Genomic DNA, 72089 nt, shown 5'->3' with positions numbered 1-72089 from the left:
GGTGAGGACATGTTTCTGGATCCCTGGGTCGAGAGCCTGCCGCTCTCGGGTCCTGAAACAAAGCCCATTCTGGGATAACGTTCCAAGCCTCCTCAAGGGTCCAAGAAGGGGAAGCTTCAAAGGCTTGTCACCTTGTGAGCTACCCCCAGCCATTTGCTACTCCTAGCAACTTGTCCTAACTGATTCTGACTCACCAATTTGGGTGTGAGAATCGGCAGGAAAAGCAAGTGAGGAAGAGAGGTTTGCTCACCTTTGCCAATCCCATTGTTCAGGTGGGGGAGGCGAGGTGAAGCACAACTCTCAGTCTCCACTATCTTGAAGATGAGAGGACCCAGCCAACCAGAGTGAGGCTTATGCCCCCAACCCACTGGAGGGGGCATGATAGGGTGTTTCCACCCCAAGGAAGGAACCCATTGGTACTGAACTGTAATTACCTTAAATGCCCCTAAATTTAGTATTGCCTGCCTGGCGGATGGGGTTTGGTAAGGTAAGTGTGAGTTGTTTTTCCCAGTATAGCGCAGGGTAAAGGCAGACCTGTAGATGGACAAACAAAAAGGATATTGAAAAATCAAGGAGAAAAGTTAAACTGCATAAATTAAGGAGGAGTGAAACAAGAAGACTTTCAAAGGCGGCAGGCTAAACCATGTCTGTTTCCAGCAGTTACCTCCAACAACAGGAGCAGGTCCCCCCACCCAACCTCCACTTAGCTTAGAATTTGAGCCAGACAGCACTGAGCACACATACACACACAGCAACATAGCATTTTCCAATTTAAGTAACAAAATCAATACTCTGCTGTCAGTCACACCACCACATTCGCCTCCACCACTACATAGACCTGTAGGTCTAGTGTTGTTGTTTACCTCTTAGGCCACTTCATGAAACCCCTGAGTTATTCTATGAATAATCTACGATCCTACTGACTTACTACAAGTATGTTATGGTCATGGTGTCCAGCTCTGTAACAAAAGTGTCCCCAAAGGAGTTCACTCCGAACTCAAAATGCAATGGATCAGCCTGCAGTTGTACAATTTTGTTATTGAACAACAAGAAGTGAAAGATTGACTAGAGTCACTTTTTTGTGTGTAGAATACTAGTAGACATCATGCACAACAAACACCAATGACTCATAATCAGCGTGCAATGCATGCCATCATTTACCTATTCTTCTGGGGCAGTCCCTCTAGGCTCGGAAAGGAGGATAGATATATAGTCAGGGAGGGACTGTCACTCGAGGCGGGCACACAATTAACATTTGTTGTACTATTCGCCATCCAATGTCTGGCTTGAGGAAAATGGATTTAGGGTGAGTCAGGGCCTGGAAGAGTGGACCTACTTCTTCACTGACTGCACACAGTTGCAACTCCAATCCAGAGTAAGACGGTAGTGATGGATCCATCACTGAGCAAGCCCCAAACCTTGCCTCCTCAGACCAGAGCCAACAAGAAGAAGTATCGGACAGCCGCAATGAGAGAAGAAGAGGAGGATACCAACTGACTTGGCCCCAGCCCTACCGGCTTGTCCTGACCTGAGACTCCTCCAGTAGACCCCTGGTGTGTTCTGCAGTCAGCAGTGCTTAAAGACCCAGAGAACCTGCCCTTCCTTTACAACGAAAAAGACTTTGTCTCCTGTGAGCACCGGACCTGCTCAAAACCAACCGACTTTGGCTCCGGCCTACTCGGTGAGTCCCCACCACTCAGCACCCCGAGCCCCAGTGGCCCAATACCCTAAAAGGTTACCCCCAGCGATCCCAGCCTGGGTTCCAGTGACCCATGAACATCCACAAGCTTCTAACTTGAGCCTTTGAGGTCCCTTCCAACTGCGACCGAAGTTGACACTCCAATCGTCTCTAAACAAATAAGTCCAAAAAGACTGACCGTGACCATCGGACCAAATCCATCTACGTACGCTTGCAGTCACAAGACGTCAACTCCCAAAGACCCCATTAACTTATTCAGCTGCTGACCAACTCCCAGAAATCCCTGACTGAATCTGCAGCATAGACCAATACCCACGGTCTCCACTGATAATCCTTGGGAACCCCCAACAACAACATCCTACACCTGGCCGCCTCCTTGCCAGTGGCAGTGTAGTTCTTGTTCAGTCCATATACAGAGTTAAGTTTTATTTATTTGTTTGATTAATTAAAACCTTACAAAACGTGATTAAAATATCATCAAATATAAAAGATTTAAAACACTATATACGCGATTGCTATCATGTCTTACTTAAATACAATATACGGTATATTTAGAGATGTAATAAAAAAATAATTCAAATATTACTCCTCTAGTTTTTTTACCAACAGCACTTACAAATTTTACAAATGCTGAGATCATAAATATATCTTTAGAATTTAGGCATGCCATCAGTGTTTGCCTACATGTCCTTAGTAACCCTGGGCAAAGCACTACACTACGCTCGCGTAGTTTGCGAAGTTTGCGCTACTTCGCACTACGCGAATTGCACGTAGCACAGTGCAAACATGTGTAGCGTAGTGCAGCAGTCATTTTTTGCTTGCTCGCGGTCCTCAACGTCAAGTTGGCGACCGCGAGAAAGCAAAATGACATCCCGGCGAGACTTTTTCCTCATTCGCGATCAGCAACATCAAGTTGCCGATCGCGAGCGTGGAAAATAAACCTCCCGGCGAGATTCTCAACTCAGGTTTCTCATTGCGAGTGCTCGTGACCCCTCACGATGAGAAACTACCAGTCCGCGTTAAGAAAGCTGCAGCTCGAGTAAAAATCTACTCGAGCGGCAAAAAAACTACAGCTCGTACTGTGCCAGATGCAGTTTTCAATGATTGCACAGTGCCGGTTGCTTGTCCGCACTGTGCAATCATTGAAAACGGCATCTTGCACAGAGCGAACAGGGTACTACGCAGTTCGCGAAGTGCTACGCTAAGCTCGCGTAGTGCGAAGTGCACTTTGCGTAGCTACGCGTAGCGCTACTTCGCAAACTACGCCCAGGGTTAGTCCTTAGTCCACGGTCATTAAATAGTCTCTTTAAGATCATTTTTTTTCCGTTTCTAACTCGGGGCAAAGACATAATAAATGTATAATGTTTTCTTGGCTACATTTACATAGCCTACATTCAGTGTTCGCTTCAGTCTTTTTCCATGTGGGTAAATGACATAAACTCGGCAATAAGCCAAAGCGTGCTCTGATAAACATTTTCTTGTTTTTCTGTGACCATGGTGTTTCAAGATATTCTTGGACTTCTTTTTTGAAAATCCATTTATAATTGGCCATGCATGTTTTCTTTTTACAAGTATATCCTTGTCTGTTATCAGTGACAGATGAGTAATAAGTTTGTTAATTGTTTTTTTAAAACTTTCTTGGGTAATAGTGTTCTCCCAAATCGATATTACACCAAATTCTTCCTTTGCTTTATTTAGAAAAGACCAAGCCTGTAGCTTCCTATTATCTTTGACTTCTTGCCAAAATAGCTGGGACATTTGGTTTTCTTGATCGTTTTTTTTTCGATTCCAGACTTTAAGAGCTTGTCCTTTTCTTGCAAGTAGCTGGTTATTTCTCCCAAATTCCAGCCTCACCTGTGCTTGTGAGGCATTATTCAGCAGGCAAAATAAGATTTTATACATTTTTGAAACTGAGTTGTTAATTATATTTGCGTCTTTCCCATTTAGTACCTCACAACCGTATGTCAGGGTGGGTAATAATTTCGCCGAAATGATTTTTAGTAAAGGGCGATAAGACAAGTCACTTATTGATTTCTGAATAATCCTAAATGCCGCAATCAAAGTATTAGCTTTTCTTGTAATTTCTTTTTTTTGCGGAAGAAAATTTCCACTATCATTAAATATAATTCCAAGATAACGGTAAGAATCAACTTGTTCTAATTTTATTCCCTCCAGCATCAAATTGTATTTATTTTTAAGCCTTTTGTTTTTCGGAACTACTATTACTTTGGTCTTTGTTTCATTTCTCACCATATCATTTTCTTTTGCGTACATTGATTTACGGTCTATTAACCTTTGCAACCCAGCTTTGGTGTCACTTAAAAGAATAACATAATCTGCGTACAGCAGATTAGATATTTGTTTATCTGCTAATCTAGGCAGATGCGCATTTACCTCGTTCAATGTGGTTGAGAGATCTGCTAAAAATAAATTAAATAGCAGTGGTGCAAGAACGCACACTTGTTTTAGTCCTCCCGTCGTAGGTATTTCGTTGGTTAGTGTTTGACCATCACCAATTCTTACCCTGATCCAAGTATCAGTGTACAGTAGTTGTATCATTTTCAATAGTAAGTTTGGAATGCCTTGATCTTTAAGTTTTCTCCACAGACAATGTCTGTTCACACAATCGAAAGCCGATTTGAAGTCGACGAAACAAAAATACAAAGGCTGTTTAGCTAAAAGTGCCTTATCCATTAATACAGATAAGATCAGTATATTTGTGGAGGTTCCTAAGCCTTTGACAAACCCTGTTTGATTCGGGGCAATATCCTTTTATCCTTTACCCAGTCTGTCAAACTAGATAGTAAAAGCCCCGCAAACAATTTTGCACCAGTATCTTGGAGGGTAATCAAACGGTAAGTCTCCGGTAATTGCCAATTTCCTTTTTTTAAAATAGGAGATATTAAAGACCCTCTCCATGATTTTGGAACCAGCCCCGTTCGTACGACTTTGTTAAATACCTTTGTCAAATATATAGCCCAGAAATCTGGTTCTTCCTTATAAAGAGAAAACGGGATGCCATTGGGTCCTGGTGCCCCGTTTTTTTGCTTCTTTATTAATTTTGCGACTTGGGTTTCTGTAGTATAAATTTCTGAATCACATTCTACATCGGTTTTAACCATCATTGTCTGCTTGCTTTCTTTAATATTTGGTTTGGCTTCCTCAATATTTGCTTCTGTAACGGGATTTAGGATTTTTATAAGATATGCAAACCATTTATCTTCAGTTAAGGAGGATGTAACCACAGATTTATTCGGCCTAGTTAGTCCATTAATCACTTTCCAGAACTCCCTTGAGTTTGCTTGATTACTGGCATAGAAGATTTTTGTCCACAATTCGTGCTTGACTTTATTTTTTGCGTTCCAAATTAGTTTCCTCAATTTATTGTTGGCATTTTTTAGTTTTATTTGTATATCTTCATTATTTGGGAGCTTACTTAGCTGTTTCCTAAGCCTATTGAGGTTCCGTCTGAATTTTTTGATTGTGTGTGGGAAATTGATGTTAGTATCCCTTTTTTCCCTTTGAACCATTTGTTTTTTTGTAACATGAAAAGAGGTATTCTTATGGTTTAACTATTTTCTGTGTGAAATTTTCCCATTGCTCAATTACAGACCACACGATGCTATCTTTAAAGCACTCTTTAATTAGTTCTAATGCCTTTTCCTTCATACCGTCCATATTATTTGTTTTCCATGTAAGTTTTCTATAGTTAGTAGTACAGATCTGTCCTTGCACGGTTAAGTAGTTTCGATGTTTCGAACATAACAATTTCACGTGGACTATTTGTTGGCTTTAAAACATGTAAACTAAAAATCTGTGCTTAGCATAGTGTGCCGCCCAACTTGTATTTTGCTGTTTCTGTCATTGCATCCAGATATATGATACAACAAGTAACATCATACCTCAAACAAGTCAAGACTATTGGCTTTGTCAATGTTTGGTAGTTGCGTAAGCTAAATAAGCAGCAACTATGGCTTGTACGCAATACTGAAGACGCTTTAAACAAGCGGCCGCGAGACGCGATATGTGGTGAGGGAGAAGCAAGAGTTGATTGCGCGCCCGGCCACATGAAAATCATTACGATCGCTGTGAAAGCGAAAGTGATCACGATGACGCGCTAAAGGCTTTCCTGAGTGCTGCTGGCTGGCCTAGCGCATGGCGGCTGCGCGCGTGCACGCTCCGACCTAAGTCATCTGCGTCTGAGCGCTATTTTATAATATAAAAAACTGTGCCAGGGGCATCCGACCTGAGGCACCTGCGCCTCAGCGCTATATTATAATGTAACCAACAGTGTCAGGAGCTTCCGACATGAGGCATCTGCGCCTGGGTGCTATATAATGTAAACAACAGTGCCAGGAGCGCCGACCTGATGCACCTGCGTCTGAGCGCTAGTTATCATGTAAACAACAGTGCCAGGAGCGTCCGACCCGAGGCACCTGCGTCTGAGCGCTAATTATCATGTAAACAACAGTGCCAGGAGCGTCCGACCCGAGGCACATGCATCTGAGCGCTAATTATCATGTAAACAACAGTCCAGGAGCGTCTGACCTGAGGCACCTTCTTCATCAGCGCTATATTATAATGTAAACAGTGCCAGGCGCTTCCGACCTGAGGCATCTGCATCTGGGCGCTATATTATATTGTAAACAACAGTGCCAAGAGCGTCTGACCTGAGGTACCTGCGTCTCAGCGCTATATTATAATGTAAACAACGGTGCTAGGAGCTTCCGATCTGCGGCACCTGCGTCTCAGCGCTATGTAGACAATGGTGCCAGGATCATCCTACCTGAGGCATCTGCGTCTGAGCGCTATATTATAATGTAAACAACGATGCCATGAGCGTCCGACCTGAGGCACCTGCATCTCGGCGCTATATTATGCTGTAAACAACGGTGCTAGGAGCTTCCGATCTGCGGCACCTGCGTCTCAGCGCTATGTAGACAATGGTGCCAGGATCATCCGACCTGAGGCATCTGCGTCTGAGCGTTATATTATAATGTAAACAACAGTGCCAGGAGCGTCCGGCCTGAGGCACCTGCATCTGAGCGCTATATTAAAAGTTAACAACAGTGTCTGGAGCTTCCAACCGGAGGCATCTGTCTAAGCGCTATATTATAATGTGATATTATAATGTGAACAACAGCGCCCGGAGCGTCCGACCTGAGGCACCTGCGTCTGAGCCTATATTACACTGTAAACAACGGTGCCAGGAGCGTATGGCCTGAGGCACCTGCGACTGAGCACTATAATAAAATGTAAACAAGGGTGCCAGGAGCGTCCGTCCTGAGGCACCTGCGTCTGAGCGCTGTATTATAATGTTAACAACAGTCCCAGGAGCGTCGGACCTAAGGCATCTGCGTCTGAGCGCTATACTATAATATAAACAACAGTGCCAGGAGCGTCCGGCCTTAGGCATCTGCGTCTGAGCGCTATATTATAATGTAAACAACTGTTTCTGTCATTGCATCCAGATATATGATACAACAAGTAACATCACACCTCGAACAAGTCAAGACTATTGGCTTTGTCAATGTTTGGTAGTTGCGTAAGATAAATAAGCAGCAACTATGGCTTGTATGCAATACTGAAAACGCTTTAAACAAGAGGCCGCGAGACGCGATATGTGGTGGGGGAGGGGGAGAAGTGGGAGTTATGTCCGGGCGCGGCCACACGAAAGTCTTCGCGATCACGATCGCAGTGAAAGCGAAAGTGGTCGCGATGACGCACTAAAGGCATTCCTGAGTGCTGCTGGCTGGCCTAGCGCATGGCGGCTGCGCGCGTGCACGCTCATGTGCACGCAAGCGCTAGGCCAGCCAGCAGCACTTAAAAAACCTCACATACAAAATGTCTCTCCGAGCCAGCGCATGCGCTGGGCTCAGCGAGACCTAAAAAGGACTTTCACACTCATCCACCCCATAATCCCCCAAAAATCTCTAAACCATGTTTTACCATTGAAAACTTTTTTTATAGAAATTGATTCAATATTTTGATCCATTTTCTTTTAAACAATTAGATGACACTCACTTAACAAGCATGTGTAATGCAATCGGTCTTGCATTTGAGAGTTTAAGCTATTGGCATTGTAAATGACAATGCCTTTTATTAATCTGTTTTTAAAACCAACACAAATAAAAGGTTTGTCCTTTACGATGCCAGTAGCTCAAACTCTCGCAAATGCGAGACCTATTGCATAGCAAATGCTTGTTAAACTTGCTTTTTGGACATACCAAATGAATTGGCCAGTGAGTGAGAGCCATGTGTTAAAATTTGCACAGCCTAGTGCCAGAGACAGTCTTTTTAGTGCTCTGGTGAGACACATCCTGTACCCCCTGCCACATGTTTTGTGGCAAACATTCAAGTCCATACCTTAATACAGCATGCCTCGCAGAGCAGCGCATGCGCTGCCCAGGCTCCACCTGATAATCTGAAGCAACCAATGAGTAATAGACTGTTCAAGCGTTTCGCATAAAGCAGTTGTTGCCTGACTGAAACGTGCTCCACAGATGACAGAGATTCTTTAGGGAGAAGATGGAGAAAAAGCAGAGTGTGGGGACAGCTGTCGGCTCGGTTCAAAAGAGCAGTTTCAGAGGGAGAGAAAAGCATGAGCGCAACAGAAAAACAACCCAACCACGCCTTTGCCGGGATTAAGCCACATCACTCATGTGCACCTCCAAAACAAATAGAACAAACATGCCTCTGACGCCTGCACAAGAAGAAATCCCTCTGACAAAAAACATTTATCGCAAGCTAAGCCCCGTCGGGACACGCAAACATGTCCTGCTAGTTATGCACAAACAGAAGTCCTCATTGAGAAGAAAATATTTTAAAAATATATACTTCAAAGTCCATTACAAACATAACAACAATCAATGATAAAAGGTCAACACCGCCATATAAATAAAATAACTGAGAAAAGCAGGCGATTACTTGTCATATTCAGGCATAGATTTAAAACAAGCTAAACGAAGGGCATGGAGGGGGGATGGAGGGGGAACAACGAAGGAAGCATCCGGAGATTTCTCTAATTAACACAACGCCCGCTATGCGGCGTCCAAGCAGGGGGTGGACATATTTAAAAGGTATAGCCGACGCCTGCAAAAGTGAAAGCGAGCATAGCGTACTGCAAATTCCAATAAAAAAAAAAAAGGCTGCCATTGTTAATACTGGTGTCCCATCAGTGCTCTTTATATTAATTATGCAAAGAGTTCTCTCGAAGTGCTAATCCAAACAATACCGTAAGGACACACGTAAAAGGTCCAGTCCTGATGGGAGGTTACAAAAGAAGACAGGGAGGTACTAAGGAGGGACTATTAAGCCTACTAACAATTCAAAAGCCAATATTTACGAAGAACAGTCACAGCAGTCAATTGAAAAGATGGGCGGAGAGTGGGCGGAGCTTCAAGTCCATACCTTAATACAGCATGCCTCGCAGAGCAGTGCATGCGCTGCCCAGGGTCGACCTAAAAATGAATCAAACCTTTGCAAAGTGATCCCTGTTATATCTCTGTTTTGTTGACAAAATATCCACATTAGATCGAGTATCCAGGCCAGTGGTCGAAGTGGGGAAAAAAAAGTAGGGGAACTGCGGCCGGAGACTCAGGGGGCGAGAATAACCCAAGGATTGGATTAGTGGGCGGAGTCAGAGGTGTGGCTAGAAATAGCAAAACATACCAATTTTTGAACGTTTGGCATTTCACTGATCAGTTACAGCTTATAACGTTATTTAATTCAAAGAATCAGTAAACATGTTTATTTGAGGTTTAATATATAAGTTGTTTATATTTAATTCATTTACAATGTGGGACATGTTTCCAATCACAGAAAATTCCAAATACGCTTATAAGTGGAATCATAAGCCATTTGTCTCCAAGCCATGCAGTTTCTTTCATCTGCACTTCTCCTCCCTTTTTCTAACCATTTCTGAACATAAAATTCAGGTTTAAATTCTATGAAAGGTGGCCCCACGATATTTATGAGCATTATAGAAGACAGACGATTGATTGATATTCTGTTCCGCAGTGGTGTGAGCACATCATTCATTACACTAAAGCCCCGTTCACATTCAGCAGTTGAGGTACAAAAGGTGTTTATAATGTGCATTAATGGTTTAAGGCTTTCAGGGATGCAATTTTTATTTTGTTTGTACTCTCTGAAACCAAGGATGTACTGCCTGGTATCAAATACATGCAACCTGCTACAAAGGTTTTGTAATTCTCCCTCACCGTATAAGATGTCTACTGGATCTGGCCAATAAACTGGTTGTAGGAGTTTCATTCTATATACTAACTCTTTGTATTCTATTTCATCATTGTTTGTGGTTGTGCATCTAGAAACATTTGATGCATTAGACATAGTCATCCTTTTTCGCAGGTTATTTGCTAAGCTCCTAAAGAACTGTGCCCTATTGATGCTAACACAGCCTTTGTTTTGTTGCAGTCCTACACCAGCAAACTGTATCCGTTCAGCAGCATCTAATGCAGTTGTAGCAAAGGGCCCAGGTGAATCAGCCATTGATTCAAACACTAAAATCTGCATCTGTATTGAACGATCAGCCTCATATATGGTCATATCACGCCGCTGCAGCCTTCTGGATAGGTCACCCAATTCTGTGAGAGCATCATATAAAATGCCCATATTTTCAACAAACACCAGGGAGGTTAATAAACGGTTTAAACCAGCATATTTCAACTGCTCAATGTCACTCCTCGTTGAGTCTTCGGAAGATTCCATGAAATGTTTACTAAGTGCTTTGTAGTTATTCCAAACAGCTCTCACAGATCTTTCACTTGAGGACACCCAACGTACATCTAGCACCTTTCCAATTGCCAGAAGTCTTACTTCTACCTCCAGAGCACATTCCCCAAGCTCTCTCTGATTTTTCGGAGAGGCATGGTAGGTGGTATATAGTTTATCAAAAAAAACTTTGAGCTGATTAATGCCTGCGACTTCTTTATAAACATCACCCACAGCAAGCTCCAGCTTGTGGTTACCACAGTGCCATACACTCAACTGTGGATATTTCAGTTTCAGAAGAGTTGCCACACCGGATTTCCTACCTATCATATTGGAAGCACCATCTGTTACAAGCTGAACCAAATGACTTTTTAAATACTCATCAGTAAAACCGTGTCTCTCTAAGCATGCAAGTAAGGTATCTAAGATTATATCTGCTGCTGTGCTTGGCAACTCAACAAGGTCTAAGAAAAAGGTCAGTGGCTCATTGTGCTCTTACACAGATAAGTGTGGTCAATTTACTAACTGTGGTAGATTCATCTATCATGAGGCTTATTTTTGATTCATTCTGCAAGATACAATCAATCAGCCTTGACCTCATTGTAGCAACAATATGGTCTATTATGTCAGCACAGCTGTTATCTGAATGCAAGACTCTGCCCAAGTCTGCACCATTCATCTTTTGAACATCAATATCTAACGGCATATCAGAAAAAGGGCGCTCATGTTTGCCTATTTTGTATGCAGTTCTGAATACACGGCATGTCTCTTCCTGTACTTTCATTTGCATTTTCAAATTGTACTGTGGAATACTTTCACGGGCCCTCTGTTCTAAAATAGCTAGTGCCTTAAGATGACAGGAGCTATTCTTATGACGAAATATTTTTTTCAGCAGAGAAAATAACTGCTTGTCTTTAGAAGGGCCATATGGGATGACCAAGCAATCTACCCATTCCAGGGAAAGATGCACACCTTGACTTGTTTCTGTTTCAAGATTTACCTTCCTGCACACTTTACATCCAAGCTTGCCTTTGGAAAATAAGAGCCATGGATACTCTGTACGTTTGGTTTCAAGTTGTTCCGAAGACCAGCAGGCTGGGTGATCAATTTGATCCACACTCTCCACCACATTTCCTTGGAGGAGTATGTGACTGTTGTTAGTGCCACAGCCATCTAACAATACTTCGTCTTCAGAATCGACTCTTCTCCTCTGCTCGGGCATCCTGCCACTTTCACTTGTTTGCCTTTCAAAACCCTGATTTGCATTTGCCATTGGTCCTTCCGAACTGGAGCCTGGGGACTTGCGTTTTTCGCGAGATGTGGCTGGAGCATTTTTCTTCTGCAGCCACTGAAGCATCTGCATAAATAATTGTGTAAATACATACATTTTAAAATAAGCACTGTACCATAACGCATGATTTATTTTAAATGCTGGCTGTCGGTACAAATTGGGATTTTCCACAAGACAATTTAAGAAAGAGTCCATGTCATTTTTTAATCCCACGGTAAACACTATATTGAATATTAGCCGTTTGACAATGAAAACTAAGGTGTAAATTAAAATGTGTCAGCCCACACTTAAGGCATTTACTTGAAAAATATTTTTACATGCATTTATGCAATGGAATAAGGGGGGAATTAAATACTACATTGTTTTTATCAATGAGCACGTCCCAATAAATGTAGGGAATAGATTGAATAGTCTCAGAACCTCGCTGAGGCTCTTTACCTCTTTAAAACTTGACGTTGGATTGAAGAAAGTCGAATACTGTGAAGCTTCTGGGTAAGCAGCAATTTATGTGGCAGGCGGAAGAGATTTAGGAAGCACGCCTACTTCCGAGATTCTGTAACAACTGTGCTTTGCGGCCTATGCAGTGACACTGATTTGCCTCCGATCTAGCAGTAAACCTGATCCCTCTATGGCCTTGCAGTGCCGTGGTTTGATGATGACCTGTCTTTCTGGTTTGAGAACAGAAACACCCTCATCCGGTTTCTGGTGAGTGTCTGCAACTGCATGATCTGAGAAATCTTTCAAATAAAGAAAGGAATGTTAAATAAAAGTTAGCATGAATTTGCTAGAAAATTATGATCATTTTGCACTGGTATCTACAGAATGGGAACTGCTCAATTTTACATTGTTCCATAACTAAGTTCAGGGACAAAAAAAACTGTTAGACACCAGTAAACCCTGGTTTAAAGACCACTGTTCTAACTATTGAGCTCTGCTGCCCATTCCTGCACCTTCTCATAAAGTTGGGCCTTCTTGAATGGCCAAGTCAACCCCCTAGATGTCTTACTGCAGTACACATCTTATAGCAGCTGGTAAACAAGACATGGACCATAATAAGTTGATACGTTCTGGCATAATGCATTTTAGTTATCTGAGGCAGTGTGTGCATAACAGTTACATTTTATTACCACTTGTACCTCACTGTAAGTGTTTTCTGTGCTGGGGGCACTGTTGACTACGTCATTCAGTGACACTCGAGCAAAGCAAAGTTGTAGTCCTATGTTTTTTTATGTGCTTCATGCAGCATGCACGAGGCCAGCATTAGATGTTCAAACATGAATGGTAAAATATCCTAGTTTGCAGATGTTTTCCACATAATTATAGCTCTGCCGTATTTTTCCACATGATACATCTCCCGCATAATCTGATGGTTTTAACCAAAAAAAAATTGTAGCTCAAACGGTTCAAAAGTTACTAAACAACGTGGATTGTGTTGCTGTGAAGTGGAAGGCCGTGCGCAAAGGTTGACTGGTCACCTTTCTCACCGCTGCATTTGCATGTTACACTGGAATTAATGAGGCGAAAGCTTTCCAGAGACTGTTAGTATGTGTAAAAATGTCAAAATAATAATGCATCAGAAAATGTACTACATAACACTGCTGTCTTTTTTGCTGCATAATTTAGTCAACACTGCAACATAATGTTGTCCTCCATTGCTGCATAATTGCAGTGGCCCCAAAGCAGGCAGCACATGCTAAAAGTGCTTGTGTATGAAGCAGAGAGACAATGAAGTTTGTGAGCTTAGGGACATCTTTATGGGAATGGTGATGCAGGGCAGCACAGCAAGTTACTTTGCTGCACTGCCCTGCGTCACAGGGAAAGGGCGGGAATGTGCCGTATTTATCCAATATGGTGCATTCCTGTCTTTTCCCCCTGCACTGGTGCCATTTCGACAGCCTAGCTTCAACGCAGGCACACTTGCCTCATGGTGCAAGGGTGCCTCCTTTGCATGCAGGATTGTTTTTGTGGAGGAAGGGGCACCTTCCTGTACAAAAACAATCTAGAGAGGCTTTTTCATCTTTCTATGTGGGCTGCAGAATAAAGCACAGTTTGAAAGAGGAAAAAACAAGGAGAAATAAAGATATTTCTCCTAGTTATGCCTCCTCTGGGGCAGCGCAAGATTTTGCCGCATTCCCAGGATTACAAGTCCTTGTAAATCTATGAATGCGTCAAAAACCGTGGGAGTTGTGTGGGAGACTTATTATTGCAGGAAAACTACTGCGGTTTACAAGGAACTCTGCAGTGATTTATGAGTTTTTAAGAGTGAGTCATCATGCTGCACAGTTCTGCTGGTTTTGTTACTGGGGGCCGATTTCGCAGCATTGCTGCAAAACCAGTCCCCAGTTACAAAACCAGTCTCCCATGCAACACCCACTGCAACACCTCCCTTGCACACAGTAAGGCAATGCAGCAGTTTGTGCTGCGTTGCAGTACTCCATATCTATGAAGCCGTTCAAAGACATGCAAAGTGGTTTTACGTGGCTTTTAAAATATGACTTCGAGCTTTGCATTGTGCATGTACCACATTGCAAGGTGCAAGCATGAAGCAAGGCCCTTGAAAACATGCTCCTTAGTCTGGTGTGCATGCAAATCCTGCATTGCAAATCCCTGGTGAGTTGCATTAGTACTACTGGAACAAGGCCTATGAAGGCACCAATGCGTGAGGTGGACTGGCCTCAATGGTCCTGTGACCTCCGTGACAAAGCCACTGCTGCTCTAGGGTGTGCTGCTTTGTAGACCTGCCCGCAAGACTGGTGGTGAACTTCAGTATGGATTGTGGTGGACAGGGCTTCAAGTTTACCCAACACTGGCCACCGGTAGGGTTCACCTGCTGGTGCTAAGAGACCAGGGCTTCTAAGGTCTAGTGGGGCCTTCTAAGGTCTATCATGGGTGCTCCCTCAGGAGTGGTCTAATGGACAAGGCATGAAGGCTGAACCAGGGTCCCCAGTTCCAGATTCAGTAGCTCTGGCCATAATGCCACATCCTATCTCCACCGAACAACCTTCTGCCCCACTGAGTGAAACTCGCACTGTCTTCAGCTACAACCCAATTCTGCCCCATTATAAGCACCTGGATGTGACTCATTTCAAATTATGCAGTGCCTGAAAAAAAGTAACAACATTCTGGAAAAAGCAAACACTCATAGGGAATGCAGGATTATGTAAAGCATGCAAAATATAAGCAGGAACGACATGTTACCTTAACGCTTTTACTCTCGTTCAGAAATCAATGAGTATTTTTTGTCTCAAACATTGAGGACATGAATATAGGGTTCCTCCTGTACACATGTGTTAAGCAGGGCTCAGAGACAAAGGAACTCTTCAAGAGAATCTGATCTGACTCACGAAAACCCACAAGGGCTCCTTCTTATCCACAAATTGTGCACTCTTGATTGTCAGCGCCAGGATGGCTGTTAGGTGAGAGTGCGCTTTACAAGTGAGATAAATAAATAAAAAATTCTTATTCATGTCAGCCAGCTAGCTGCTCAAACATAGTATAGCACATATGTATTCAAGTGTCCTGCAAAGAAGAATGAGTGCTAGTAAGTAAATGTGGGTGTGAATGATTGAGTGCCTGAATGTAACTGAGCATGAGTGAAAGAGTGTATGTCGATGAAAGTGAGAGAAAGTGAGTGAGAAGGAGTCACGTAGAGTAAGTGAAACTGTAAGTTAGAATGAGGTAATCAGAGTAGGAAAAAGTGGTGAGACTGAGTGAGAGTGAGAATGTGATACCGAATGTTGAAGAGTGAGTGCAAGTGAGCAATTTTGAGTAAAAGGGAAAGCGAATGAGAATGAATAATGGGGGTAGTGAGGCTGAGTGAGATAACATGTGAGCAAGCAGGACAAAACACAGGCATTGGCAAAGTGGAGGTAAATATTTACTTATGGGAGGAACATATTGTGCATCTTGAAAAAAAATGTGGTCAACTCCTGGGGATGTTGTCTTGGCACAGTAATGGCTTTTGAGAGAATTTGTGTAAAAATGGGGTGTTGAAAATAAAATGCAGTATTTGACCCTATAGTTTTTTTTTCAAAATTATCTTGGGAGTAGCAACACCCAGACCCCTAAAAACAAAAAGGCACCCTTACTCGCTTTGTGCGCTCTAGTTCAGCTCTAGCATTACGCTATACTACTCTCAAGCATCACCAGCCATGGTGAGAAAGGGTATTGTGCACAACCGACACAGTTAAATAGTTTATACATTTTACTGTTCCATTGGCATAAGACTCAGGAAAAGAAAACCTGTCGCAGTTCTTTATTAATCCTTCACTTTAAAGTAGATCCGAGAAACTACTAATCTCTCCTTACCGGACTACTGATAATATATGTTTTGAGCTCTCGCTACCGGCTTTCTAACTTTAGCTGCTTTTGGGACAGTGAGCCCAGGACCCATGTCTGCGCATACCCGGCACACTTAGGGTGCAACATTTGCGAAGGGCTGTTCACTTCGCAGCAACACAAATCACATTTTTTGTAACTTTTGATCCGTTTGAGCTACAAACAATTTGTAAGTTAAAATTGTCAGATTATGTAGCAGATGTGTTATGTGTCAAATATGCCAGGATCATAATTATTCAGAAAACATTTGCAAACTAGGATATTTTGCTATTCATGTTTGAACTGGTCCTGTAGAAAATAGGAGAAGTGCTGATGACAGAAACTCCATGGCTCGGAGACAAATGGCTTGTGCTTCCACTTTTAAGCGCATTGGGGACATTCTGTGATTGGAAACATATCAGACTTTGGAAATGTATTTTTTCATGTGAATAATTCATATTAAACCTTAAATAATCACATGTTGCCTTCCCATTTGAGACGTGATGAATAGAAAGGGTGTGTGCTGATCTCTTCTGTGCTTTAAGTGCAGACCGCCCTCATTACAGAGCAGAAAGTTTGTGTTGGGCGCTATAACCGAAAATATAATGATGAAAACAGGTAGGACAACGGACATCAAATAAGTAGCGACTAACATGATACTAGATCAACACTGGTTGAATAAGTCCCTTTCTTGACCATAGTAGCTCAAATGATTATTTAAAAAATGCTGGCACGTAGCGTAGTTTCTAGCAATTTTAGCCTCATAGGTATTGTTTCACAATAGTGTATATAATGGTAGATCACGGCTTCACCAGAGGGACGACTAGGTTTATCACATTTATTTAAAAAGCAGACTTTGTGAAGATACCATGCTAAATATATGTTAGGAAACCTGACACAGCCAATTAACCACGTTTCTAGACAGATTTCCTGGGTCTTCTCTCATCCTTACGTGGGTTTTCGCCTTTACACACAGTTTGCAGTGCTGCTCTCTGAATAGTCGTAAGCCATCATACTTGTTTAGGGTGTAGTCTTCAGGAGTTACAGCTTCTTAGCACAGGGACACATGCTTGCCTGTAATATGAAACTATTAATGCCACCTGTTAACCTAAAATCCCCCAACTCTAAAATTAGTTTATTCTTGTCATGGCATGAAAAGAAATTCTAGTCCATCTTTGAAACATCCCATTAAAATGTGTTTTCGATATTTTGCAGCCTAGAGCAGAAGGTAACGTAATTAGTGCTGGCATCGGGTTTCTAGATGCTTCAATGGGAGACTAGCCTTCAAATCGGTAGTCTCCCGCCTGAATCGGGAGGGTTGTCATGTCTGTTACACATAAAAAAAAATATCCTATAAAACAGCAGATAAGACATTCGACATTTCCCGTTTAAAAAATGCACCAGGTATTTAATTTTCCCAACTTCCTTGATCTTTGTGGCAGTCCAGGCTCCTCTTGCAGGCCTGGTACAGAGAAAAGAGCAGAGCTGTAAAGGAGGGGCCGGTGACCTCTGGGCAGGCACGGAAAACAATTTCCAGGAGAGGCTAGTGGGGCTGGGACAGCGTTTCAGTTCTGGCTGGCTGGAGAGCAGATTCACAGTCACAAAGTCCTCAGTGAAGTCCTTTTCTTCTTTCCCAGGTGGCGTCCGTCAGTCTGCGTGAGTGGAGAAGGGGGGGAGACACCAAAGTATCCTGATGTGACCATTGTATTGGTCACAGTGGGGGCAGGCAGGCAGCTGTCCTCACTGAGGGCCTCATGTAGGTAAATAAATTTTACCGGTTCTTAAATACCGAGCCGTACCGAATCGGTAAATTAGAATCGGTAAGTTATATGTAGGTAAAAATTCGGTAACAGTTACCGATTCGGTAACAGTCGGTAAATACGAATCGGAATTCACCGATTCGGTAAATACCGAGGTGATAATTACCGATTCGGAAAATACCGAGGTGGTATCTACCGAATCGGAAAATACCGAGGTGGTATCTACCGAATCGGAAAATACCTAATCGGTATGTACGGATTCGGTAAATAACATCACATGACTTGACGAAACAGCTAATCCTGTGCAACGACAGCCCACCCAACCAGGAACTGCCCACACCCAGGCAGGTGTACACAATTAGCCGAAGTGGCCACACCCAGGCAGGTGTACATAATTAGCCGACCCTGGAGAGGCTTGGAGTGCAGAGGAGAGGCAGGGAGCAGTGGCATGTGCGAGCGGGAAACGAACAGCATGTCCAGCCAGAGAACACAGAAAGACGGAGGGGAAAGGAGGAGGAAGCTCAAATTCAGCCCCAAGGAACTCCAGGTGCTGGTGGAGGAGGTGGTGAAGCAGCACCAGAAGCTGTTTGGGAGGCAATCCCTGCAAGTGCCTGAGGCCGAAAAGCGCAACATATGGCTGGCCATCCAGGCGCAGGTCAATGCTGTGGGAGTGACCCACAGGGACATTGAGGTCCTCAAAAAGCGCTGGTATGACCTGAGGATTGTGACCAAGAGGAAGATGGGCGACATCCAGAAGGAGGCCAGCCAGACCGGAGGTGGAACCAACAGGGCACCTGCCCTCACCGAACTGGAGGAGCTGGTGGCGGCCACAATCGAGCAAGAGAGCGTCGTGGGTCTTGGGGACGCCGACAGCTCTGCCAGAGCCGCAACACACCAAGGTAAGACGAAAGCACAGCAATGTAGCCTCCCCTACCCCTACCCCACATCCCCCATTGTGAAACGAGAATCACACTGCAGTCCACACGTGTCAGTGCAGACAGGCAATGCATTCCGGGAGATGTTGTCAGGGCAACACTAACCATGACGTAAATGTCACAGGGCAACAAGGCATGTCACGCACTCGAGGCACAAGGAGACAGAGGACAGATTGGAATGTGAAATGATTCATTGTGACGCTTGCAATGCAGCCCTTCGGGGACACTGAGCCAATGTTGTTTTTCTGTCCACAGATGTGACATCATGCAGTACAGGGCATGCTGCAGGGGAGACGGCACACCGGCCACAAAAATCACCTCCAGCCAGCACGAGTACAGACCAGGGAGCAGGCCCACTTGCAGCCGCACCACCAACACAGCCAGCCTCGCCGCACACAAAGCCAGCATCACCTCACCGAGAGCCAGCATCACCACAACCACAGCCAGCATCGCCACTCATGTTCGAATCACCGGCCACATCTCCGCTTGCAGGTGTGAGAATGAGGAGGCGTCCAGCAGCCAGGCTACGAGCCTTCGACACCTCGTCAGACGACAGCATGGGCCCAGAAGACCGCACCGGGCCCCAGGAAGGGAGCCATCCCACTGTGCCCCACACCTCACAGGCAGCACAGACGGGAGCAAGAGGGCGCCGCAGGTCGCGTGTCCAGAGTCCACCAGCACCCACTGACGGCCATGGTGTCTTCTTGGGGCTCGAGGGCCAAATGTTGAAGCAACAGTGCCTGCAATCAAAGGCAGTTATGTCAGTCCAGAGGCACATGCGGGTGATGAAGACAAGCTTAGTCAACATGGACACAAACATTGGCGGCATGGCTGCGGGCATTCGGGACATGTCCCAGTCAATCCAGCAGTTGAGAGGCAAATTAGATGCTGACATCGAAGCACGGCGCCGGGAACGCCAGAGAAGGGACACTACCAGCAGGGCACTCAACCGTCTGGCAACTGCGACTTCCCTACTTTGCCGGCGCTCTGTGACGATGCAGGAGGGCCTAACACAGTGCTGCAGCGACCTGTCTCGGGGGATGGTGCAGGTGACAAGTGCACTAGGGGTGCTATTGACTAGTCAGGCGTCGACAACTGCTGCAGGGGATGCTGCGGAGAGCATCGACACCAGCAGCAGCATCACACCCCCCGTCCCCGAAGCACGCAGGAGCAGCAGGCGGCTTGGGGTTGGCTCTAGTGAGGATGCACAGGCCGTGCAATCCACCACTGCAGCGCGTATGCGCAAACATTGATGTGGCCCTGCTTAGCCACTTCCCATTGGGTGACGTAACCCTGGACATACTCCTTGAATAGATGGTATATTGCCAGATTGGCCTGTTCATGTGTTCATGGCGTGGTGCCACATTAAACTACGTCATGACTTCTCACAACTCGCTGTGTCCCCTCACTTACTCAGAAATAGTTGCATGTGATCACTGCCCGTCTCTCTCTCCCATCGATTGCAGTTGGCACTCTAGCTGCGCTGCCCTCTGGCTGGCCTGACTCATCCTCGTTGTCCTCAAAATATGTTAGTTCCACATCTGTACCTTTTTTCGTGGCAAGGTTGTGCAGCATTGCACAAGTGGCAATAATCTTGCAGCAGGTGATGGGTTTGTACTGGCGTGCGCCTCCGCTCTTGTGGAGGCAGCAGAACCTGCTCTTCAGTAGTCCAAACGTGCGCTCCACCACATTGCGTGTTGTTTTGTGGGCCACGTTGTATCGTCTCTCACTCTGGGTTGCTGGGTGTAGGTAGGGAGTGAGGATGAATGAACGGCATGCATATGCACTGTCGCCTGGATGAGTAAAAGGGAACCATCAGTTACATGCCTCTATACACTCTGATTTGCAGGTTTCAAGGGGCGTCACTGTTACTTACCCAGCAGGTATCCCTCTCCGAATTCGCCGGCACTCAGTCGTGTGTAGATCCCACTATTCTGGAAGATGTAAGAGTCGTGGGTGCTCCCAGGAAACTTTGCAACAATATCTGTGATGATGTTCCCTGCATCACAGATCACCTGCACATTGATGGAGTGGGTGGAATTCCTGTTCCTGTAGATGTGCTCTGTATCAGCTGGTGGACAGATTGGGATGTGTGTACCATCAATACAGCCGATGACATGGGGGAACTGTGCCATGTGATAAAAGTCTGTTTTTGTTTTCTGCAGTGCAGCCTGTGTGTTTGGGAAGCTTATGTAGTGGTGCATTCTCTGCATCATGGCATCCAGGAACTTCCTGAAGAAACGGGACAGGCAACTCTGGGATACACCACCCACCGCAGCTATCACCACCTGATAACTGCCGGATGCCAGTAGATGTAGGCTGCAGAGCACCTGCACATGTGGTGGTATGGCGTGCGCCCTTCTTGTTGGCTGGTCCAGGAGTGGGTGCAGGTCCCTTATCAGGTCCATGATGGTTTCGGGGTGTAGCCTGTACCTCTCATGTATCTCTGCATCAGTCAGCTGTAATAGTGTGATGCGCTGTCTGTAGATTTGTTCCTCCCGTCGCCACACCCTCAGTCCTGCTGCCTGTAGACGTAGGCGCCTTGCAATGACGTACATGGCGGCCATGTTGTCCACGCTGTTGCATTTTGGGATTGCTTATGTGCATTGTTGATGGTTACCACCTGCTTTCAATCCGTGTTAATTACCGACTCTTATTTACCGATTTTCCTGGATTTCTTAATTACCGACTGCTCCTACATGTCATTTTAAATTTTTACCACTTCATATTTACCACTTCATATTTACCGATTCGTTAATTATGTATTCGGTAAATATGAATCGGTATTTTAGAATTCGGTAACTATGAATCGGTATTTACCGCCTCATATTTACCGAAAAGTGGTTTTTGGACTCCTACATCTCACTTGTCTGAATACCGGTCGGTAACGGCATTTTTACCGAAAATCGGCCGTTACCGACCGGTATTTCGCTACCTACATGAGGCCCTGAATGAGGTGTGAATCACGGGCTCAGAGCAGCCGTTTTCGCGCTATGCTAGACTGATGGCCCCTTTCAGTGTCACTTTGTAGCTGGATAATAAAGGTGTCATTTTAAATTAGGGCAGTCCCGGGACGCTTTTTTTAAATCAAGAAGTAGGGAACGGACTAGCATAATTTTTAAAAGTAGGGGCACGCCGTGCCCTTCCGTTCCCCCCCACTTCTAACACTGATCCAGGCACAACTTATGGTTAATACTTTTTTGTTGGGGCATTCCTCCAGCTTTGCTGAAAAGGATCCTATTACTATACACCAGCATTTGGGAACGCATAAAAATTGGTCCTGGGTCTACCCCTCTCGACAAAAATACTGAGTCTCGCTTAAAGTAGGGTTTGCGTCTTGGCGCTACTCCTGTTTAACTTATATACTCCTGATCTAATCTGACAAATCCAACCAAACCCTACTTACACAGTAGCTCGGCACTGTGTGAATCGCTAGCCTCTTTTTTTCTGAATAAGGTGGAAGTTATCTTCTCCTCCTTTTCCAAGGCTCAAGGGGAGTGGGGTGACGCGGCAGCCAGCCTCAAGTCTGGGGTGACGTCGGCGTCAGATAGGCTAGAGTGCTGCGGGTACGCACCGTACATACACGGGTGGGGGTACGACTCGAACGTACTCGGGTGTACATACACGGGGGGTTCGACACGTACTCGGGTGTACATACACGGGGGGTTCGACGCGTACATGCGGGGGCTGGGGGGGGTTCGACGCGTACATGCGGGGGCTGGGGGGGGTACGGCGCGTACATGCGGGGGCTGGGGGGGTTCGACGTGTACATGCGGGGGCTGGGGGGGGTACGGCGCGTACATGCGGGGGCTGGGGGGGGTACGGCGCGTACCGGGCACCTGTTTGGACGTCTCCATGGTTGTTATAGGAGTTCGGTGCGGACGGTCTTTTAACCATACGGTTGTACATTCGGACGCCCGGGACGGATCGTGATTCCCCGGTCGGACTTCGCTTTTCACGTTTGTACGGTAAATCGTCCGAGGACGTGTCGGACACTTTTTCCGACCCGAGGGCGTGTGGGGAATTATTCCCAATGCGATTCGTATGGTCTTTTTCCCATGCGAATCGTGATTGCCAGTTCGTACGGCACTTGTACGATTCGTACGGTAAAAAGACCGGATACGAGTCGCACGGGGAATTTTTTTACCGGATCGTAATTGCCACCTATGTCTTTCAGCAACTAAGACTATTATTCACATTGTTTGTAGGAGTTCTTGCCTACTAGTCGAGCAGTGCATTCATTCCTGTAGGTAGGCAATCATTGCGTGCCTAGCCCCAACCCTTTGCTTTTAAATGCTGCTTTTAAGAGGCTTTTGATGCTGGTGGAGAACAGGTCAGTGAAGGCCGGCTCCAGCACAATTATACATTATAACTTTAAAGCGTTTAATGTGATTCTGATTGGTTTTGTCTCTGTTAATCTGTCTGGTTGTATGACGATACTACGCATTCCGTTGCAACGCATGCCTTTACCAGGAATGCTTTACAACACGAATGCTTTCTCCACGCATATCCTTTACCACGAAAATGCCTTTAACACGCACATTTTTACTGCGATTTTCGTTGTTAAACTATGCATGTTAATGGCATTTTCATTTTGAAGGATATCTTCCATAACTACAAATTAACCTTTAAATGCAACCCTTAAAATTTACCCCTGTGCGACACCACCCCCTCATTCCCCCTTACCTCTCTACGTTATCTTCACTCCAAGCACTTCCTATTTACGTTTCACGTCGTAAAGAGGAAGTGGAAGTGTCTTTCCGTTTCCTCTTATGACGCTGATTGCCTCCTCATCTTTTTTCTTCAATTTCTGAAAATAACGGAATTCAGGTGCGTTTATTTATTTTGTGGGGGGAGTCCTCCAAGCCCCATTTTTTTAACCCATGTTTTTTTTTTTTTTTGGGGGGGGGATGACCCCCAAGCCCCCCCCCTTTTTTATTTACCTTTAACACACATACCTTTACTACGTATCTTGTAGTAAAGCTATGCGTGGTAAAGGCTATTCGTTGTAATGCATGCGTGGTTATTGTTATGCCTGGAAACGGCCGCGTTGTAGTGGCCGTTTCCCATCTGTCTTTTAAGTGATTATTTGTTTCACTCTATCAATTAGTGTGAACATCTTTTTGCCATATGTGATAACATTTTCTATTAAGCTATTGTTGTGGGCTGCTGCTACTTTGAGTGATTATTTTTAGATTTGTAATTGTGCCGGTATTTTGTTTGTAATTTATTTTAATAACGTTATCCAATAACGTAATTTATTCATTCAGAAGCGCGCCTGGTAATGCACCTAGATCATTATTTACAACCCATCACCCCAACCCCTACACATGCACACATGTACTGTATTGCTATTTACGATTGTCCACACAGTATTGGCATTGTGCAGCTGTCCTCATGAGAGGCACACCTTGCTTTTACCATTTTACTACAATAAATAGGTGCCCATAACTATGCCAGTGTACCTCAGTGTTCATCTGTACCACATTCATCTCTTCGGGCCTGGCCCCAAAACACAATGCACACAAATCCTGCCCTGCAGCACATCCTCTCATTCCATGACGGAGCAGAGCAGGTTCTACCAATGTACTTCAGTCAAGCACGGTGGGATTGTGGTAAATAAAATATACCGGACTGAATTTCATACGGGATCTTAAATAAAGTAAAATAGCTCAAAATAACAAGAGGCAGAATCCGTGGTATAAGAGGTTTTCTAATGGGCTTTATTCCATTCAAAATGGCCGACTCGAGTCGCGGCCTTCAGGTTCCGTCACCACGAGGGTTCAGGAAGTGAAGTACAATAATTCATTGACAGACATGTATTTTTATAATAAGTGCATTACAATGAAACGAATGTAAAAGGCGTAACATTTGATAAGAAAAATGACGTGACAGTGACATAATCGAAACTAGGCGTAACAAGGAATAAAAGAAACATGATTGGTTTGCATTATCAGACATAGGTGGATCTATAAGATAATACTTGGCATAGATGCGCGCGCAGCAGCATGACGTGTAATTGACGTGCAACTAGGGGGTGAAGGGGACTTGACATTTAGCTCTACATGTGGAGACGAGAAGTCTGGGGGGTCAAGTCAACCTAATCCCAAATCATATCTACCATCCTATGTTTGGAGAACTATGTTATCCACAAGGAAGGACTCTCGGACAGAATCTATTCTATACTAACTGTGTGTGCGTGTACAAGCGTCTAAGTGTCTATATGAGATGCGAGGGGCAGAAAACATTCCATGGCAGCAGGACTATGAATCACTTGCAGGAGGACGGAAAGGCTGAGTCCTTGCTTGTGAGCTAAAGGAAATGTTTACCTAAATCACTTGACAGGAATGCATCGGCTGAAGAGCAAAATAGATAATTCGAAGGTGAAATACAGCTCCTTGGCAGGCATGCGAAAACTGGCCGAGGCAGGCACCGTTAGCTGCACAGGGAGTAGGACAAAGTTCATGGATACAGATGCGAGCTCAAGCTGAAGCTGTCAAAGACAGAGAGCAGGGAAAGGCTTTGAGGACAGAATCGGGCCTACTTGCCTGAACTGTAAAAATGGAGTAACTTAGCCATATAAAGTCGGTGGCCTTTCATACCTAGGGATCGAATATCCAGCCCATTGATGGCGGATCTGACAGAGAACATGTCGACGGAAGACACACATATGTTTGCGTCTTAGAAACTGGAACTGGAGGGAACATACATGTACTTGTAACATGCATATAGAACCGTTGGGGTCCAAGATAGGGGACATAACTGATCAGGAAAATCCACATTTCCACATTCCCTCCTTGTCCCCTTCTTGCCCTTCAAGAGACATCAATCTTCATCATTCCATCGATTTGCTCATGGAGCATCATTTCTTCTTCCTTCTTCTTCCGGTATTTTGAACGAGAACTGTGATATGGAATGCACGATGTGGCACACAGACCACAAATCGCTGGTCCACATTGTAGACATAGACAGCAACTGAATAGTATGAGAAGGCCAATACCTAGGAAGGATAGAACTCTCCATCCCCAGGCTGATATCACACTCCAAAACCACCCGGACCACGTCCAAGTGCCTGGATTCTCGTGTATCTGGCTTACAATCTTATGAAGGCGTGTTATAGCTTTATATACAGATGGCGAATTTTCTGGTATGAATATGCAGCAGCTGGATCCGATGACCCTGCAAGCTCCGCCCCTATCGGCCAGGATGACGTCAAGGACAAGACGATTCTGGAGAACAACAATTCTCATCACTGATTGTTCCTCTGTCAGATTGCCTAGGGCGGCTATAGTCTCGTTTACTACAGCTTCAAGAGTCTTGGTGAGTCTGCGTATCAGCTTACTATTTGATATAGTACCTATATAGGGAAAGATACCTTTATTGAAATCTACATATTTGTCCCATGCTGTCTCAGTATAATCGACAACTGTGAGATCTCTTCGCTCTCTATTGTGTACTAAATGAACATTTCGATAATAATCAGGGGGAGCTAGGAAAACAGGTGGCAAAAGGAATGCTATGTAACAGGTACCATCCCAATCTAGAGGCAGACGCATATATGCCGTCTGGCCACATATGAAGTAAGAATGGCGAGAAGCTCTAAATGAAGATTTACCTTGATCACTATATTCTACTATAGTAACGCATTGGCTATGGCCCATATGTATGGAACCAACTTTTCTCACACATAATTCACCCTTAACTGGAAATACTGACATAGTGGGCAGAATTAGTTCAACTTCGGATTTGACATTCAAAATCATAAGATTAGGCGTAAAATTACCTAATTTATACACTTCATTTTCTAAATCAGTTCCTGTTCTACTGGGGTGACCCTCCTTATTGGGGTGACAGACTTTGAATAAAACTATATTCAGATTTCCCCATATCCAGTGTTGTTGATAAACTGCTGTGTCTGGGTCTATGGAATTTAATAAACTAAACCATGCTCCACAGGAGCCATTGTGTGTGAACGGATGTGGAAAGAAAGGCAGAACTCCTTTGTTATTCTGATAGGGAGGAAGTCGGCCACACACCCAACAATTGGTGGCATTACTAGTCTGATGGGAATGATGTAACATACTAATGAATGTGTTATTACGCAGCGCAAGTCTATAGGACAACTCATGTGGGGGTAGGTCACTAAAAGAATGTTCATCAGTTATATTGAAAGCACGTTTAGAAACAGGATAATACATATGCAACAATATACTTGCAGTAACTATTAAAAAACTCAAGAAAAACAAAATTAATAAAGTCACAATACAGTGGCTACGCAGTGATTTACAATAAGCATGTCGTTTCATTATGATTCTGGACTCTACATGATTCAGACCTAAGGGATACATGTCGGGACAGATTCAACCGCTTCACCTTGGAGAGGACTTAAACAATCAAATCGTCCGACAGTTTAGATCTGGACCTGAGTTTCTGTTTATAGAGTTCGGTGCTACTGGCCTCAGCCAAAGGTAGCTTTGAGTCAATGGGGGAAGACACACGGGAAGTACTGTTTGTGTCAGGAGGAAGTCCATTAAATTTTTTTATATGGGTGGAATGCACCCATCCTTTTCTTCCTTCGATCTTCACAGCTGTTCTGGTCGTCAGCAGGACCAACTTAGGAAGCCTCCACCTTGGCTCCAGTTGGGTTTTCCGATCAAAATTCCTGACGAGAACATAATCGCCGGGAATTACGTCATGAGGTTTCACCTCGGTGTTGTCAGGAAAAGCTGCGACTACCTGTGAACGACAAGATTGTAGTGCAGACATCAAGGAAGCCAGGTAATCTGTCAGCATATTACAGTCAACATCAGTTATTTTACGGGGTATAGGCGTCCCCCACATATTCGGTGGCCTACCAAAGATCACCTCATAAGGCGATAGCCCTGTTCGAGAGTGTGCTACCATCCTCATGTAGAATAGCGCAACTGGTAAGGCTACTATCCAGTCCACACCTTTTTCCTGACATATTTTAGACAATCTGATTTTTAAAAGTTGATTATGTCGTTCCACGAGACCTGCTGCCTCGGGGTGTCGGACACAGTGGAATTTCCACTGATATCCCAACAAAAGTGAGACATATTTCATTAATTCGGATGAGAAAGGCTGACCGTTATCTGAATATACAACACGTGGTAAACCGTACCGTGGGAAGAATTCTCGAACTAGCTGCTTGGCAGTAGTCGAGGCAGTGTAATCTGATACGGGATACGCCTCTGTCCAACGGGAGAGAGCGCAGACAACTACGAGAACATATTTGAATCCTCGACAACGTTCCATCTGAATATAATCCATCTGGAGGACTTCAAAAGGATGGTCAGGAGGCTGAAATCCACCCTGCTCTACGGAAACACTCTTTCCTGGATTAAACTGACAACATATCATACAGGTACGAACTTTTTGTTTAGCTGCTGCTCGTAAATGTTTATTGAACCAAATGTGCTGAATGCTGTCTAGCATAGCCTTCTCTCCTAAATGTGCTGGACTGTGAACTGTAGCTATAATGGCTTGAACCATGGAATCAGGGAGAAACCATACAGATTTCTCCTTCGTCATCCATCCTTGATCTGTCTGGATCCCTCCTAGTTCAGTCCACTTCTTTATTTCTTCTGCTGTGGCATGTGTCTGTATGTCAATTACGTCAAGTGCGGGGTCCTTAACTGTCATACACTGTGTTGGTGTCTGAACTATTGGCTTTGTCATGTCTAATGTGCGATTCTGAGCAGTCTGTTTAGCTGTTTTGTCAGCTAAATCATTGCCTTGAGAAATGGTATCAGTAACCTTCGTGTGTGCTTTACATTTCATAATCGATATAGCAGTGGGTAGATGTATTGCGTCTAACAAAGCATGAATGAGGGGTCCGTGCTGAATGTGGGCACCATGGGACGTTAAATAACCTCTCTCTCGCCACAGCACGCCGAAGTCGTGTACAACTCCGAATGCATAACGTGAGTCAGTGTATACATTAACTTTCTTATTTGTGGCTTGAATACAGGCTTGTGTTAGAGCAATAAGTTCTGCTGCTTGGGCTGACAAAGTATCTATACAATGTGTCTCAATAACTTCAGTGTCTGTTGTGACTGCATACGCGGCCACTAAATCTCCTGTACTTGTTCTCATGCACGATCCGTCTACATACAACGTCAGATCTGGATCTAACAATGGAACGTCTGTCAAGTCTTGTCTAGGTTTCGTCTTTATTTCAATGATTTCAACACAATCATGAGCTAGTGGGTCTGTTCCAATTACAGGTAATAGTGTAGCAGGATTCAATGTATTACACCGTCGGATCTCTATGTGTGGTTGAAACAATGTCAGTTCATAACCGGTAAGTCTTGCTATGGTCAAGTGTTGTGTTTGTGTTCGGTTCACAAGAACCTCTACTGCATGTGGTACTTGTACTGTCAATGGGTGTCCTAATACTATGGCATCGCTTTGTCTGATTGCTAAAGCTGTCGCTGCCACTGATTTCAGGCATGCAGGCAAAGCCTGAGCTACGGGATCTAATGTACTGGAAAAATAAGCACATGGCTTGCGTGATCCTGCTTGATCCTGAGTGAGTACTGACAAGGCAGTACCTTCGCGTTCTGTAACAAAAAGTGTAAAATGTTTGCTATAACATGGCGTTGCTAAAACAGGTGCTTGACATAAAGCTTTCTTTAAGCTTTCAAAAGCTTGTGTATGTTCCTGAGTCCAAGGGAGAACAGTCGATGTGGCTGCCTCCTGTGTGGTTAACTGAATGAGTGGTTTTGCTAGAAAAGCGTACTGAGGGATCCACTGCCTACAATATGAAGTGAGGCCTATGAAAGCCCGCACCTCCTTCTGTGTCTGGGGTATTGACATGTTAGCAATTAACTGGATGCGATCTGGTGTAAGCTGCCTTCCCTCCTTGGACAGCGAGTGACCAAGATAAATAACTCGCTGAACACAGAATTGCAGCTTAGAAGGGGACACCTTGTGCCCCTTGTCGGCTAGGAAATGTAAAACTGTCAGAGAAGCCTTTTCACATTCTGGCTCGTTTCTTGCGGTGATCAGCAGATCATCGACATATTGAAGCAGTGCAGTATTGACTGGCATGTGGATACTGTCAAGTTCTCGTTTCAGTGCTTGGCTGTAGATGCTGGGGCTTTCTGTAAATCCTTGGGGAGCGCGTGAGAATTTAAAGCTGCGCCCATTTAAACTGAATCCGAACAAGTATTGGCTTTCCGGATCTATTGGGACGCTGAAAAAAGCATTCTTGAGATCAATTACAGTAAAAAATGTTGCTTCGGAATCAATTGCTGTCAACAATGATGATATATCAGGGACCACAGGGAATTGTGGTACAATACACTTGTTTAGTTCACGCAAATCAATAACCAATCGGTATACTGGTGGGGCAGTAGGGTCAGTTCGTTTAAGAATCGGAATTATCGGTGAATTACATATATTGGAGTCTGTTTCTATAACTACTCCCTGGGCAATCAGCTCATCAATGATTTTCAGCAAAGCCACTACAGCATCATGCGGTAACTTGTATTGTCGCATTCGTGGTAGTACCACTCCTGCTTTCAATGTAACTCGATAGGGTGTAATGTTCATGCAGCCAACATCCGTAGGGCCTTGTGCCCATAGATGTACTGGTAAAGTCTGTAGTCGGGGATCCATGTCTCTAGACACATAGTGACCTTTAAAATCCCGCAAAAACAACCTTACTCCTTCCGGAGAACAACATATTATGGCTCCTAGTGCTTTCAGAGTTTTAATTCCTAACAGATTTTCTGGGCATGATTTAGTAAGCAATAAATCTGTAGTTCGTGTCAAAGGTCCTATCGTAAGTGGTAGAGGCTGTGATACTTCATTAACAATAGGTTTTCCCGAAAAACCAAGGGAAACATTTTGAGAGCCTGAGAGGGGTGCCCCTGGAACTTCACTACGTTTTATAGTTGTTCGACTTGCCCCTGTATCGAGTAAGAATTTTCTATCTTGACCTAATAATTCACTATGTACATAAGGTCCTTCTTGATCTACAGGAATCTCGATAAGCGGTAAGTCGACTTCCCTCTCTAGGCTGGTTCATGCGTAGCGCTGATATTCAGGGTATTCATACTGTGCAGTCTGATACATTTGTCGTGTTGTGGTTTGTGTGGCAGTAGCAGGCAACGGTGGTGCAGCTGGCACAAACTGTATGGGTTGCTGTGAGGCTGGCATGGACTGTTGCTGAACTGGCATGGACTGTCCATGCTGCATAGCTCCTTGTTCATTCTGATCTTGTCTAACTAATCGTGGTCTCTCTTTTGCAATACCTGTAGCTATATTACGTTTCAGGACTGGACAATCATGTACATAATGGCCTAGTTGTTTACAGTAATTGCAGGTTCCTTTTACAGGAACTGCAGAATCACCAGAATGTGTCACACCCTTTTTGTGACCATCTGCTGGTACTGTCTGAGAAACTAGCATTTTCATTTTTGTATCCTTCATGCGTCTATGCTCGTGTTCTTGTTCATCCCTGATTCTATTGTGATGATACTGTAACATTTGTAGCATTTGCGACGGAGTGTTACTTTGCCAGGTACTCTCGAATTTCAATATTCTATTCTTCACTGGAGGCAATGCATTTTCCACCAATTTTGTCACAAATAAATGTGGATATGAGTCACTACTTGCTTTTATACCACTATTTATACCAAAACATTTTTCAAATCGAGCATAATAGTCGCTTGTGTCTTCATCTTGCTTTTGTTTGCAGGCTGTGATTGCACCCCAATCTTCCTTTTTTGTAGTTAATAAACGTGGCAGTACCTGTACTAGTAAACCTGGTAACAGTTTAACTTTATCCCCGAGCCCCGAACCTGCAGTTCGGCCCCTTTCTTCCTCTGCTAATGCTGTCCAGTCTATCTTTTGGTCTCCTACTTCCCACTCTTTTTCTTTCAGTTTTTCATAAATGCCAGCAGGCAAAAGCACCTTTAATATCGTCATAATATCAGGAAAGGTGTACTCTCCCATCAGTAACATGTCTTTAATTTCTCGGTGGAAACCCGCTGGGTCTTTGTCATGACTAGGTACTACTTTCTTCATTTCTAATAATTCCATTTTTGATATGGGTGTGTAAACAAATACACGGTGAAACTCATTGTCTTCGCCTTTTATTGGGTGCACTTCTCGTAAAGGATTTTGTCTATCCATATAGTACGGCGTTCTTTCTCTGTGGGGCAGGGAGAGAGAATCTGGATTTACAAAAAGGACATACTGTTTACGTGACACTAATATCTCTTTAATTAGCTTGTTACTAGAACCTCTCCATCTGTTTGTGAGTAGTTCCGTTAATATATCAGGTAAAGGACCAGGGTCAGCATGTTGGCACTTATATAATATGAGGAGTTGCTGAATCATATAGATTCCAGCTAAGCGTTGTTCATCTGTACTGAGATTGAGAAACGTGTGTGCTACGGTCTCATCACCGTATTTTTCAGGACTGTCAATCCAGTGAACGGCTGATCTGGCTAATTCTTGCTCATCCATGGAATCGAGGAGGTGGTAACCCCTTCGTTCTCGTAGTATCTTATCTGCGGCTTGAAACGAATGTTCAGGAGACTTCAGATTTATTACAGGCGTCGGATACGTTCTGCTGTTTTTTGGGCATACAGAATGTATTGGATCAGGAAAACATCTAGTATTTTCACAGGATCTTCCTCTGCCTACATAGGCTATGGTCTCTGACTGTCTTGCGGAATTCCCTGATTCGGACACTTCATCTTGCTCAAACTCGTCTGTTCCCAATCTTTCTTCATGAATACGCTCTATTTCTTTACGGATTTTTCGGCACATGGCTATTATACAATTTTGCTTATCGTGTCTCCCTTCTGATATATTCTGACTCCATCTTGTAAGAATAAGCATTGCATTCGGGTCTACCCCCGGACGATCTTGATTTCTGATCATACAGTTTATGAGGAAACGTAACAGTTCCCCCTGTATCTCTACTTTCTGGAATTCCATAGCTCTGTTAATACATCCTGGATCTCGTCCTGTTTGAACAAAATGATATATGTTGTCTAGATGCGTAGTCATCCCTGGTAACCTCGCTAAATACTCTGCGGCTCGCCTGATACGTAATGATGCCAGGACCATTTCGTCCTCTTTACCAACCACCGGGTCATATCTACAATTTACAAGGAGTTCTTTAAGCGTACGTTCACTTACGAATTTAGGTGTACGTGAATGCGCTGACTCTTGAAAAACAAGTTTATTGATTCTAGGTGGTGTAAAAGTACTGCTAGCACCTCCCGTGGCCCTATCTGGGGCGTCGGGTGTGAATGGGTTCGTTGAACGTGACACAGCAACTATGGGTGTCGATACCTCTGTAGAGTCGACTGCGGAGACAGATGCGGAAACAGATGTGCTTGCCGACGCTTGTGTCGGAACTTGCTGTTGCACGGGGACAGATACCTGATCCTGACGTTGAACCCCTCCGCCAGACGGTCTATGTGGTGCGGCGTTAGCATACTCGGGAGCTGCGTCATCTAGATATGAGGAAAGAAAAACATCTTCTGCGGTTCTGGGAAGCCCCTTTGGATGTACCTTAATTGGAAATAATGGGGGTGGCAAGTCTTTTGGTATCTCTGGAGCAGCCTTAGGTAATCCTTCGGCTAATAGGGGATACATACCATTCATAAGAGCATTTCTTTGTCTATTTACTTGTTCTGATCTCACTCGGATACCTTCCTCAATTAATAGATTTTCTTGAACTTTATTTGAACTTTCTTTACTCCTCTCTTCTTGTCTACGTGCTTTTTCTGTTCGTCTATGAGATTCTTTACGCCATAACTCAACAGCGTCTTTCTGTGACTGTCTGACCTTTCTTTTCCATAACTCTTCCTCCACTTTCATGATGCACTCTGCATCCCAGGTTCCCGCTATGGGCCACCTTTGACTTTCCGGTAATCCCTTGGTATAATCTACCCATAGATCAAGAAACAATATGGCATCTAAGCCATGTTTATGGTACATGAAATGCCCTGGAGTGTCCCTAGGAGGAATAGGAACTGCTTCTTCAAGCACCCCTTTTCTGGTAGTAATCTGTCTTAACTTCGAGAAGAGCGGCATATTTACAACTGATCTGATACTTACTCTTGAATTTTCTTAATACGAAAAACACAATAAATGAACAGTGAACAATGAACAGTCATTCGTACCACAATATGCAAGACATTTCTGAATACTTTAAACATTAAACATTAAACATTTTAACAATGATCGACAATGATGACAGTCTGCCTAACTAATCACCACGCTGAATTCTTGACAATAACTGAATACTTCGGAATACTTGATATACTGCTAAACAGTACATATACACTGCTAAACAGTGCAGACCGGATTTGTGTACCCAAATCCGTCTTGACCGGCACAACCTATGTGCGCGTCAACACGCCTCCCCGGCGATGGTACTCACCGAGTAGCTCCTTGAAACGGAAGGCCTCAGAGAATGGACTGGACTCGACGACTGCGGACATCGGACCCTCTCGACATCGGGATTTCGGAAAACCTGGTGGGCCTCTGTATACCTCGGATCTTGCTCTCTCAGCTAGGCTCTGGTCGGGATACTTCGCACTTCTCACCGCCTCGTCTGGGTTGATCGCAGCCTCAGTCGCCCCCGCTTGACCGGAGGGAGCTTACAGGAAATCCTGCTGGTACGCGTTTATGGTCCGTCCAGCTGTGGCAGGAGACCGGGCCTGCAACGCACCGCCGGCGCGTGAGATGAGAAAGTGTCCCTGTTCGGGCGCCATTCTGTGGTAAATAAAATATACCGGACTGAATTTCATACGGGATCTTAAATAAAGTAAAATAGCTCAAAATAACAAGAGGCAGAATCCGTGGTATAAGAGGTTTTCTAATGGGCTTTATTCCATTCAAAATGGCCGACTCGAGTCGCGGCCTTCAGGTTCCGTCACCACGAGGGTTCAGGAAGTGAAGTACAATAATTCATTGACAGACATGTATTTTTATAATAAGTGCATTACAATGAAACGAATGTAAAAGGCGTAACATTTGATAAGAAAAATGACGTGACAGTGACATAATCGAAACTAGGCGTAACAAGGAATAAAAGAAACATGATTGGTTTGCATTATCAGACATAGGTGGATCTATAAGATAATACTTGGCATAGATGCGCGCGCAGCAGCATGACGTGTAATTGACGTGCAACTAGGGGGTGAAGGGGACTTGACATTTAGCTCTACATGTGGAGACGAGAAGTCTGGGGGGTCAAGTCAACCTAATCCCAAATCATATCTACCATCCTATGTTTGGAGAACTATGTTATCCACAAGGAAGGACTCTCGGACAGAATCTATTCTATACTAACTGTGTGTGCGTGTACAAGCGTCTAAGTGTCTATATGAGATGCGAGGGGCAGAAAACATTCCATGGCAGCAGGACTATGAATCACTTGCAGGAGGACGGAAAGGCTGAGTCCTTGCTTGTGAGCTAAAGGAAATGTTTACCTAAATCACTTGACAGGAATGCATCGGCTGAAGAGCAAAATAGATAATTCGAAGGTGAAATACAGCTCCTTGGCAGGCATGCGAAAACTGGCCGAGGCAGGCACCGTTAGCTGCACAGGGAGTAGGACAAAGTTCATGGATACAGATGCGAGCTCAAGCTGAAGCTGTCAAAGACAGAGAGCAGGGAAAGGCTTTGAGGACAGAATCGGGCCTACTTGCCTGAACTGTAAAAATGGAGTAACTTAGCCATATAAAGTCGGTGGCCTTTCATACCTAGGGATCGAATATCCAGCCCATTGATGGCGGATCTGACAGAGAACATGTCGACGGAAGACACACATATGTTTGCGTCTTAGAAACTGGAACTGGAGGGAACATACATGTACTTGTAACATGCATATAGAACCGTTGGGGTCCAAGATAGGGGACATAACTGATCAGGAAAATCCACATTTCCACAGGATTGGGACAGGAAATAGGCCCAGTCAGCAAAAGAAAAGTGGATTAGAACGCTAAAATAGTGGCCCATGTTTACAAACTGGGGCAGTTTTGATCTTGGACAAGCTGTGCACATGTTTTGCAAAGTAGGGAAGACTGCTTGGAATTCAGTTTGCAGGAGGCAATATGTGTTTTATTCTTAGGGAAATCAACAGTCACAAAGAGGCCCAGCAGACCATAAAACAGGCTCATAAATCAGCACCAAAAAACAACAACACCGACCTGTCAGACAAGCCCATTCGCCACTGCCCAATGGTCCTACAGGTCAGCCGACCCTGGTGCCTGTGACTCCAAGCCACCGGTGTCCAAATCTCCCAGTGCCCGCGGCACAAAGGCTGGGGCAAGTACTGAGAAGTCCCGCAATCGCACCCCTGCCAATGCCCCTCACTCCTACACTGAAGCTCCTTGTAGGATTCTGATACGACATGAACAATACTTTACCAATTCGTGGAAGTGCAAACGAGGATGTAGTGAAAGTATGGCTCGAGGGTACACTGCAGGTGCAACTGTGAAGGGAGGGGGGACACAAAAACAACATTCTTCTTCAGGTGCACAATTCGTTCTCTGGTGATAGAGGGTCTTTTCACCGGAGAAAGAACTGTGTACCTGAAGAGGAACATTGTTTCAGTGTCCCCCCCCCCTTCACATTTGCACTTGCAGTGTACCCCCTTATTAGAATACTCTAAGGATCTGCAAGATAGACCTTTGTAGTTGAACCCCCACTGCAGCGCCCTTTCCGGCGCAAGCGTTTACTTACTCATTTTACTATTGTTCTGTGGTAAGTGGTTTCTTCCTACCAAGCTCCACAATAATGTTATCGCCTCAACAATATTGCCCCAATGGGAACTGGGCTTTCTTATTTTAGTTACGAGTGCTCCTGTAGGACAAGACGGAATGATGGTGCAAGATGGTAAGATGGTGCTGTGTCGGACAGCAGGTATGAGGGTATATGAAGAAGATATGAGGGCGCCAACCACTCCGGCCCACACTTTCCTGTTAACAGACTGATGATTTAGAACGTGTCTTTATAGGAGGGGAGTACGGAAAATATTTCTGCTTCAGCAAGCTTACAAATGTACTTCCTTTTAGTTACTGCCCCCCCCCACTTCAGCTGCACATACAACTCCCGTCCTTACCGGCAGCAACCCCTGCTCTACTCTACAGCTGATTGTTCCCTTCCGCACAACCCAGTTGCTCAGCACAGATTGCAACTTCCTGGTAACAACTTCCGCTGGTGTATCACACAATGCGCTTTCCTGTCGTTTTTACAGGTAAACCATTTTGCACATCTTGCCCCGTGTTACAGCCAAAGCTACTGTAGTGAACACATCTGGTATGTGCTGGTGTGAACCACCGGCAAGTATTTTTCTGCATCAGATATTGACAGGGATAAAGAGAGAGAAACAAGCATTTTCAATGCAATAGGACTCGCAGTTACGTGAGACCTACTGCGTTGCAAATGGGAGGGAGGGCAGGGGTGGCATGGACAACAGGAGTGCGGGTGGGGGAGGAGGGGAGAAGGCACGGACAACAGGGATGCAGGTGGAGGGAGGGGGGAGAAGGTACGAGAAGGCACGGACCACAGGAGTGCGGACGGGGGCAGGAGGCGAGAAGGCATGGACAATGGGAGTGTGGGTGGGGGAGGGGTGAGAAGGCACAGGCAACAGGATGGAGGGGGGAGTAGAGAAGGCAGTAGTGCTCACAGTCTAAATAACAAGTACCATGCAACACTCGAAGTAAAGGGGCCAGTAGCCATGGGAGGGTACAAATAATGAATGATTTTGAAGATGTATGAGTCAGGAGGAGATTCCTCCTTAAGGAAAAAGACCCTCACACATCCGGCAAACTAGCTGTCATATATCGTCAGCATAAGGCCCAGATGTCATGTTTCATCAAAGGTCTGCTCCGAATCGGGGCGGCGCTGCAATCCCCGATCGGCGACCTTGGTGGCGCCTTTTACTAAGAACAATCTTTAATAAAATCACCTTATTTACTGCACCAAGATGGTGTCATGCAGTATTCGTGGTGTGATGATGTTTAGTATAACAAAGAAGTGTAGAAAGAACTTATTAGTGGCTAAAGGAAATTGTTCCCTTTGTCATGATGACCCTCTGATCACTATCAAACAAGCAGACAAGGGGGGCGCGACGGTAATCATGTCAACTACGGATTATCGCACTGAATGTGCACGCCAACTCAGTGACAGGAAATACTATACACCAATCACAGAGAACCCCACAACTCGACTTAGCACTTTGATTAACACTATGGTTTTTCATGCAGAGACCCAGGGCTGGATCACAACCAAGGAGGCGACTTTTTTGGTTACTACTGAACCAAAAACTCCCTACTTCTACTGCCTTCCGAAAATACACAAGGGTACCAATCCGATTCCTGGGAGACCGATAGTCTCCGGAATTGGATCCCTTCTCGAACCCCTCTCCCAGTTTGTCGATCACTTTCTGAAACCAGTGGTCCAGAAGACTCCCTCTTTCCTGAGAGACACCACCGATGTCCTCAGACTTCTAGAGGGTACTCAGCACTAGGCCTGGGCAAAAATTTCGTTCCGTTCGCGGAAATTGCGATAATTTGACATTTTTGCGTTCCGCGGAGAGCGCGAAAATGTCAAAAATTCCGGTTTCCGCAGCTTGGCGATAATTTGTTTCTTGCTCGCGCTGTAAAATGATACATTCTCGCGCGCGCGCGATCGCCTTACCTGAATCCCTGCGTTCGCCGACAAGTTTTCTTGATCCGGTCGCGTTCTCCATGAGATGTTGTATTGTTTTTAGCCATTTGCGCTGTCTCGCGACAGTTCGCGCCCGCAGTGACGTCATGCGTCGCGCGATCACGTCTTTCTTCTCGCGATCATGCACCGCGAGAACAACTCAAAACAAGATGGCCGCGCCCGCAAGCAACCACATGGGTAAGTTGGCGACCCGCAACCATGCAGAAAATCTCGCGAACATGCCGGAAAAAAACTTCCGCATCTTCGCGATATTTCTGCTTGTTTGCGATAATTTTAAACATTCTCGCGATAATTTGCGAAGGTTAATTCCGCAAATTCCGCCCACCCCTACTCAGCACCAGGGGCAAGTGGACTATCTCATCACCCTGGATGTTGAGGCCCTCTATACCAATATTCCACAAGGGGCTACCCTTGATGTGATAGAGGATGTGTTAAACGGGCTAGATTGGGTATCAGCTACACCCCGCCCGTTTATCCTAGAATGCGCATCTCTAGCTTTAACAGAGAATTTTTTCGAGTACGAAGGCCAATTATTCCATCAGATACAGGGCACTTCGATGGGGAGCACCTTCGCCGTGAGTGTGGCCTGTATCTATATGGCAGCTTTTGAGGACAGAGCCATTCACAATGAGTCCAATCCCTACAGATCCAACATCCTACTGTGGAAGAGATTCATTGATGATATCCTGAGCCTCTGGAAAGGCTGCCTGGCCGACTGCGATGAGTTTTGTAAATGGGTCAACACCTTGAACCCCTACCTAAGGTTCACCAGTACTATTTCCGACCAACAAATTCCTTTTCTAGAACTTTTGATCCGACTAAACGATCACACGATGAGTACCACACTTCACCGCAAGTCCACCGACAGGAACAGTTTGTTACATTTAGAGAGTTACCACCCTGTGGCCCTGAAGCAGAATTTTCCTTTTGGACAATTCCTCCGGATTAGGAGGAATTGTACTTCTGTTTCTGACTTTATAAAAGAATCCAGGGTCCTTACTACGAATCTCCTACAGAGGGGATACCAGAGCCAGGATGTAAGAAAATCATTCAAACGTGCCTGCAATAATAACAGGGAAGGGCTACTTGAACCAAGGGAACGCACAACTGATGACTGCCTCACATGTGTCTCCTCTTTCACGCCTAATTCGGTCCAACTTAAGAGGATCATCAAGAAACATTGGAGTATCCTCCATACCTGGGGACTTTTATTCACGACCCCACGATTTGCTTTTAAGCGTACCACCATTTTAAAGGAGAGGCTTATACACACGAGACCCAAACCATCTAAGAATATCACGCAACCCACTCTATGGAATCTTCCTCCTGTAATGGGCCATTACCCTTGCGGCTCGTGTGTAGTCTGGCCCTTGACCAAAGTCACGAAAAACATTGAATTTTCCAATGGGTTCACCTGGCAATGCAGAACACATACTAATTGCAACACCTCAAACTGCATTTATTTAATCTCGTGTCCATGCAATCTCTCCTACATAGGGATGACTACGAGACCAGTAAAAACCAGAATTATTGAACACCGGAGCAACTTTCGGTGCAATAGAGTGAATACGAAAATGACAACACATTTTTTTGAAAAGCAACATTCCTCTGACTCTTTACATTGGATAGTTCTCCAATCCTTCAAAAACATTAGCAAGGCTAAATTGTTTACTTTAGAACAAAGGTGGGTAATGAGATTATCCTCCCACTTTGAAGGGTTGAATGAAGACATCCCGTGGGGCAGCCTGTTGAATATCTAAAATCAGAGGATTGACTAATCATTGGGTTACACAGAATAACTATTTACCACCGATGAATGAGCGGGGGTAGGGCTCCTCCTACCTCCTTTGGTTAATTATACAGCAGGATATTTTTCCTCACCTTAATCCCCTTTTTTTACCTGCATTGCCCGCGTAATAACTTTATCCGTATTCTGAATCCAGTAGGAAACGAACGTCACCCGAGTTTGACTATAACAACGTGATTCTTGAATGTCGAGGCGATTTGTCACGTCACTCTGTTGCTAGGTGATTGTTGCTATGAGATGGGTCAGAGTACACTACGACCCACTGATCCCATTGGTCTATACTCGAATTCACTTCCGTGTTTCTGATCGGGGACAGGATGTGACATCACACGACCTTTGACTCACCAGCGTGACTACGGAAACACTAGAGCCGACCCAAACGGAAGGTTACTCCGCGCACCACTCCTCCATGCCTCTAACAGATTGGCTCGCACCGCTGATTGGCTCCCGGCCACTATGTATTCTACCCGCCAATGATTGTTGATATCCACCGAGCTGGCGCGGACGAAGGGTAGGATTCTAGGCATCCCACATTGCGGACTGTCACAAGTAGTATTATCTTTGGCTAACTCTTACTCCATCTGCACACCAATAATCTCGAGCAGTTGAACAGATGACAACCTTGACTACTCAGCCGTGAATATGTTTACTTTAGATCGATACCTGATTAGCTCTGTGAGACGTGTACGAGACCTAGACTCTTGCTTTCTCGATACATCAGTAGTTCTGTGCAGTTAAGAGAATCACAACATTGACAACCTCATCTTCGATAAACCTTACATAAGAATGACACTTTATGAGTTCTTGATACACATACTAGTCCTACGCATTCGTTATCCTTCCTTTGTGTTAACAGGACACTGCACTATTCAGTGTTAGTATCCAGCGCCTTCTCGTTGGAACCTGAAGCCTTACACCTCAGGGTGAGTTTTACATACTGATGAGGTTTTTTATCTAATTTGTTATCAATTTCTAGAGTCACGGTGTATTAATACTAAGACATATATCATTTCTGCAACAGCGCTCACCAGACAAAGGGAACAATTTCCTTTAGCCACTAATAAGTTCTTTCTACACTTCTTTGTTATACTAAACATCATCACACCACGAATACTGCATGACACCATCTTGGTGCAGTAAATAAGGTGATTTTACTAAAGATTGTTCTTAGTAAGATGTTTTTTGACTTGTATGTTTGTCCCCTTGTTTTCTTTTCTTTATACAGGCGTTTTTACCTTATTTCATTCACCACTTATTAGGGTGCTGTACTAGTGGTAAGTGCTTTATCAGTTGCTACCACTACCAATAAGTGTGTGAATTTTCTGGTCCTGAAGAATTGCGGTTAGTTATACCTTTGCAAGAAACATGTTGACCACCATTCACTGTAGCGTAATACAGACACCTTTACTGTTAGATTACGCACGTTATTGCATTTAATTAAGAGTGGGACCTCCCTCATTAAAATTCATTACTTAGGATCTCCACTACTTATTTTTAATATACTCTGTCCTGCACACACTTCACTTTAGGGACCTCACCTGCACTTCACCTACCGGCAATTAAAAGGAATAAAGATCTCCACTAAAAGGCGCCACCAAGGTCGCCGATCGGGGATTGCAGCGCCGCCCCGATTCGGAGCAGACCTTTGATGAAACATGACATCTGGGCCTTATGCTGACGATATATGACAGCTAGTTTACGGATGTGTGAGGGTCTTTTTCCTTAAGGAGGAATCTCCTCCTGACTCATACATCTTCAAAATCATTCATAGCCTTCTTAGGAACAGCATACCTTTGTATCTTTAGATTTATGCCCGGGCTACGTATGCTGGACCTGTCTTAAATAGCCTTTGTTCCTTCCAGTTATGTAGGGTACAAATAATGACATGGCTGTAATAAGGAGGGACTAACAAGCTTATAAATGAATCCGAAGGCAGCATTTACGAAGGACAAAGACAAAAGCCAATGGAAAATATATGCAGGTGAGTGGGTGGGTGGGGCTTCCCTCACGTAGTGAACTACCACAGATCATCCCCAAAGCTCTGGCTCTGGGCTCGACCTAAAAACAGGCACTCTGCTCTGAGCCAGCGCAGCCCATCATGATGCCGCCATGGGTAAGCAATTAGGAGACCATTTAGAACCATGATTTGGGCACAGACTCAAGCTCCTGCCCAGGGGCTTAGAATGTGCCCATATGAATGCTGATGGAAATGATATTCTAACTTGTGCAATATTTTGGAAGTACCCTCCATAGAAAATGTCAGTGAGGTTCACATCGCCCCCTAATCCTTCCTCCCTATTGTACTATTGTGATTGTGCTGCTGTATGTCCTCCTGTTTGTTAGCACTCAGGTGTTGGAAAAGGAGTTCTTTCGGATTACTGTATTGTATTCATTCATATTGCATCTGCCACTACTGGATGTCAGACCCAGAAAAGAGACTAGGGGGCTGCCACGTGGTGTTTAAATAGACCACCATTCTTCTAGAATGAATTGGTGGCAATAATTATTTTTTTAAATAATGAAAGCTGAGGCCAAACCTTTGCTCAGAGACTGCTTCCGGCACTGCAGAAGGTTGTGATGCCGAATGTATAGTCTTGATTTCCCCTATTTTTTTTTATTTATCTCCAGACATTCTGTGTCCCTCTCTCTCACTCCTGCACGTTCTTTTTTCTCCATGTGTAGCTTTTTTCTGTTTTTACCTTTCTCCTTCTTTGCCCCTTTAGTGTTTTTCTTTTTCTGTCTCTTGTTCTGGGTCAGTCTGATGAGGAAAAGTATATATCTGGAAAAACCATGCCCATCATAATACGCAGCCTTAGTTTGACTTCAGCATAATATAAGCCACGGAAATCAAACCGGGCACTATGTCTCCAACAAGCGATAAATTCAAATATTTTATATATCATAATATCCTCTGCCTTAGATGATCATAGTTTCACACTTCGATAACCAACCAAAGGATGAATCTTGAATAAAATTGAGGACAGACCTAACGAAGCGAGTTGTTGTTCTTTAACTGTCAATGAGTACAGTGGAAATGCTCCCCACAACCCCTGTGAGTAGAAACCAGCCCTTACGTAAAGGGTAAGCTTACAAGAAGGGGGATCCAGACCCCCCCCCGCACCCTTAGGGCAATGCCCCACTGTTTGCCATGTACCACCCATTAAATGATTGGACCAGCCCTTACTTAAAGGGTGAGCTTACAAGAAGGGTGATCCGCCCCCCCCCCCACCCTGAGGGCAATGCCCCACTGTTTGCCATGTGCCACCCATTAAATGATTGGACCAGCCCTTACTTAAAGGGTGAGCTGACAAGAAGGGTGACCCGGACCACCAACCCCCACCCTGAGGGCAATGCCCCACTGTTTGCCATGTACCACCCATTAAATGATTGGACCAGCCCTTACTTAAAGGGTGAGCTTACAAGAAGGGGGATTCAGACCCCCCCGCACCCTGAGGGCAGTGCCTCACTGTTTGCCATGTACCACCCATTAAATGATTGGACCAGCCCTTACTTAAAGGGTGAGCTTACAAGAAGGGGGATTCAGACCCCCCCGCACCCTGAGGGCAGTGCCTCACTGTTTGCCATGTACCACCCATTAAATGATTGGACCAGCCCTTACTTAAAGGGTAAGCTTACAAGAAGGGGGATCCAGACCCCCCCCCGCACCCTGAGGGCAATGCCCCACTGTTTGCCATGTACCACCCATTAAATGATTGGACCAGCCCTTACTTAAAGGGTGAGCTTACAAGAAGGGGGATCCAGAACCCCCCCGCACCCTGAGGGCAATGCCCCACTGTTTGCCATGTGCCACCCATTAAATGATTGGACCAGCCCTTACTTAAAGGGTGAGCTTACAAGAAGGGTGACCCGGACCCCCCCCCACCCTGAGGGCAGTGCCACACTGTTTGCCATGTACCACCCATTAAATGATTGGACCAGCCCTTACGTAAAGGGTTAAGCTTACAAGAAGGGGGATCCAGACCCCCCCCGCACCCTGAGGGCAGTGCCTCACTGTTTGCCATGTGCCACCCATTAAATGATTGGACCAGCCCTTACTTAAAGGGTGAGCTTACAAGAAGGGGGATTCAGACCCCCCCCCCCGCACCCTGAGGGCAGTGCCTCACTGTTTGCCATGTACCACCCATTAAATGATTGGACCAGCCCTTACGTAAAGGGTGGGCTTGCAAGAAGGGGGATCCAGACCCCCCCCCCCGCACCCTGAGGGCAGTGCCTCACTGTTTGCCATGTACCACCCGTTAAATGATTGGACTCCCTTCTGTGAAGCATTCTTTTTTTTAAGTTTATAAAGCTTTATTAGATAGCATATTCAAAGTAAAACATCAGTACAAAAAATATAAGTAAAGAAGACACAGGCAATACAGCAAAACAGTATAAAGAGGAAAATCATTATAATCTAAAAAGATGCCAGTGAAAGGGTAGGGCATATACTTAGGGAAAAAGCATTGTAAGGTTTTGATTCATGGGTGGGGAGGGCAGAAAAGAGGAGAAGGGGAGGAAGGGAAGGGAAAATGCAACCAATGTACAAGATAAGCATCAAATAAGTACCGTAAGCTAGCAACTGAACAAATGCATAAGATAGGACTATATGTAGAACATGAACAATGATAAATAAAAACAGCAAATTAAGGGACATGTTGAGAAAGAAAATTAGTTAGTGGCGACCATAACAAATCCTTTTTGATCAAAAGGGGAACAGTGGTAGCGAAAGCACGATCCAGCCGATGGTGGTGACACAATAAATTCCACCATGCATTGTATGAAATCTTCGAGGTATCTTTCCAGTTGGACGTAATTATCTGTAAAGAAATAGCTATATACAAGTCTATAAACTTACGTACGTTAATAGAAACATCCCAAATAGGAGCCATACCACCCAAAAAGATATGGACGATCTCAAATGTGTGGTTGGTAGCTAAGATATTGTTCAGTTTAGCCCAAACACGGGACCAGAGGGACTTAACCAACGGGCAGTGGAAAAACATATGAAAAAGGTCACTATTGTCAGAGGGGCAAGACCAACATTTCTTAGAGTCAGTTAACTTGAACCTATAAAGATCAGAGGGAGTGAAAAAAAGTTTATTATAAAAAAAATACAAGGTCTGTGTGGTGCCAGCAGAACGTGAGGCAGTATGTAGCTTTGACCATAAGGAATTCCAAACTTGAAGGGAGAACTCTTGGGCAAAATCCGTTTCCCAGGACAGTTCAAGTTTGGACTTTGTTCTCTCTACAGGGGAACAGGAGAGTAACTTGTAAATGGCAGCAGCTTTAAGGGGAATAGAGAAGTCCGGTAGCGGGAAAGTGGTTGGGTCAGTGTTGGAGAGTGAGGCGCCTTGAGAGATAAAGAGATCTAAAGAGTTTTTGAGCAAGGGAAATTGGGAGGAGTGTGTATTTGAAAGTTGGAAAGAGGTACGTATATCAGAGAAATCGCGCAAGGAATCATTGCTAATTAAGGAGTCAAAGGTGATAATACCTTTATCTATCCATTCTTTCCAAAAAAGAGCTCTGTGATTAATCTTAATGGATTTATTATACCAAATTGGGATTGAGGAATGAAACTTCAACGGTGAGAGGGAAGAGCGAAAGACGGAAAGAGCAAGTGCCTTAGAGTGTTTAAAGATAGGGGTAAGGAGGCGTTGTGGAGGATGAGACAATCGGGAAGCCGTAGCAAATGTGAAAGGAGAAAGCTGCGCAAGCTCTATAGCGCTCCAGGCTGTCAAAGGGGGATCAAACAGATCAGAAAGAAAAGGCCAGATCTGTTTTAGTGTGAAAGCCGAGTGAAATCGGACAATGTTGGGAAAGTTAACACCACCTAGATCTTTAGGTTGTTGAAGACGGGAAAGAGAAATCCTCGCCTTACGTTTATTCCATAAAAATGTAGTGAAAATGCGGTTTATGGTTTTGAAGAAATGGAGAGGAAGGGAAATTGGAAGCATAGAGAGATAAAAATTAACAATCGGAAGAAGCATCATTTTAATAGTGGCGAGCCTTCCCCACCAGGATAGAAAAAGGGGGGACCAACGCTCTATAAGGGAAGAGAGCTTTTTAACTATATCTTGTTGATTGAGCCTAACAGTCTCTCTAATAGAGCTAGCATATAGGATACCGAGACATTTAATATTCCCTGAATTCCATTCAAAGCCTGAGCCCTGAAACATATGAGGAAGGCAAAATTTATTAAGTGGCAGAACCTCAGATTTATCAATATTAAGTTTGTACCCGGAAACCCGAGAATACTCTTGTAGTAGAGAAAAGAGCGTGGGCAAAGAGGTGGAAGGGTTAGAGATGTAAAGCAGAATATCATCAGCATATGCTGTGAATTTGATATTAATGTTACGAAAAACGAAGCCAGTATAGGATGATGAACGACAAATTTTTTCCAAAAAGGGTTCTAACGCAAGAATGAAAAGAAGAGGGGAGAGAGGGCAACCTTGTCTTGTGCCTCTATGCAAAGAAAAATAAGAGGATTGAGAACCATTAACCCAAATAGAAGTGGAGGGAGCAGAGTATAACAGTTTAACAAGATGGATGAAGGGGGGACTAAATCCATGCCACCGCAAAGCACCAAACATGAAGTCCCAACAAACCCTGTCGAATGCCTTTTCGGCATCTAAGGTAATAGCAGCGATAGGGGATTCCATCTTTGAGGCCAAGTGAATAATATTAAGAAAGGTTCTCGAGTTGTCAGTAATGGATCTGCCTTTAACAAAGCCAGATTGATAAATGTTGGTGAGATCTGGGATAACCTTATTAATACGAGATGCCAAGACTTTAGCGTAAATTTTACAATCTGTGTTGATTAAAGAAATGGGTCGATAATTTTTGCAGAGGGAGGGATCTTTATCTTTTTTAGGGATTAAGCATAGCATAGCCTGAGTAAAAGAACCTTGGGACTTCCCTAGAATAACAAATGAGTTAATCAAAGAAAATAAATGTTGTAACAAAATATCTTTAAAGTGGAGATAGAACCGAACCGTGAAGCCATCAGGGCCCGGGGTTTTGTCTTTGGGAAGAAGAGTAATAGCACTGAGTAATTCTTTTTCAGAGAGAGGGGCGTCAAGTAATGCGAGGTCCAGAGGACTGTCCGAGGACTTAGGGAGAGATTGAAAGAAGGACTCAATTTGAGCAGGTGAGGTGTATAAAGCGTGGAGTAATACTGGACAAAACAACCGAGAATTTTATCGTCAGAATGTTGAGGATTTCCGTGTGAATCAGTAATAGTTGTTATTTTAGATTTTTGTTTCTTAATTTTTAGATAATTAGCAAGAGACTTACCAGCCTTATTTCGTCCCCCATACATCTTAGAATGAAAATTGAGAAGAATATTACTCGCAGAGTCCCAAGAGTGTTTATTGTATTGTAACTTTGCCTTAATAAGGGAAGAGAGCACTTCTGAAGAATTAGTGGTATAGTAGAGGTGCTCTAAATCCTTGATTTGTTTAAGAATTTGGGCCGACTTTGACAGAGCAGTTCTCCTTTTCCGTGAGACGAAAGCAATAATGAAGCCTCTGGCAGCCGCCTTGAAGGAGTCTCAAATAGAGTGAAAGTGAGGGGTGGAATGGAGATTATTTGTAAAAAATTCCTGCGCAAAAGATTTAAACTGCTCAACAAACTGTGAGTCAAGGAGGAGCGAATTATTAAAGCGCCAACGCCTGGAGGTGGGGGTAGGTGAGGGAAAGTCTAGATCAGTAATAACCGGAGCATGGTCAGATATAAGAATTGAGCCTATTTCTGAGTTGGTCATAAATTGGAAAGAGTGTTGTGTGAGAAAGATATAATCTATACGGGAATGTGAAGAGTGCACTGGGGAGAAAAAGGAGAATTCTAAAGTATCGGGATGAGAAAGTCTCCATGAGTCAATAAGACCTCTAGAGGAAATGGCGTTAACAAAGGACTTTTGCATTCTATTGGGTACATATCTGGTATGTGATTTACGATCTAAAAATGGATCCATGAGTTGGTTGCAGTCACCACCCACCACCAGATTATCACTTGCATGAGAAGAAAGGAGCTTAGAGAAGTCCCCCCAAAAAGATAAATCAACACCATTCGGGCCATAAACACTGCAGAAAGAAAATTGTGAGTTGTTAACAGTTACATCTAGAAATAGCCACCTACCACAAGTATCATGGAGTTCGTTGTGCAGTTGAACAGATAATGACTTATGAAACAAAATAAGAACACCATTTTTGCCATTTACTGCTGGAGAGCAGAATGCCTCTCCCACCCATTGTCTACGCAACGAGGACAAGTCTTGAGAGTTAAGGTGAGTTTCCTGTAACAGTGCAACATGACATTTCAATCTTGCTAAGTGAGATAAAACACGTTGTTTTTTAACAGGATTGCGAACACCCTTAACATTCCAGGAGATAATACGAAGACCATTCATTCCCGAGAATGAGGTAAAGATAAGCAGAAAGGGATATGAAGTTTAAGACAGCGTAGAAAAGGAGAAATAGGCTGACAATAGAAGACACCCAAGTAAAAAGCAGAGTAAGTAACAGAAGGCAGAGAGAATAAAGTAGGCCACCACCAAAAATACAGTGGTAAAGGTGGAAAAGAGTATAAAAAAAGAGGGGTACCATAATCAGGAAAAAGAGGAAAGGGAATATGACTTGTGACAAATAGTAAAGAGGTTGCCAAAAACATAGAAATGACAGGGAAGAAAAGGAAAGAAGAAAGGGAAGACACATAGCAAAAAGGGGGGAAAAGCGAAGAGGAGAACAGGGAAAATAGAGGAGAGGATGCAGGGGTACAGAGACCCCCGAAAGGTATCCAAAAGAGGGTGACAAAAAGCCAACAAGCTTTAGCCACAGAAGGCAAGTAAACGAAAAACATTACTGTGAGAGGGGGGCGACGTGAAACAAAACAGCCGCATTAAAAGGAGCATGTAGGATAACAAACTACCACAGAGATCAAAAGAACTAGAAGACAAAAAGACTATAAACTGGAAAACTAGAACAATATAGCAATCAATTATAACAAGTGAAGGAACTTACCAAACATCTAGGGAAGGAAACAGCAACAGAATAGGGTAAACACCAAGAAACAGCAGGATAGGACATAGGGCGACCTTAACAAGAACGTCACACAAGGGGATCCTGCAAAACAAGGGAAAAAACAAGGGATGAGCTAAGAAAAAAAAAAAGAATGATATAAGAGTTATACAGTAATGAACAGAATAATCTCGAAGAACAAAATCGTCCTAGGCTTTAAGAGAGAGAGAAAAAAAAAAAAAAAAAGTCCACTAGGGTTTGCTCAATTCCATAAGCTCTCCTTTATGAGTATGGATGAACTTCCGCAGGTCAGCAGGGTCATCAAAGCTAAAAGTTCTCTCCTTATAGGTCACTTTGAAGAAACAAGGGTGGATTAAACCATAGCGTGCATTCATAGATCGCAAGGCCGGTCTAAGGTCCAAAAATTCCTTTCGACGGGAGGCCGTAGGCTTGGAAACATCCTGAGAGAAAAATATCTTGTGCCCTGACCAAATCATTTGCTTATGCTGCTTGGATGCCTGAAGAATTGACATAAGATCTGAGTAGAGGAGGAAATATGCTATGATTCCACGAGGTTTAGACGCAGAAGATGCATTCCGAGGCCCCAGACGATGAGCGCGCTGTATATTAAAGTCTGAGGATTTCGGGAGGCCAAAAATTTGAAGGACTTGAGATTTAAGGAATTGAATCATGTCAGACCCCTCCGAACCCTCCGGAATACCATAAATGCGCAGGTTGTTGCGCCTATTGCGATTTTCCAAATCCTCCGCCACCTTCTTAAGCTGATCGACTTCCTTGGTGAGAGTGTCAACTTTAGTAACAACATCCTGCGCATTGCTAATCCTCTGCTCCACCTCCGACAGTCTCGTATCCAGACTAGACCACTTGTCGTCCAATCTCTGAAGCGTGGCAGCAGTGTCTGTCATAAAAGGACGAATGAGGCGCAACTCCTCCATAATATCCTCAAGGGTGAGAGGCGACGGGGACTTAACTGGGGAAGGCGGATCTTTTTTGGTGCGTTTGACAGAAGGAGTACTTGAGTCCTTCCTTCCCCCAGCGGAGCCCCCATGAGGTTTGGTTGGATGTGCGCCCTCCATGCTGACGGTGTCGCAAGCAGGTATGACAGAAAAACACAGTGGCAGAATGCAGGCAGGACAGCGATGATAAAACGTAGCAAGAGGAGGAGGAAGCGTAGCAAAAAATTGAAAATGACCGGAAACAAAACAGCAACAGGTACAGAGTCTCCGGAGACACAGCTGGCTCCCTCTGACGTGGTTACCAAGAGATGCAGTGCGCAGGGGCCACAAAAGCAGCAGAAGAGACCAACCACTAGCGATTGCTGGCACAAAAGGATGGCATAAGGTATATCAAAGCAGCCACTTCCGTGATATCATAGGAAAACAGCATAGGACCAACCAGATAAACACAGTGGCATCAAAAATAGGAAAAAAAACGTTGAAGAAAAAACAAAATGGCGGCCGCCATCTGAGGAGAGCAGAAATTGCACAATTAAAGCGATAAAAAACAGCAATTTGAACAGGAAAACCTGCCAAAATAGTCTCCACTGTTTCCGACGCTCGAATCCATCCTTGGAGCGAAGCTCCGTTGCCTTAATGAGGCACCTTCACGCTCGAATCGGCATATTCCGAGCGGAGCTCCTCACCCGGCGGCCATCTTGAATCGCCGCGCCGCGCGCTCCCCCTCTGTGAAGCATTCTTGATTATAAGTATGTAAAATAATTGCTTATTGTGTGTTTTTCACATTCAGAAATATCCTGGAGCAAAGAAAAACACTACGCGAGTAATGTGCTCCTTGTTCTGTTTTGTACTGATATGTGTATGTTTGTGCCATCTGCCCTCACACCAAACTTTTGGACTTAAGGGAGAAGACAGAAAGCTAGACATCTGCTTGTCCTGATGAAGGCCATTGGCCCTTTTCAGCACACAAAGTCAGCCAAAAGATGCAGATAATAAGGTTGATGGAGGGCAAAACATCTGATTAACCCTCAATCTATATTTTTAATCCTGTTAGGGTCGCTCTGAATAAATCCACAATGCGGGTCTATTCCTAGACTCTTTTAACTTATCAAGCTTTTGCAATTCAAATTTTTTTTTTAACTATTGCATGCTCCCGCCCTATGATAGAGCCCATCTAAACCCTGCCATGCCCTTTGGATGTGGAAAAAGCTCAGTGATGAAGCATGCCACAAATTGTGGGTGACAGATGTTCTTTTTTTTCCTGACAAAGGGATGTCTCTCTGCCTTTTAGTCGGTTCATATCCTGTAGCAGTTTCTGATACCCACTGTTGATTTTGTGTGAGATGTTCAACCGGTGGCCAATGGCAGTCTACAAGTAGATGGAATACATTGTTGGATTTTTACACATATGCCTCTGAAACAATTCACAAAATGTGCAATAAACAACTTTTGTTGAACATCTACACTTTGATGTGCATCTTCGGTTCCTTGATTCTCCAGGTGTGACACCATAATTGGCAAGCCCAGCTTTGAGACTGTGTGTCCCAGGGCACCCAGAACTGGCTCATATCAGTGCAGGTAAAAGAGGGACGGATGCAGCTTCAGTCTGGTACAGGAGCCAAGACATGCGAGGGCACTGACGTCACTGATGCTTGCTGTGTGAAGACTGCAAGAGGCATCGAGGAGAAAATAACAACATTTGAAGATTGTGCGAGGACAGAGAGAGGAGGGAATGCCAATAGATGGGGGGTCATTTTAGAGACTGAACTCGATACACAGAATTGTACCTATAATACGTTTTGAAACTTGAAGTTTTTGTGTCTGTCGCTTCAGAACCAGGTGAAGGAAGTGGCCACCTCAGGTCAGGGGCGTAACACAGGCCCCCGCATCCCCGCAGTGGGGGGGGGGGACAAGCTCCAGGAGGCCCCCTCAGCACCGCACTTCGACCGGGAATCTCCTGATAGAGTCCGGAGCGGGCCCCTCCACCTACCTTGCAGTAATGATCGTTACGCCACTGGTCAGCGTCTTTGAGAATTTAATGAACCAAGAATTTAGAAGAAAGGATTTTAGGCATTAAGTTTAAGTGGAAACTTCCAAGGAACAGTCTTGTAGAAGTGGATTAACACAGATCACCTAACATAAAACACACCAGGTAAGAGAATTACTGAAGTTGAATTAATAAACAGATGGACATGAGAAACATGTGTCTTACTTGAAGGAATCTCTCAAACAGGTCTGTGAAGAGTACAATTCACTTACTTTGAATATGATTCGAAATGTGCAGTTCATTCTCAGACTGGCAAACACAGTGGGCCAGATCACATGATACTTCTGGCTGTTGCTACTAAGATGGTAAGTGCGCTAAACACCTTGGGCCAGATTTACAAGCCCCTTGCGCCACTTTTGCGTAACTTTTCCCATGTTAAAAGTGATGCAAAAGTGGCGCAAGGGGCTTGTAAATCTGCCCCCTTGTACCTACGGAAACAGGATTCTGAAGGTGGTGATCTGTGTAAAGAAGATTTGGGCTCATTTGCTGTGTGGCATGTTTCTGCGATTGTGATGCCTTCATTTGTTTTTTCCTGCTGCTATATTTTTGTGCTGCATTTTCCATACCTCTTACGTTTTGTTGTGCTGCAGTTTTTTTTTTGCGTTCTGTTTTGGCTGTTTTGGTTGTGAGCCACGTTCTCTTCTTATTGTGGTATTATGTTATTGTGTTTGGACCTTAGTCTGCATATCTTCTACCCCGAGCAAAGTCCTTTGACGAGGACTATTTGCCACTTTGTAAGGAAGTAAAATAGCGCTTGCCCAGCTCTTCAAGCACCGACGACACCAGGGGCCAAAGCGTAAAGGCCGCGCGCCACAGCGTGTATACATTTTGAACACCAGGGGGCATATCAGCAAGGCGAGGCAATAGAATTATCGCCGCTTTTGCGGCCGTTTTCGGCCGAAAAGCGGCGATAATTTTATCGCCTAATTAGCAAGCTCACGCTAACGCGTGAAAACTTGCGTTAGTGTAGGAATTCCTAATGCCCAGCTTTGCATCTCTAATGAGATGCAAAGTGGGCGTTCCTGACCTGACATGACAGGAGAAATGTCGCTAAGCGACATTTCTCCTATCATCAATCCCCACGCTATAAAGCATAGCAGCAAGAAAAATAGCGATAACCCCTGTTATCGCTACTTTCCTTTCGCCTGCTTCAGGACTGACTTAGCCATGATATCCTATGGAAGGTGGATATCATGGCTAAGTTTGTGGGGCCTTATCATCAAGCTAACGCCACATTGCGTGAGATTATCGCTGGATCTCCAGCGATAATCTCACGTTAGGCAGTTACCGTGAGGGTTTTTATCGCTTTTGAGATAAGCGTTGCTAATAGTACGCTATCTCAGCGATAAAAATCCACGCTAGCCGGCGATAATTATCCTAGCGCTAAGTGCGCTTAGCGATAATTATCGCCGGTTGTTGCTGATATGCCCCTAAATTCTGAATTTCTCTCAGTTAATGAATGAGCTTCAAACATAAAAACCAACAGTGAGAAGGCATTGTCTAACTCTGTGTCTGATTTGTGCTGCTTAAAGGTCATACACTAACGGAGAAGTTCCCTGTTATAAATGTACATTTTAAAGTCCTGTTTCACAAAGACGCCTGTTTTATGCACCTGCAGTTTGTAAAATAAATTCATTTAACCCAGCTGTTCTATGAGCTAAAATGTAACTTTTAAGATAGTACAGCTCAGAAAAGTGAGAAAGCTTTGCCTGCTTCTGTGCTGTGGTGTCTTAAATAATGAACCAAGTAGGAGAAATATCTGATTAAAAGATTTTTCTTTGCACACCGCAGGTGCATAACATAGGAGCTCCGCGCCGAACCAGCAGAGCCCATCCTGATGTGCCCATCTCAGCCCAAAACTGTGGAGGGGTGCAAGGGGTGCCGCTGCACTCCCATATATCATTGATGTGGTTCAAATGGAGCATCACAAATAAAAAAGTCAAGCATAAAAAGACAAATTTGTGCGACAAAATATTGCTCATTCGTTGCAGATAATGGAATATTTTGGGTATTTTGTCTTTTTAACTAGTGATAGTCCTACCGGAGTATCCTTGAAAGAAGAAGTTTCACTATTCCAGAGGTCTTTCTAGCACTTCTGTGAGACATGTGCTTGGTTTACCAATTAGAACACAAAGGGGCACATGCAGCAAGCAGGTTCGGGCCATTTGTGAACGCAAAAAATGATTTTTAGATACAGCAAACCCTAATTTGTGATCGGTAACCTGTTGCGGAATCGCAAAGTGGGTTTGCGAATTGGTATTTGGAAGGGTCCAGCCCAAACTGCCAAGCCAGGTCCTCCCTGGACTGGAAACAAGCACCCTAGGACCGGTTTCGGGGGTTCACCCCTCTTCAGCCAGGATAGCTTGATTCTAGTGGCATGGAGAGCACGGGACTCACGTCTGAGCATACCAGTCCCACTCGGGATGACAAATGCAAAAACAACAGTTGATGGACAGAATGCAGAACAATGTCATACATTCACCCCAGTACAGAGATCTGGGCCTAAATCCATCGTTTTTTTGCTCACCATGCCATTCCAGTTTGAACCCAGCCATATGCAAATCAGTCTTGACCCTGTACCTCATGGGAACCGTCCAGCCCGAACTGCCAAGCCAGGTCCTCCCTGGACTGGAAACAAGCATCCTAGGACCGGTTTGGGGTTTTCACCCCTCTTCAGGCAGGATAGCTTAATTCCAGTGGCATGGAGAGCACGGGACTCACGTCTGAGCAGGAGAGAGCAGAACAAAGACTCCCTTGCACCATCACACTCGGGTGCCTGCATTAACGCTGGGCAGCCACAAGACTGTTGTGGATGCAAAACACACTGATCCCCGCATGTAACATACAGAGTTGGATGCATGATATATTGGTGTGCCATCAACATGTACTGGTTACGAGCAAAGCACACTGGTTTTCCTGTCAATCAGACTGCTCTGCATGAGTAGCATAGATTAACATTCTGGTTCATATATTTGATATTTTGGCTCAATCTTGTAACAAACTGATGTGTCACGTAAAGTATTTCTTTGAATTGTACAGCCCGATATTTTGAAAGTATTACATGTGATTTTTCTTCCCTGAAGTAATGGTTCCCATGTTTAATGAGCTGGTTTGCTTTCATATCATACTCATACTGATTTGCATGTATAATTTACATGCAGACATGGAAGTCAAATTGAACTACAAGCTCAATGTACTTGTTTGCATTAAAGAAGATGCTATTGTCTAAGCCTCTCTGGGTGATTCGTGTGCACAATTCACAGGTAAATATGTTGTTTATGTCTATTGAGTACGAGTTGTTTTGAGTGTCAATCAAACTGGTTTATGAAGATAGCGCCCCCTGGTTGGAATGAGGTCTCAAATCAAGTCTAGCATCATACCTTGGTTTGCTGCACCACACTGCAGTCTGACTCAGCAAACTGGAGTGGGGGGAGGGGTGGAGACAACACAAGGGTTCACAAGGACTCTTGAAGCTAGAGTTTCACCTTACTCAGGTCCTAGGAGAAGTGCCCTTTCTGCATACATGCCAACATTTGGAGACAGGAAACAGTGTGATTTTGAAACATTCATGAGGAATTTATTTTTCTTGCTTATGTGTATTGATTTTGGGTCAATTTCAGACAGCAGAAAGAAAAAATGAAAACATTTTTGGACCTAAATAATTGTGAGTCTCCTGAATCTGGTATGTTGGCATGTATGTTCTTGTGCAGTGGTAAGGGCTAAATGAGTAGGGTTTTTTACTCATGATATTTGTTGACATCTGACAAATTATATTTTTAGAAGTAGTGTTTTACATTTGAAACTTTGATTTGTGCATTTGACATGTGTCCTAGCACATTTCAAAGCAGCTGCACATTTACTATTATTTCACGGAACGTGGAACAGAAAAGGCTTTTTCTGTGTTGCGTAAAAGTAATAGAGCAGAAATGCTCTATGGAACATTACTGCCCTCTCCTTGCACTAGGGCCAACAGAGAGAGGCACCCTTGTATCATGGTGCAATGGTGTCTGCCTTCCTTGCGCTAGGACCAACAGAGAGAGGCACCCTTGCATCATGGTACAATGGTGTCTGCCCTCCTTGCACTAGGGCCAACAGAGAGAGGCACCCTTGCATCATGGTGCAATGGTGTCTGCCCTCCTTGCACTAGGGCCAACAGAGAGAGGCACCCTTGCATCATGGTGCAATGGTGTCTGCCCTCCTTGCACTAGGGCCAACAGAGAGAGGCACCCTTGTATCATGGTGCAATGGTGTCTGCCCTCCTTGCACTAGGGCCAACAGAGAGAGGCACCCTTGCATCATGGTGTAATGGTGTCTGCCCTCCTTGCACTAGGGCCAACAGAGAGAGGCACCCTTGCATCATGGTGCAATGGTGTCTGCCCTCCTTGCACTAGGGCCAACAGAGAGAGGCCCCCTTGCATCATGGTGCAATGGTGTCTGCCCTCCTTGCACTAGGGCCAACAGAGAGAGGCACCCTTGCATCATGGTGCAATGGTGTCTGCCCTCCTTGCACTAGGGCCAACAGAGAGAGGCACCCTTGCATCATGGTGCAATGGTGTCTGCCCTCCTTGCACTAGGGCCAACAGAGAGAGGCACCCTTGCATCATGGTGCAATGGTGTCTGCCCTCCTTGCACTAGGGCCAACAGAGAGAGGCACCCTTGCATCATGGTGTAATGGTGTCTGCCCTCCTTGCACTAGGGCCAACAGAGAGAGGCACCCTTGCATCATGGTGTAATGGTGTCTGCCCTCCTTGCACTAGGGCCAGCAGAGAGAGGCACCCTTGCATCATGGTGCAATGGCGTCTGCCCTCCTTGCACTAGGGCCAACAGAGAGAGGCACCCTTGCATCATGGTGCAATGGTGTCTGCCCTCCTTGCACTAGGGCCAACAGAGAGAGGCACCCTTGCATCATGGTGCAATGGTGTCTGCCCTCCTTGCGCTAGGGCCAACAGAGAGAGGCACCCTTGTATCATGGTGCAATGGTGTCTGCCTTCCTTGCGCTAGGACCAACAGAGAGAGGCACCCTTGCATCATGGTACAATGGTGTCTGCCCTCCTTGCACTAGGGCCAACAGAGAGAGGCACCCTTGCATCATGGTGCAATGGTGTCTGCCCTCCTTGCACTAGGGCCAACAGAGAGAGGCACCCTTGCATCATGGTGCAATGGTGTCTGCCCTCCTTGCACTAGGGCCAACAGAGAGAGGCACCCTTGCATCATGGTGCAATGGTGTCTGCCCTCCTTGCACTAGGGCCAACAGAGAGAGGCACCCTTGCATCATGGTGTAATGGTGTCTGCCCTCCTTGCACTAGGGCCAACAGAGAGAGGCACCCTTGCATCATGGTGCAATGGTGTCTGCCCTCCTTGCACTAGGGCCAACAGAGAGAGGCCCCCTTGCATCATGGTGCAATGGTGTCTGCCCTCCTTGCACTAGGGCCAACAGAGAGAGGCACCCTTGCATCATGGTGTAATGGTGTCTGCTCTCCTTGCACTAGGGCCAACAGAGAGAGGCACCCTTGCATCATGGTGTAATGGTGTCTGCCCTCCTTGCACTAGGGCCAACAGAGAGAGGCACCCTTGCATCATGGTGTAATGGTGTCTGCCCTCCTTGCACTAGGGCCAACAGAGAGAGGCACCCTCGCATCATGGTGCAATGGTGTCTGCCCTCCTTGCACTAGGGCCAACAGAGAGAGGCACCCTTGCATCATGGTGCAATGGTGTCTGCCCTCCTTGCACTAGGGCCAACAGAGAGAGGCACCCTTGCATCATGGTGCAATGGTGTCTGCCCTCCTTGCACTAGGGCCAACAGAGAGAGGCACCCTTGCATCATGGTGCAATGGTGTCTGCCCTCCTTGCACTAGGGCCAACAGAGAGAGGCACCCTTGCATCATGGTGCAATGGTGTCTGCCCTCCTTGCACTAGGGCCAACAGAGAGAGGCACCCTTGCATCATGGTGCAATGGTGTCTGCGTTGCCGGCAGGATTGTTTTTGTTCAGGTTTAGACACCTTCCTGCACAAAAGCAATCCTAAGCGGCATATTCCTCCTTTCATGAGTGTTGCAGTATGCAGCACACATAAAAAGAGGAAATATTGTGGAGAAATTAACAAATTACTTCTCGTTACTCCTCTGTCCAGTAGGGGCATCATTTTGACACAAACTCAGGTTTACAAGTCTTTGTAAAACTGGGTTTGCATCAAAATACATGGGTGGATGCACCGCAACACCCATGTTCCAACCATGTAGCACCAACCTGAGGCATAAGAAGGCTGCACTATGCACTGCGTTGCAATTTTTTGTATTTACTGAACAACACAAAGGCAAGCAAAGTGGCTTTGCGAGGCTTGCTACATGCAAAAAATGATTTTGGATCAGGGTTGCACCAAAAAAGTAATGCAACCCCAATGCAAAATCATAGTAAATCTTGGCATAAATCTCATCTGGTTATTGTTAAATATTGTTATGAAGATTTTGCTGTATGTTCCCATTGATTTCAGCAATATTGAATCCAGGACATCATATTCAAGACACACTTTTCAAGTCTTATAAATGCTCCTTCACACTTTTTCCAAATCTCCTAATTTGGTAGAAGGTCCCTTGATAGCTTTGAGGGGGAATTAACCATAACTTTGCATGCCTTACATCACATGCGTTACAACGCATGCCTTTACAACGCAGTCATGACAATGACCACTTTGTTCCAACGCAAACCATTACATCGCAAGTTGTTTCAACGACTTGCTGTAGGGGGCACAATGGTGTTGGATTTACAATCCAACACCTTCCCTGCTGTTGCGCAAACAGGAGTAGGAATAGTAAATTATTCTATTCCTATGTCCAGCGCGTCCTCTACGGTGTGATAGTTTGCGTTGTAACAAAGCGGTCATTGTCACAACGGCATTGTAAAGGCATGCAATGTAACAGTATGTATTCCTTTGAGATCAGTCATTCTTACCATAAAAAAGCATGAGGCCCAATGTCTCTTCCAATGTAAAAAAAAGCAGGAGTTTTACATTGGAAGAGACATTGGGCATCATATTTTTGCTGAATAAAGATCACAAAACATTTGCAGCTGTCTGAAAAGGGTAGGACAACACTCCTGGGTTGAAACAAATACTTTTAATATTGTTTAAAAGGAAATGCAGTTATATACATTTCTCTCGGTTCCTTTAAAACCCGTGCTGAAAACTAGAAACGTAAATTATTCTGTTCACCTTTTTGACTCCTAAATGTTATTTCCAGAGGTCTGGAAATGGGTAGGAAAATGCTGGCAATGCCGCTGCGGCATCCCTGAGCATACTCCGACTTTCATTTCCGCCGCACTTTTCATAGCAGTGAGCCCGCAATGAAAGGGTGGTGAACATGGAACTAAGGGGGCCCTCCGCCGCTTCTGAATCTGGGGTTGCATGCAGAGGGGCACATGTTGTGCCCCCCTGGAACTGCACCCCTGTTCCTGCACGGAATGGCACACATGACATGGTCATCAGGGCTCATATTTTTGCTGAATGAAGGTCAGGAAAAGGGTAGTGCAACACGTCTGGGTTTAAGCGAATAGTTTTTTATATTGTTTCAAAGGAAATGCAGCTATATTCATTCCTCTTGTTTCCTTTAAAACCTGTGTTGAAAACTAGAAACTTAAATTATTTTGTTCACCTTTTTAACTTCTAAATGTAATTTAGCAGAATTTAAACTTGAGTTCCCTTTCATACGTGAACTCTTGATTATTTCAACATTTGTTTGTTCTATCCTATTGTTCAGACATAAATACCACAAATGAATGAATGAATGAATTCTTTATTTGTGTGGTTAATAAAAACCAATACAAAAACAACCAATATATAAATATAATAAAGAATTAAAATGGATAAATATATATACACAACATATCCATAAAACCTCTTTTGCTGCTATTAAATTAAAACAAGGGAAATAATAACAGTATTTTAGGTGGAACAAGTCACAATGTACAAGACATATTCATAAAACCTCCTTTGCTGTTAATAATTTAAAACAATGGAAATAGTAACAGTCTTTTATGTGCAACAAGCCAGTCTTTCAGTGGTGGCCAAACTGGGTAGGCCCCTCACCCGGATGATTGCCACGGACAACCAATATAGACTTATCCATAAGAGCTGTGCGGGTGTGATAAATAAACTTAGCAAAATTGGCCATGTGCTTCACAGTGTCCAATAGATATAACTGTTGGACTGCCTCGTTTGCTGTGCACGTGCTCAGCTGAAGGAGAATGGGCTTTAGGTGGATTCGGCGAACTAGCCGCAAGGCGGGACAGCAAAGTAGGATGTGAATCAGCGACTCTCGTTTATAGATGCAGAGGCGACACTCCATGATGACCGGTCTTACTTTCACCATCAGGTACAGTTCTTTTAGTGGGAGGGGATGCAATCTGACTGCAAGAATCCTATGTAGGTCTTATCTCCCCATTGGCTGTGTAAGATGTAGATTAAGGCCAGGTGATGTGTGGGGGGGACTTTGGGTCTCATGAAAGCCTCTGGCTGCCAGAGCTTCAATGTCTAACACACAAGAGCATAACCGGACTTGCTTTATTATTGCTATTTTGATGGGAGTGCACTTTGGCTGAGGCGAGGCCAGTAGACCAGGGATTGCCAGGTTGTTGAAAGATGTAGGTTATAACAAAATTCATCGAGTGCTCTGGTGCCGCGGTTGTTAAATAAAAGTATTTTGCTAGTGCTGCTAATCCTTCCATGTTTGTCGGTTGAGATTGAATTCCAGACGAATTAAAGTATTCCTGGTGCAGGCTGGTGGACAAAAATACTTTTTGTAAGCTCACAAAGTATCTTTTCCAAGTCCTGTGCGAATTCACTTGGAAACACCTGTAGAGCATAGTTGAGGGAAGGTAGTAGTTTTGCCCTCAAGACTCTTTGAATAGCCGTTGTTGTTGGGCTTTCTAAGACGGTATAGAGTGTGCAGATAGGATAGGTAACCATTTTCCCTTTCTGCTTGAGCTCGTGACGGTAGACCCGTGAGCGGCCGGTTTCACAGATCCAGACCCCAAAATAGTTATATGATTGTGCACAATTCAGGATTAATGGGCCCAGACTCCAATTTTCCCCTCTTTTTTCAGAAAGTGGCCAAAGATCACTATCTTGGATTTAGATGGGTTGGCGACCAGCTTGTTTTTGGCGTTGTACTCTGAGAGCGCTGTCAATGCTTTTTGGATACCAATCTTGGTATGATCCAATAGGACCAGGTCATCAGCTTATTGCATCAGCTGGATCTTATTTTGCCCGCTCCTGGGGGTCGATAGAGTGGCTCTGTGCAGAGCATTGCCCATATCCGCTGTATATAAATTAAAGAGCAACGAGGCGAGGACGCAACCCTGCTTTAGTCCGTGAGCCGTGGTGATTTTTTCTGTAGCGGAGTCACATGAGAGTTTAACTCACCCAGGTTCGCGAATACAGGGATCTTATGGCTTGAAGCAGCGATGGGCTGATGTTCCAACGTTTCATTTTCTGCCATAGGATGTTGCGGTCTACCCCATCGAATGCTGCTGTATAATCAATGAAATATAATCAATGAAACAAGCAAAAAGCGTCGGGGTGCCGTGAGCCACCGCTTGGTGTACTAGGTATGATAGGGCAATGGTGGAACCTCCTGATCGGAACCCGGTCTGATAGAAGGGGAGGAGACCTTCCCTGCTGACCCAATCCGCTAGTTCCGCCAAAAGAGTGCTTGCATAAGCCTTGCCCTCAATGTCCAATAAGGCAATCATACGATAATTTCTGGGGTCAGTGCTTGGCCCTTTTTTGTGTATTGGATGCAGCAGTGACCCCCTCCAGGAGTCTGGTACGTCCTCCAGAAACCTGCACTCGGCATACAGCTGAGCCAAATTGTCAGCCCAGAAGTCGATGTCCTCCCTGAAGAGGGTGCCAGGCAGGCCGTTAGGGCCGGGTGCTCCATTATGACATATTTTATTCAAGATGGTTCAAATTACTTGTTTGTCTGGAGAGGTAGAATTAACCAGAGGTTCCGTAGGATTTGTTGAGATGTTACCAGATTTCCCCCCTAGTATTGTGGTTCTATCTGATGAATTTACATTCGGGACATCGGTGTAAAGGGTTTTTACGTGGGCTATCCAGGTGCTTGCGTCTAGTGGATTATCTCTATTAGAGGTCCCATGAATTATATTGTTTAGATATTTCCAAAATTCCTGTGATTTGCTTTGGTGTCAGCAGCTCAAAAATCTTCGGACATTTTGCCTCTGTAAGTTCACGGTTTTCCTGCCATACCAGTAATGAGTGGCTCTTGGCTGCTAGTTTGATTTCCTTTTTGGCAGACTCGGACCCGGTTGTCCGATAGTCCCTGTGTTTGACGTTTAGTTTTTTGGAGCATTCCTTAATTGCTGGTTGATATCCCATTGTGTGTGCAGGGTTTACGCTGGTTCTGTGTATAGTGCTCCCCCGGAGCAGAGATGTTAAATCATAGGCAAGTGTACCCCATTCCCCTATGAGGCTCTTGTTGTTAAGACCGGTCTGCCAGCCTTTCCATGTTAATTTCCATGAAACAAATTTATGACTTGGGAGCGGCCCCCATTTGATTCTTCTAAGGAGTCTGTGAACTTCTTCCCCCTTTTTGCCCCGATGCAGCAATACCACAAATGTACATGACACATTTGTCTATTCTGATCATGTTAAACACTTAAAAATCAGGTTTCTCTTATCTTTTTACATTCAGATCACATGTTTGCATTTCCTTATCGTGTTGTGAAGTGAACTGGAGCCCTCATGAAAGATGATGGTTGAACAACAGGGTTTCCTACACATGAAGCGACCATATGTTTTCTACTTTAAATGACGGATTTAGAGGTGGATTGTAACTGTAAGTCCACACTATTTGGAGAAAATGGTGAACCTTCCAGTGGAGAGGGCTCCGTCAGTAAAAAAGCTGTGATTGGATTTTTATAATGTCTGTAATTGCTGTGTGAATCAGTGCAGTACACACAAATGCACATTTAATAACCTTTCTAAATAAACTAATGTTTTTTCCTATTCAGAAGCATTCTAATTGGTATATGCTAATTTGAGTATCATATGAGGAAATAAAACTTCGGCCTGTTTGATCCCACACTGAACACAATAATTATGCATCATATAAATATCAGTGTGGGCTGTACAATTTGGAGGTAAGGTTAGGCAGGTAAACGATGCAGTTGGAGTTCTTTTTTTTCTAACTGTATACATGAATGTGGTCCTGACAGACACGTCATTTGCCAGGAAGTGAATGCATGTGCCAGCTCGTTGTTTGATTGATCAGTGGCCAGGAGTATATTGCTTGTGAAGTGTGTAGAAGGCACCCACACTTGCTGTATCAATGCTGAGGATGCATGAACATGTGGTGGCCATGAGTTTGGGTAGCCTGGGAGAATGTGTGAACCGGTGAAGACCTCAATGAAGCTCGTGGTGTGGTCTTCAATGAGCAAAGAGTGGTGTTCAAAAAGCAGGGCAACAGCTGTTTAAGAATGTTAAAAGTTTCTACTTTTTAGTATTTGTAATGTCAATGATTTGGTGTCCGGCTTACAGTAGGGTGGTGGCACCGGTGACACAGGAGAGTAGTGGTGACCTTTTTAAACATGGAAGTCAATAATAGGCTGGGAGATTTGCTTGTAGGCTTGGAGCACACATGCCCCAGGTTTGTTGAGAGAGAGGGATGGGCTTACATGGAAGTGAATGCCGTCCATACTTAGAATTCAAAGCATGTGGCAGAAAGCGTGAGTGTGGTGGGGATGCTACTGTAATTGTTGACTTGAAGGGATAATTGTCATGTGGGTAGGCTCCTACCAGATCAATGTTGTCCAATGTCATAGCTTGCGGGGTTGCTCTAGATGTTGTATCAAGTAGATTGATACTATGTCTGTAGTATGAACTAGAGAATAGGGATTTTACCCTGCATTAGAGGATGGAGTTCACTTTTGTTGAAGGTAGAATTGCCTATACTTTGCAGACCACTTGTACAAAGACCTTGTTGCGATGCTCCATTACATTCAGATTTTTGCCTTGCGTAAAATAGACACAATTCCCCCATGTGACCTAACATGGCAGCTGATGATATGGCATAGCATGACATGACATGACATGCAGGGGTGTTTGTGATGGGACTCTCTCATGTGATGGCTGCAGTTTGCAAAACAGGAGGAAAACGTTCTTAGTTCTTGACCCTCTATGCCTTGCAAGCAGCCGGCCCGCAGAAGTGACAGAGTACGAGACTTGGTGCTCTGGTGGGCGTTGCAGGATGTGATGCCCGCCCTCGGAGCCGGCAGGGTCAGCCAGGCGTGGGCTCCCAGAGCTGCCCCCAGCAAATGGAGGCATGTGGGGTGCCCTGGTGGATCGGAGCAGCCCCAAAAACAAAAAAACTAAAGGAAACAGAAACGCACGGGGTCCCAGTCTAGCTGGAGACCCACTGCTAAAATATTCACAACTCCTGGCAGGATTGTCCCATGATGCCCTGCAGGGCAGGCCGATTTCCATGTTTTTGTCTTCTTGTGATGGGCCCAGGAGGACAGGGGCACCACCAACGAATCTGGGAAGTGTTGTGGGGGGTCTGTAAGAGTGACAAAAGAGCAGATGTAGAGGGGAGAGGATGTAGCCGTATTTCAAGAGCGGTCGACCTCGAAGCTGGGGAACTGGGTTCGAGTCTCGGCAATGACGCTCAACATCCTCTGATTCTGGGCAAATCACTTAATCTCCCTGTACCTAACAAAAATGAATGTATCCTTCTGAAATGAAACTAGTGCTCATATAAAGCACTCTGTTACCCGATGTATTGGGTCTAGTTTGCACTATATAAAACTCGAAAAAAAAAAAGTTTTTGGACAACTGACCAAACGTCATGGTACAGGAATACATGACCCTTTGGAATTTTCCAGTTAATTTTCAAAGCACTTCCAAGGCTGGAGCTTTTGTTCTTTTGCGAGTTAGAGACTTTAGAGAGTTCAACACCCTCTCTAGGGGCTGGTTTATTTTGGCTACGTTTAATGTGGCCTGACGGTGTAAATGAAAGATAATTGTAATGAAATGTCCTTTAGGGGCTGGTTTTATTGATGCATTTCATGTGATCAATGGTGGAGCCCTCTTAGGTTTGTTTTTTATGATTGCATTTTATATGGCTTGAAAGTAAATAAAAAGCACACAACACATATTATATTCATTTTTAAATGATTTATTGACAAAAAATACATTGACAGTGATTTCTGATCAAGGATAATGTTTTATTAACATTAGTATGTGCATTTACATATGGTTAGTACTGATTATTACATGTACGCACACAATGATGGTGTTTTTTAACATGTGGTTTGTCCGGCTTGAATCTTTGACTGAGTCACTACAATTACCTTATACGTTTGTATGACCATTTATGGGGTCAAAGGAGATTTCATACTGTCATCTATGGTATTTTCAATCTGTCGTATGTATATAGTTGTGAATTTAGTGCATATTATTTAGAAATGAGTGTTTAATTAATGTACTTTTCATTTTTCACTGGACAGTCGTTTATTGAGTGTTATTATTGGGTGCCAGCTAATAGTGATTACTAGGCCACACCACCTCTCCTGACTAGGCCTTGGACTGCTCTGCTTCACTACCATCAGAGTGTCAAGAGTTACAATGGGATTCTTGGTTCCGAGTAAGGGGAAATTGTAGGCCTATTAGTTGTGCAGACCTGCATAACTAATAACCCATTTTCCTACATTGGGGCTCAGTGTTGGCATAATAGTACCCAGTTCCGGTACACATTGATAACATTTGATAAATTTAGTTTTGCCACACCTTACCTATGTATTCATGCACAAATATCGGAACACAAGGGTCTGAGAGGAGTTCAAAGGTTTGGTTGTGTGAACCTAGACATGGGAATATAAAGCCCCCACACACATATGTCATATGAAAACATTGATTGTTGGTTAATGTATTAACTGTGTTTAGTATGACCGATTTACATTTTTGAAATTGTGATGATGGTGTGGGCTTTGAGACACTTTGTTCCCATAAGTGTTCCAGGCCATACTGTCCTTTGAACTCCAGCACTACACACTAGGCCTGTATGAGGAGGGTTCTTCTCTATACATTTAGGAGCTGCAGCAGGTGTCAATATTCTAGATCTAGGTATAGGAGGTGATTTGTGGCTCTAGGAAATTCTTGTGCACAGGCTAGAAACCACTGAAAAGGTGGGGTGGGAGGGTACCTATAAGTAGTTGATCCTTCCCCAGGCTTTCCTGCCAGGAGGCTGGGAGGTCCCTGAGAAAATCGCCAGTAGTGCAGGGTGCTATAATTTTGTGGTTCCCATGGTCACCATAGATTATCTGGTGGAGAGGGGAATCTATCAAAGGGTGTCCATAGTGGTGGGTGGCCCTGCAGAGGGGATGGTTCCTAAGGTTGAAAGTGTAGTGGCTGACCCTGAGGAGATCAAAGAGGGGGGTAGGACTCCCTAAATTCCCTATATACCCTGGATGGATTAGTGGTGGACCCTGCAATGTCAAGGTAGGGTATGTGACTGCCTGAGAACAGTGTGGGATGTCAGCTTAGGACTGTTTTTACCTGTACTTGAGGTGGTGGCTGGGGCGATGCCCAGCTGGATGTCCAATTAGGTAGGTCTTCTGGGGTCAGATTCCAGGACTGAGGGCAAAGGTGCTGTAGTTGGAGGATGTGCAGGAGTCTCTTCCCTAAGCAGACCCTGCCTGGTGGATTCCTGGTGTACCAGCCTTAGGGTGGATGCCCTGAGGTCCGCGAAGTCTTGACTTGCCAGACATTATTTTGGCTGGCAGGTGCAGCCTTTATCATGGTGCAGGGGTATTCAGGAGATCCTGCCATAAGCAAATCCCTGCCTGCTGCACTGCTGGTGTACCATCCTTGGGTTGGATGCCCTGAGGTTCCTCAAAGTCCTGGTTTGCCAGGCATTGGTTTGTCTGATGGGTGCAGCTCCAGCATGGTGTGATGGTGCAGAAGGCTGGTACACCTGTAGTCGGAGTGCCAACAGTGGTGTAAAGCAAGGGGGTGAAAGAGATTGAAGTCAGGGTAGGGTAGCCCTGTTATTTTTGTTTTTCATTTCTCCACATGGTGACATTGTCAGGATCCCTAATGCGAGTTTTAAAGCGATGCGCAAGGGGTTAAACTCAAGTGGTGCTACAGGGTTGAACAGGCATCAATGGTCGAGTTGGTGGCATGTCCGCAATTCCAAGATGGCCGCTAAGGCGCTGGGGTCTGCGGTCTAGTTGTTTACAAATCCGGAGAGGCTGATGTGACGCGCGCACGCCTGAAGTATTGCGCACTTCACTAAAGACTTTTCCTCAGAGAAGACTGTTTTGCGAGTGTTCCCAGTTTGAAGTGTATTACCCTTGAGTACGAAGTTTTCAGAGAGCCACCCCTTCGTGACCTGTCTCTTAGTCATAGAACCGATACTTACTTGAAAAAAAAAGAAGACGCTTGGAGTTCGCGGTGAAAGACTTACCGGAGTAGAGATAGGAGTCGGCTCGTCTCTTCAGTTCCGAGTGAAGATTCAGCTACACCTGACAGAGAACAAGTAGAAAGCTAAGTGAATTACAGGAAAGGTTTTCAGGCATATAAATAATGTCAAGTAATGCTAAAAGACGCAATATCGCTGAAAGTAATTAAAATTTTCCGTTGACTGCATTTATAAGTATACTGGGTCCTGTAAAAGAAAAAAGAGAACATTAACGATTTTTTTGTGAAGAGAGTTAGAGTGGTGCAGATTCACGGACAATTAAAAAACTGTAAACTAGGAGGGGAAAGAGATGTGAGGAGAAAGACTTACCAGAGTTATTCCAGCACAGCATAATCCTGAGGAGAGAAAGAGAACAGAGAAAAAAGGGTTAAAAACTCAGGAAGAAATAATCTAGAAGACAAGAGTTATAGAATTTAAAGAACAGAAAAAGAAAAGACGACGTGATAAAAGAGAAAGCCCCCCAGTAAACCAACTGCTGGTAGGTTATATATATATAAAAGGTTATTAGGTAATCGCTCAAGGAATAAATAGGTTATAATCAAAAAGTAACTGTTTTACAGATAGTTAAAAGACATCCATAACAAGGAAAGAAGAAAACAGAGTTGGTCAGGAAGAGAGGCACGGAGTTCAGGATTTTGGGTAGGTAGCATATCTCAAGGGAAATGTAGAAAAGAGATAGGATAGTGTAGAGGAAGGGAAAAAATAAAATTGTTGTGTGTTTAGTTTTCCTTAGGAGTCTTCGGTAGGCAGTGCGAAAGCTGAAGAAGATATCCAGATAGAAAAACAGAAGGTCCAGAACCAGTCTCTTCTTAAAGTTTATTATTTTATCCACTTTCCCCCTTCCCCCTCACTAATCAGTTAGCGCCAAAGTATTACTTGGGGCTGAGTGGTTGGAAGTGGGAGTTGGGAAGCTAGTGACTTCTGTTCCTGTGCAAGACAACAGAAACCAGCAAGAAGCTGAAGGTGAGCCCTGACAGACATCCATTTTGTTGTATTTGCCCGCTATTCCCAGAGCCTTTTTTAGGCTCCATGCAGTCAGTCCCTTGGTGGCAATTTTTATGGGAGGGGAGTCAGCAACACCCTCCCGGACCCCGAGATTAGGTTCCCGGGGCCTGATTATGGTTCAGTATCCATCTTCTGGGACACAGGTGTTCCCTGCTCGGGAAAGTGCAGACAGGGAATATATTGTTTATTCCCTGCCCACACTCTCCTGGGAAGGGAACATAGAGTTGCTTCCAACTGGGTTGAAGCAGAGAAAATTCTGCTCCCACCCAGGCTAGAGAAATGTCAGATACCTGACTCTCACCGACTCTTACCGGCACAATGGATGGTCATTGTTGTGCCGATTCGGGCCACAGAGGCCTTGTGGCCAGTGCCTAATTTGTGCCAGTGTTTTCCAGTGCTCTGCACCAGCACTTATTTGTAAACACCTGCTACTACTAATGAGTGTCCACCACATGGAAGCACTGTGTGTGTAATTTATAAACAAAATTAACTAGTGGAACATTTCATTGTTTCATTTATCTTTAAAATATCATAAAACTCAGACTTCAACCTGAAGTTTAAAGTGCTATGGGGTTGCCCCATGAGAAATACCTTAGGCCCTGGCTAATTTGAAAATTCAGCACTGCCTGGAGCTCCCCCTGCAGCAAACAAAGGCTGCATTGTGGCTGTCCCAGGTGGGCACTGAAGTACACACTTTAAAAAGATATGCCACAATGATTGCTGTCTGGAGAGCCAACTGGGGACTTGGGCTCACCCCCATAACCCCCAACATCTAGCCATGTAGTGGATGCCCCAAGATGGCACCAGGGCTCCCCAAAAAATTCTAAAACATATATAAAAAGAAGTGTCAGGAACCGCTCATTTACCATTCACTACTCCATGCAAGGAGCTCACTGCTATGGCTTTTAAATGAAATTTTTAGATCTTGGTGGTGGTCCTAGAATGGGCAGGGGATCCACCAAACATTATTATTTAATGTTCTGCAGGGCTGCTAGCAGGGCAGCAGCCCAGCAGCAACATTAAAAAAAACACACAGTGGATCTCCTGAGTCTTTGAATCCATGAGCTGATCATATTTTTTAAATACTCCAAGCTGGAATTTGTGGCCTGAAAAGCATACAAATAAAACTCAAAGACATGTTTAATGTTCTATTTCAAATACTGCTTTATTGAAAAAGTAATCACTAATATTAAACATTGCAATGTGTCAATTTATGAAATATACATATGATAATAGTTATTGGTGACTTTTTAACAAAGCCAACAGTTCTATTTGATATATGTTGATGTGCTGACCTCTTGATAATGCCAATACGCCTGCTGATCCACTGACAATGACAATAAGTCCGCCTCAATTAAAATGGCAATCTTTGTATTATATACTACATTATACATAAACTATACCTTGCCCCTTCTAAATGCAGTGCTCATATAGCACTACTTTGGTAAATGTTTTCTTTCCTAACAAACATGATCAGAGGTATTGAAGAACCAGAACCTTTTGGGTCCGGCGGCGCAGGGTACGCCTTAATCTCCTGGGTTCTCCTGCTTCAGCTAACAGAGACACGGGGACACTCTGTCGGCGTAAAAGATCAGATTTTATTAGCTGCAGCTAGTACAGTTGTCCTAGAAATACACACGGTATGTTCTCAGGAGACTGCCACTTCACTCCGTGGCGTACAATCTTATATTGGTGTAGAAGACATATACATTAACCAGAAAACACACCTCTTACACACATCGAGAGCCAATAAGGGAAGTTTGAGATAGGAAAGAGCCAATAGAGAAGGTTGGAAAACAAAGTGTCGAGTAACTCGAAGAAGCCTCTCCTTCAACTGTGTTTGCCACCCCTCCCCATAGGTTAAGGTATTAACGTGTCTGTAACTGACTTGCAGGTGGCGAGATACGTTTGTGTGTTTTGGAGGACAGTTGTGAAACAAGAGAATACGAGCAGAAGACAGCAAAGGCCAGAAGATAAGATAAAGTCAGAAGAGAATAGTGTGAACCAACAGATAGTTAAGACAGGGATTAGAAAAACCAGACAGGGATTAGTGTACTCGGCCAGTCTCTAACACCAGCTTTGTAAACAGAGGCAGAAGGCTATTTTGACACAATATTGCAGGAAAAGCAGAAAAGACTTCGTTCGCCGTGCTGCCTGAGTGAGGGCAACACAAAATGGCGGCAGTTTACAAAATGGCGGATCAATATGATCGAGATCGAAAATCGAATTTCCTCAGACCCTCCTTTTGCCAGAACTCAGGCAATAGTATATGGACTCATGTTAATCTGAGTCGATGTCAATGGTCATGAGGTCATCAAGCTGTTGTTGCAACATCATTTTGATATTCTCTGTTCTCTGTGACTTAGGGTTTGGGATGAGTAGCACAAAGGTCACAAATGGCGGGACCACAGTGCATACAGAGACAACAAGAGAAAATGATGGCCAAAACCATTCCAAGGACGTTAATACCTTCCAACCCCATTTGGACAGTAGTCCCCAAAACCACCCCAATAATGACCAATCTCCTTTGTCCTGATGAATCAACTCGGAGATTATGTGTAATTTAGAAATGGCCTGGTATACTGTCGGAGCGTCATCAGGTATATAAATACAGCAACTTGATTTGATCAATTTACAGACTCCACCACGATCTGCAAGAATAATATCTAAGGCAACTCGATTCTGTAATGTCATAAGACGATCCGCCTGTAGTTCCGCTGTAATATTACTCAAAGCTCCTACAGTGATGTCTATGGTAGTCTCTACTACACAAACCAGTTGCCTCATATTCCTACTATTTGCCATAGGACCCCAAAAAGGGAGAAATCCTTTCAGGAAATCTCCTCCCTCTTGTCCTGCTGTGTCTTCGGAATCAATAATCCCTCTGCCATACCTGTTTTTATGAAAATTTGAAGAAGCAGTATATGTAGGGGGAAGAAGGAAAGCTATATAGCAGGTTCCAGAAAAACCAGTCGGTAACCATGTATAGGCTCTATCATGACAGATAAAATTCATGCCCTGAGATGGTACTAACGGCGGCAAATTCTGAGATGAATGGATGTACGTATGGGAGCAAAAGCTTTTTCTCCGTTCGGTGTTAGCAGTCTGACCATTTATTTGCAAACAGAAATTGTCTTGATGAGGTATAGTCCAAATTGGTGGAGATTTGCCCTGTTTGACCTTATCACTAAGACTAGTGATGTACTGGGTGACGTTCCAATTAGTGTATGCTTTTCTCTCATCGATAGAAATTTTACTATTTTCCATGATTTTAGCCATAGCT

The sequence above is a fragment of the Triturus cristatus genome, chromosome 7, assembly GCF_964204655.1.
Source record: "Triturus cristatus chromosome 7, aTriCri1.1, whole genome shotgun sequence".
In the NCBI taxonomy this organism is placed as follows: domain Eukaryota; kingdom Metazoa; phylum Chordata; class Amphibia; order Caudata; family Salamandridae; genus Triturus; species Triturus cristatus.
The sequence above is the reverse complement of the archived record's forward strand: the minus strand, read 5'-3'. Positions refer to the sequence as shown.